The sequence below is a fragment of the Chamaea fasciata genome, unplaced genomic scaffold (genome assembly GCF_029207755.1).
Source record: "Chamaea fasciata isolate MVZ Bird 193981 ecotype frontalis unplaced genomic scaffold, bChaFas1.0.hap1 SCAF_3, whole genome shotgun sequence".
In the NCBI taxonomy this organism is placed as follows: Eukaryota; Metazoa; Chordata; class Aves; order Passeriformes; family Sylviidae; genus Chamaea; species Chamaea fasciata.
In genome coordinates, this window is record NW_027094088.1 from 63,612,424 (window position 1) to 63,684,512 (window position 72,089).

A 72,089-nucleotide genomic window follows, 5' to 3' on the forward strand; every position below is an offset into this window, starting at 1 on the left:
AATCTAGATTTGCCATGTAATATTAAGACAGTATGAAGCTTGGAATACATACTAGTTCTGTTTAAAGATTACCTCTAATTAAGCCTTTCCAAATATATTTGGGATTATAGATCACTCACAACCTTTCCATTGTTCTTGCAGTAAAAACAGCAGCAGCCACAACCATGCACAACACATTATTAAAAGAAAAGGACTAGTTTAAACTGAGTTCTATAATTGCATACTACTAAGCAAAATGTATACTTTAAAAATTCTTTCCGACATGTGAAAGCATACAATAGAGGGTAGAGGGTAGAATTTTTCATCAAAAAAAGTTGCTATAAACCTCAAAGACTATCCCTACTGGAGAAAGAAGTATTTTCATATATATATAAATAGTTAAATGCTTGACAGAGAAACATTGAATAGCCCCTAAAACTATAGCTGAAAGCAAATTCTTCAATATAGAATTTAAATTAATGCAATAAAAATGGAACTGCAAGTTAGCTGAAAACTTTTCTTATTCCTCAAGGAAAGTCAGTAATGAAATCAAATAGTAAACAGATCTTCTTTCCTACATGCACTCTCAAAACCAGGCAATGAACACAGAATTTGTGTGAAATAGGGCTTTGGGAAAAACTGTTGCCAAAACTCATTTACTCTACACAATTCCTAATTTTTTCCCTATCAAACTGGAATACACATATGACCTTCTCACTGAAGAATTATTTATACACATGCATAATGTCAAACAAAAAGAAACCCAAAGGAACAATGCAATAACCTGGCACATGCCTCAGAATTTTAATGCATCTTTCTTGACTTGGCGTATGTATGTAGTAACTTTGTAGGAACAGAAATAGAAACTTTGCTCTTTAAAACTTCATTTAGTTGATTGTTGGAGTGCTGGCACACTATCATAAAACCATAGAATAGCTGGAGTTGGAAGGGACCTTTAAAGGTCTTCTAGTCTAATGCCCCTGCTGGAGGCTGGAGCATCTTCAAGTAGACCAGATTTCTCAGGGTCCCATCTAACCTGACCTTCAGTGTTTCCAGGGATAGTGACTCACGGAAACCTGTTCCAGTGTTTTGCCACCCTCAAGTGGAAAAACTTCTTGCTTACATGTGGTCTAAATCTACCTTCCCTTAGTTTAAAACCATTACTCCCCATGCTATCACAACAGACTCTGCTACAAAGATTTTTCTCCATCATTCTCCTAAGTCCTTTTTAAAGTACTAGAAAGGCCACAATAAGTACTCCCAGGAGTCTTTTCCAGGCTGAACAACTCCAACTCTTTCAACCTGTTTTCACAGGAGAACTGTTCCAGCCCTATGGTAATCCTCCTCTGGCCTTTCTTCAGGACCTGAGTACTCCTGATGGGGTCTCAAATGGGACAAGTAGAGGGGGAGAATGACCTTCCTCAACCTTTTTGGTCACACTTCTTTTGATGCAATCCAGGATAAGGTTTTCCTTCTGGTCTGCAGGAGCTCATTTGCTGCTTCATGACTAGCTTCATGACTAGTGGATTAAACACCAGTAGTACCAAATCCTTCTCAGTAGGTTCGCTCTCCATCCCTTCACCCCCCCAAACTGAATTGATGCAATGACCCAATTGATGAATTGACCCAGTTGCAGAACCTTCTACCTGGCCTTGTTGAAATTCATGAGGTTCCCATGGACTCACTGCTCAAACTGGTCCAGGTGCTTCTGGATGGCATTCCACCCCTTTGGCATGTCAGTTGCACCACTCAGCTTGGTTCATTTGAAAACTTGCTGAGGGGGCCCTCAATCCTTTCATCTATGTCATTGATGAAAATATTGAACAGTAGTGATCCCAACATGGATCCCTGAGGAAAACCTCTTGTCACCAACATGCATCAGGACATTGAGCCATTGACCACTACACTCAGGATGAAACTGTCCAAACTGTCCAACCAATTCCTCATCCACCAAGCAGTCCATCCATCAAATACATATCTTTCCAATTTAGAGAGTAAGATGTTGTGGGGGACAAGAAATCCAGATATATGACATCCATAACTATCAAGCTGGTATCAAGGAATAGATTTAATGTCCTATGACTTGGTTGATGTTTGGTCTTTGATATTACCACTGGCAAGGCAGGGCTTATTTTCCAAGAATAATTTTGAATGGGAATATTGCTTTTTGCTTGGAGTGAACTTTGGATACCAGGTGAATATTCTGCTTTCCAATGGCATATTTGACAAACTGTGTGGCTGAGGTACATATATATATTCATTCCTGTGAGAACTGCTATGTGATTTCCTTTAATCGGGTATAATTAACTTGTTGCTAAATCACAGTAATAGCAAAGGTGACTCAAGTTCCCTGTGAATTTCTTTGTGACAGAGTACCCTAGGTAATTCAGGAAAAGTCCAGCCCAACCGCATCCCACAGCTATTGTGTGATTGTCACTGAGACAACAAAAGGATTGACCCTGAGTGGAAATTACATGAAGCCAAGATAAACTTATCAGTCTCAATAACCTTCACACTTTTTTTCTTCCTTCCTTCTATTTCAACTCATGCTAGTTTCGCTCTATGGTAGCACAGATGCCTTGTGAGCCACTGTGACCTTCCTTTCCCTTTCTAAATCTCATTAACATATTCCTTCCTCTATCTGAAACTTTATGGACTCTGCGAAGCTTGCTACAACAAGCCCTCAGAGAGAAATGACTGCATTTTGGCTTTATAAAAGACAGCATAGATAACTGCAGGACTACCAGATGGTGCAGAGTGGCACCTTGGTAAGGCTTGTCACTTCTCAGAAAGAAATAGAGACCTTGATAGACACCTACAGCCTCACTCCTAGTGCCATGGGTCAGACTCTAGGTTAGGGCAGATTACTTCACATTTGCCACTGCAATTCTCAGGTACTGTCCTTTGAATTAAAAGAAAAAAAAAAAAAGACATCTTAGGTGCTCTAACAGTTGCTTTACCCATTACTGTGATCCTCTCTTGTCTTGTGAGTCCTCAGGCCACTTCAAAGTCTTAACCATTGCAAGACAGTAATTATTCCCAGGCTTCAGCCACTACCATATTTTCAGTGAGTACAAAAGGGAATATCTGCAAGCCCAAACTAACATTTCATAAGAACCATGGTAATTTTCACAGCCTGGCCTGAGGTTAGAGCTCTAAATAAACTTAGCTGTATTTACTCGTGTTCTGATATGACTACACTGCTGGCTGCTGATCTTCCTAAATCACATTAGTACCAATTGCCTGACTCCTTCACTCATGTTGCAAACACTTCAACAGGTAAATTCAACATCAGCTATAAAACTGTTTGGGTTTGAATTATCCAAGGGCTTCATGGATGGTCCATTAGCACATGCCACAGACTGTTCACGATATTCACTATGTAGAAAAACCAAATACCCTGAAAGGGACAATGAGTTCTGTAGTTTTCAGTAACAGAAATTATGTTCATGAGGCTCTTAAAAAAAAAAAAAAAAAAAAAAAAAAAAAAAAAAAAAAGGAAAGGTATGTAGAAATGAAATTACATATGACTCTACTCCCCACCCCCCCCTTTTCCCTTTCAGCTGACAGTTCAAGCTCCATACCAGGAAGCAGGCATGTGCCCAGGGCTAACTGTGCTCTGCAACATTATTTAAGCACTGCCCTTTGAAGATGCTGTCTTTGGGGAATGGCAGTCAGACTAAGGTCATGTCTGCACATCTCTGCTATTTGCCTATGTGTCACTTTTATTTAAAGAATATGGAAATAAATGCTAACATCCAGATTTACGTTTCCTCTATCTCTGCTAAGTAGTTTATTCTGTTTTAGATTGTTTGTGAACTTTCTGACTGCTACATTTACCACAGTTGTGTGCTAACCTATAGACTTAAACACCATGCTTTGTTGAAATTTATGGACATCAAATATACAACATTCATGACATTTTAGAACCAAGTGATTAAATAGGCAACAATCTCTAGAATGCAGATAACCCCAGTGTTTCTTATGAATTTACCTGCTTCTTGTGAAGTTGGTGGTGGATTTAGCAATGCAGGGTAATGGTTGGACTCAAAGATCTTAGGGGTCTTTTCCAATGTACATGATTCTATGATTCTAGTGCAGCTCCTTCTCTCACACTGCAGTATAGATCATGGAAATTAATTTCCAGAAACTTTTCCTTCTTTCCTAATGGTAGAAACACTGTTAAAATCTACATGGATTTTTATTCAGTTCCCTTCACCATAGATATCAGTGAGATCTACATTTAAAATATTAATACCATAACATATTTTTAAAGTATTTTTTCTCTTCAATTAAGACTACTTTACTGCAGACTTACTAGGGAGGACAGGATCTGGATTGCTTTGTTTTGGGTTTTTTTTCTTAGTGATTTCCAGCAGCTCCCCATTTTCTCTCAAGACACATGCAGTATTTATAACTCTTGTGTTTTACTGGGGTAAGTTACATTTTACTGACAGCCCATTGTCCCTGCTACTTGTCAATGGACCCTGGTAATATATTATTTCTCTCTCATTCTGTCCCTGAGGCAAGTTTAGCTGAAGACTGTGCTAGATGGCTCATACAAAATCCATCACAGCAGCTCCCAAGGTGAAGGAGTCTCCGTGAGACATTTGTCATGCAGACTGCCTGAAGACCAGAGACTGTGACTAGGGAGACAAAAAAAGTGCCCTGAGTGTGAAAGCAGATGAATGAAAAATCTTGTGAACTTTTCCAGCCATACAAGCAAACATCAGCCAGGCTAGTCAGATGGGAGTAGTGCGAGCTGCAGGAAGAGCAAGCTGCAGCTGTGCGGGTGCTCTCCTACAGCCTAGTGGAGGGGAGGAATTCATCCAGATTAGTTTACTCATTAATTTCCTTTGTAATTCATTGTAATTCCCATAGTAATAGGAAGCACTATATAGTTATCATGAAGAGATCTTTATTTAGAATATTTAAGAGGAGGGAATGGAAATGAAAACCAAGGAGTTGGAATGTCCAGGTAGCATGAGTGGACACAATTCATCTCTCTCATCTGTACTATGAGTTCACTCATGCAAAGTATAACCATCCATGAAGGTTAAGCTCAACCCATGAAGAAAACCATCCATCAGAGCACCAGACTCCAGTATAACACACTTTGTCTTGGAGAATCTGGTTTATTTTTTGATTAGAGTAACATGAACACAAGCTTAACCTTGCTCAAAGAGTGATATACTTTTCAAACTTTTCTTCCCTGTTGCCTGTTCTGAGCAACCAGCAAATGCTGAAGAAAAATAGGGTGGGTAAATTCAGAATTTAGAGCTGATTATATTACTTTCTAAATCTCTGCTGAAATTCTAGAAATTAAATAGTCCTAGAAGTGGAAAGACTGCTATGAGGTTTCGTTGTTCTCCAGGCCATTTTCCCCTCAACTGTGAATGGAGATCTCATCAAAATTGGTGGAGTTATATCCATCTAACAGCACCATGGAAAAAGCCCTGCCAATCCCTCAAGTTACTGACAGTATTAAAGTTAAAATTTTCCATTTTTAATTATTTTCAGATTCTATTAATGTCTCATAACCTGTGACAACTACTTGTTATGCATGACATGCCCAGCCTTCTGAGGGAACATTTCCAGTGTACATTTATATTAATCTCTTTTTTCCCAATTTGTTATCAAATCTATCAAACAGAAAAATATTTGAAATCTGAGCCAGTTTCTTTAACAATTTAAACCTCAGTGGAAGATGTGAATAAAGGGATGGATAGCTGAGAAGCTGGTTAATCAAGCTACACTGATTTCAGAAAAATGTCACAAACTTTTATGACTCAACATTGTAAAGGCAGCATAAACTTACCCACCAGTGACTTTTCCCCCTCCCCAAAATTATGATGATTTTATCTGTTTTTTGAACCTCTACCTTTTAACCTGCTTGTTTTTACCCAGCTACTGTGTTGTGATTTGTCTATGGCTCCAACTCAACCCCTCTGCCCATAACTACGCGGTGTGGATACAATGCAAAAAAAAAAAGAAAAAAAAGAAAGAAAAAAAAAGCTACTATGGTGAGATTTTAGAGCCCAAGGTCTCCCCAGCTGAAAGTTAATTTGCCTATTTCTTATTTCTTACTCTGGTTTAGTGCTATTGAGACAGGGCTACAAGTTCTGCTGTGGAAGAGAGATTTATAACACGAAGCATTAAATCAGTTTTTATCCTGTACTGTTAAATGCTTTTTGAGATTGATCTACTCACCACTGAAGTCACTGGGTGATTTTCCACTGAATTCAATAGCTTTTGCATTAAGCTAAAATGAATGAATGAAGCAGCAGGAGACTACAGCACATACAAAGAGCAGGACAGTATATTAAATGCATGTGTTTTCTCATCACAATTGGTGTTTCAGGCTGTTCAATCATTGCCTCTCCCCATATAATAACAAAAGATTTCTGGGCCTGGAAAAAATAAATTATTTCAGTGTTTTTTCTTCTATTGATTTTTTTTAAAGTGTATCCAAATAAGACATGCCAAAAAGTGACACAGTTACTATGTTAATGTAAATTCAGAGAAGTAATGAAAAAATAAATTTTCTTGGTACTTTAAAAAATAGTCACCTAGCTTTTCCAAAGTATTTTGATACTCACAATATGTATTACATTCTCATAGGAAGTTCCATGCCATCATGCATGCATATATTCAAACCCAAGCAAACATCAGAAGAATTTGCCTTGATGGTAGTTCATATGTCTTAATATCTGCTAACATTAGTCATCTGCACATTTAAGTTTTGTTAAATGTACAAACTATGTGACACTTCACCCTTGTTGCAACATCAACTTGCAATGTCCAGCATTTTTGTACTTCCAGGACTTCTTGTCTTTTAGGGCAGGAGTCTGGAGTATCTGAATAGTGGGGAAGAAATAGGAAAGGGAAAAAAAATAATTACAAGATTTTTTTAGACATTGAGGTAACTTAGTCAATGCATAGATTTTATTTATTTATTAAAATTTACTAAAACAAAGTCAAGCCCTGAAAAGTTAAAAGCTAATCATGGTATATGTTTTATAAATTTACCCTTGCTGCATATGTACTACATAAAAAAAAACTTTTACATGGATGATTAAGTAACACTCTTGTTTAATAAGACTTCCATTGAGAGGATGGACAGTGCTCTAGGGTTGAGTGAGCTGTGAAGTGACAAGTAGAAGTGCTTTCTGTCAGTTCCCAATATCCACTGATTCATCTGTTCATTCAAAGGAAAGGAACTAAATCTTCTTGGGTATGTGTGAAATGAGAAAGAACTTCGTGTGTACAATAGCATAAAAATGTGCTCCAGAGCAGAGGACAAACTAGCATAATTGAAAAAAGTTTGGGGGGAAGAGAGAGGAAAACTAAGATGCATCTGTGTGGAACTAGTGCTGGGCCTCTGGGCCTTTAGTTTGTTGTGAGTAGCTGTGATATATTCTGCCTCATTTCACTCCTAGAGGAAATTACAAGTCCTTAAAAACCCCACAACAGTCATGAAGCATCAAATATTGAAAATCTGAGAAAACTTGATGCTTTCTGGGATATGTCCAGATCCCACTTAATTCGTGACTCATGATAGCAATTATCCTCTCCACGCTAGGGGCACAGTAACTAATTAAGTAGGCTCATGAAAGCACCTTCAGAATCTGGAAGAAAAGCATAACTGATGTGATTATATTCCTGACAGGTTCCTCTGTCCAAAGCAAACTTTAAACTGCTTAAGTCCACAGTTCAAATGAATAGAAATCAAGTGCCAGGGTTTGGAAGTAGTTTAATGCAGTTTAATGCACCATTCACTTTAAAAAATATTGTTCTTTGGAGGAGTCGTTCTTTATATTTTATGATGTTTGGAGGCAGAGCTGCCTAATGACTATAACTAAAAGCTGTCTGGGTTATAAGTACGCCTGAACTATTTAAACATCACTCATTATGGGGGAAGACTGATGGCTACCTCAATTCACAGCCTTCCAAGTTCAAGGTACTGAACCTCCTGGAAACCAAATAAACTGCACAGCCTGAGTGAACCCGAAGGACAACACTAAGAACAGCCATGCTGGCAACCTCTCTTGAACTCTGAGTTCCTGAGAAGGGATGATCAAAGCTCCCATGCTCCTGATAATAATTTGGATGTTTTGGTATCACACATTTACATCCTTCCTATGTTGGTTTTTGTTTCTTTTTTTTTTTTTTTTCTTACAATCTAGTAAACAGGGTGAAAGAAAAATGACAAAAGAAAGAATAAAAAAATGAAAAGAAGAAAAAACAGAAGTCAGAAAAGCATCTAAGCTTTCCTAGAGAAAAGATTGCTAATAGAATTAATTTATTTGTACTGACATTGGATCAGAGTTATGGACTAGAATTTGCTGAAGTAAGGAGCTTACATATATGTCTGAGAGAGTTGCTCAGTCACATCTTTCCCTTGTTGAACTTCTCTGGAAGTGGTGCTGCAAGGAATGTCATTTTCACATTGTAAGAAGACAGAAACCCACTACTCCATTCTGGATGGACCAAGTGATTATAAAGTCCTCCTTGATCCCAAAGACATTTGCTGGAATTTCAGTTGCTGAGGTATAAATGGGTAAGGGCAAGAAGTTCTCTTGCTTAGAAAGCAGAGATGATGTCCAAACATTTATTTAAAAAAAATAATCTATGATTCAGTGTTTCACTTTGCTGAGAATCCAGTTAATATTTAAATAAAATTGTGTACATCTATGTTTGAGTGTAAATATATAAACTTCAGGTTATATATGTATATGTGTGTGTGAGCACGCACCAAAATGCATAACTGTTTCTTCAGTGCTTTTTTCTTTTTACTGTACAACATTTTTGCCATTTATATTCAATCACTTAGAGGAGGAAGACTATTTTTCATGCTCTCAGCACAAAAGACAGACTAGTACTAGTCAATAGTATTAGACAAAGTGATATTCTTTCCCTACCTCCACAGACACTATCATTCTCAACATAATGACTTAGATTTAAAAAATGGAAGAGCACTACAATCCATTTCAGAAGCAGAAAACATTCTTGCTCAGTGTTCAGATCACAGTATCATGCTGTCACATGCAGTTTATGTGGCCGATTATACCCAGATGACTTCACAGCCTTCTGCCAAAAACCTTGAGCTTTTTTAATGCTACTATTAAAGTTTTCCCTCTGCAGCACGGTTTCAAACACTTAAGATTTTGAAATATTTCCATTACAGATCTCTGGCACGACATTTTCCACTCTGATGCACTCTTCTGAGGATTAAATTATATAAATAAAAGAATCCTGCATGTGACAACATGTCTTGAGAGACTCAATGCTATAAAAATATGTTTTAGCTACTTAAGTTAATTGATTTTTAGACTATCCTTAAACACATCTGCAATTACTACTGTGTTCTCCTTGAAATGATAGTACTCCTTCTGTCTCAACTATTCCGACTTTCAGAAGTTTGACACTAATTTCTCTGTCCAATTATTTTGTTCCATGGCACTCCGCTGTAAATTATTGAAATTCTAAAACATGAAGACATGTTCACCTGCTCAAAATGCTACATCAGCTGAAAATATGCAGTGTTTTTCTTTTCAATAGAATTGTCACCTTTAGGGTAACAGCTAAGGATTCCTTTTATGTTTCCTTTAAAGGTATAATTCTTCTTTTATTAATTTTCTACTGTATGTTATTGTCTTTCATTTAACAAAGAATTTTAAATATAATTAACTGCCCCATAAGAAAATGATATAGCATAGCTGCACTTGGAACAGACGAGTTTGCCTCTTGTTAAAGGACAAAAGTGTATTTCAAATTAAAGAATAAGTTGCCTACTATTATGGTCTTAAGTGCACATTTCATTTATTTTATGGAAAAGAAAATAGCAGGCCTCTGAAGTCAAGAGGCAATGATTTTAATCTCTGACTTTTGGTAATGGAGGCTGAGCTATTTAGTGCTATCTAGGGTATTTAACTACAAAATTACAATTAAACTAATGGGACCTGCACAGCTAAGCCTTGTGCTTTGTATTCAGTCTTTGTATCAGCTGTAGGATCCTAAAAAACTGGAAAAGCTACTGTCAGCTTTGAAATTGGCTGAGTTGCTTAGCTCATCCACTTACCTCAATCCTTGTTGGGCAAAGGGCAAACCTTGACATAATTATTGCATTTTCCATTTGGTGACAAAATGTGTAAATAATTTCCTGTTAGTAAGAGAGCTTTGTTCTTACAAATCATTCCTGTCACTACAGCTGTAGTATTGATGAATTAACCATGGGGGGTGAGGAGAACAATCATTGTTTTACTGCCCTTAATATGAGAAGCAATATTCAAACAGGAATATGAGAATGGAAATATCAGAACAGAAAAAAGACAATGGAGAAGTGGCTAAAGAGTGCTTCGACTCACAGTACAGTGGGTTGTAACACTGATAATTAGGTCTGATAGCTGCAGAGCAGCAATATCTCCAAAAGCTCTGCTTTGTCTTCTGTCCACGTTATCTTAGTTTTGAACGTTTTGTCTTTATTCTTCTATTACAAGCAGAGAATCCAGCGCAGACAGGGGAGACATTGCCCCAACAACTTCAGTTATCTTTGTAAGCCTCAAAGTGAGACCAGAAGGGAAACATCCAGACTAAATAATAGGATTCTATCAAATTTATCCCAATATTTTCAGCACTCCCCACTTTGCATCGGGAACATGCTCACACACAGTAGGCACTGATGAAATGGGGCCAGGATTTCTCTTGGACTCACAAAGGTTCTACTTACTTTTGATGTGATTCAATTCCCAGCAGATGTACCATAAACACTTGCACCCCACAAAAATCAGGGGGAGGTGAACAATGGCCACCAAGCAAAAAGTTGTAAGGAGGAATCAGTATGAATTCTTTTGTTTCCCTATGGGTTGATGTAACCAAACTGTGCTCTAAGGAATAATGCTGCAATTTATACACTGAGTCACTCAAGGCCAGAAATTTTGGCTTTATTATTTGTCAGGGGGGCAATATAAATGCAATTTTCCTTGTGATGAAAATGAAATATATGAGGAAAGGATAACTGAAATTTCAGAACACTTTAGCTTAAAAAAAGGAAACTGAGATCTGAAGTGCTATTATTATGAAACATCTTTAAAATATTGTGGATAGCGTAATTTAAAACCTGATTCCAGTAAACTTAAGTGAATGGTTACCACTACTTTTCTGGAGATGAATATTTATTGGTAGCCATATAGCTCCCTATTTATTTTGCAGCTATGTATAGTCTTACCACACCAGAGGGGCAGGAGGGAACTGCTGGGGCTCCACTGGCTGCAGAGATACTCTGGAAGTATGTGAAGCACAGGGAACCAGCCAAGGCACCCTGCTAATGCCATGGTTCCTCAGCTCAGCTAAGTAAAAAGAGAGAGACTGAGGAATCAGCAAGTGCACTCTGAAAGGAGACAACTGGAACAGAAACTAATTGTTAAATTTTATTTAATAAAGGGAACAAAAAGAGCTGCTACCAGGACTAACAGCGCTACTAACCCTATTCTAGGTAATTGCCTTCACGGAGCAAAAACTTCCTTAACTGGAATCATGTTGAATACTTGCAAAAGGGTTGCCATTTCCAAACCTCAGCTTCAAGAATTTGGAAACAAATATTTTTTAAATGGTCAAACAACTCATACTGTCTCCAAAATAAAAATTTTAAATGTCCCAATGAAAAAAAATTAGTAAGGAGTTAAACCAGTTAAATCAACAACAACAAAATAAAATTACTGATGAAAAGAGGTTCTCTATGACTTATTGCCCAACTTTGTCTAGAAAATGTGCAGGAGCAAGTCATATTCTTGGATAGAGTTGTCCTATACAAACATTCCCTTTCATGGCTCCATATTTTGTAGATAAAGTAATTTTTTTAAACAACTGTAAGCCTTTAATTTCACAGAGACTCATGCTTTGAAAAGAAAAGAACCTTTCATTTAAAAATATTAGAAAAGAGAAAATGAAATGTTCTTAATCTCTACCTCCCTGCCAAGTTATCATTCCCTCTTGAGTAGGAAAGTTCATTTATTTAGTGATCATAAAATGTAAAAAAAATGTTTTCTTTTAAGTCTTCATGATTTTATCTGCCTCTCTAAACCACACACCCTGCTGTCTTTGTCAAAGGGTCAAAACAAAGAGGTTTTCAAATTGCTGGAGCAGGTACCAAGGGAAAATGCAAATCTTTCATAATCCAAAAATGTCTCATTTTGTTAGCATTTTGTGGACCAGATATACAATGTCAATTTTTAAAAAAAGTTCTCAGACCACCCATCAGCATCAGTAAATATATAGCTATACACCTACACGTGAGTACATGAAGGTACAGAGTATAAACCAGAACTGTCTGGGGAAATATTTGTGTTATTTCTACAAAATGAACAATCAGTAAATTAAAAGATTTGTAAAAAGCTAATAAGAATCAAATCTGGATTCTTTGATAGCAATACAACAATTGTGCAAATAGTTTTTAAATTGCACACAATTCCATCTCTTTGCTACAACAACTCAGGTGCCCAGATTACATACAAACAAAACTTGAAAGTGGTGATTCATTTTGTCTGTAAACACACAGAGTTTACCTGAATCCTTTCATGTCTTCTTTTCCTACTATGTTTTCCCCACATTCCATTTACCTGTTTTGAGATCTTTCCGTGCACAGTTCTGAACATCTTCCCAGGAAAGAGCTGCCATAATACTCTTCCAAGGCAAAGTTCTCCCTTTCTGTTTCACTTTAGGAAGCAGTTTACCATCTCTTGGGCTGTCACCATAAAGGCAAATAGGTATGTTCCCTTTCATAACATGAAAATACAGAGAGGTACATTTATTCGAGTCCTTTGGACAAGAAACCTCCAGTTTCTAACCTGCAGTTGACTGATCTCCAGCCTTCAGTTCTCTCTTTGGTGAACATATATCAGATTCTAAATCTCGAAGAAACTGGTCATTGAGAATGAGGATTATGTCTGGTAACTCACACCTAACTCTACTTTTTAGAAAGAAACAACTTTCCTTTATAAAAAGGTATAGATGGTATAACGTATAAAGGTATAAAAAGCTAGGGATGGACAGAGATTTTTATAAGGAGCAATGCATAAGACAATGCTAAGAAATAAATGTGAATAGTCTTCTCTCTAAAGCTGCTTGTCACATAGATTTGTGTATTTGTCTTCCATTGCTCCCTGAACAAGCTTTGCAATGATGCTTCAGCAAGCAGTTGAAGTGGAGGGGTGTAAAAAAACATTCCATAAAGAATAGTGGGGGAAACTCGCAGCTGTGAGCTTCACTTGGTGCACAGTTTTGAATCTCCTCATTTTTTTTCTAGTGTGAATCTAAAAATTCTTTTGGTGTACTCAGAAGACTTTTCTTCAAGGAAAGTAAGCTTCTCACCTAGCTCTAGCCATCTGAAACACAGGTCCCCAGTCTGAAAGAATCCTTGTACTATGGACTACAAGAAAAAAATCCTTCTAATTAGCAAGTCAGGTACTGTAATGTCTGGGGCAATTCTCCAGACATGCTCATCTTCCTCCATTGACTCCAGAGGGAGCTTACATGATTCGTTCAGACCGGAAGTGCAACCTTCACGTGGCTAACATCAGGCCAGCCCCAGCTTGCAGGGTGGTATCCCAGGCAAGGAATGACAGGTCAGAAAACAGATTAAACCATTCCTCCCACACTAACCTGCTCTCATTGTACTCCTTTTGAAAGACAGGTCCCTCCTGCTTGTTTTAGGAATCAGGGCATATTTCTGTGAGAAGGACAGAAGCACTCTCCCTTTTTTGTTCAATCAAAGTGCCATAAAGTTCCAGCACTAACTTTCCACAGTTCGGTTTTAAGGAACAAGCTGCAGGAGGAGAAATGATCATCAGGCTATTCTGCAGGAGAGACCAGCTCGGCATTAAACAGGAGAGGGTGAAATTGTATGAGGAGAATTTTCCTTTTGAATTAAATAGTTACTTGTAAACTCACATGACACTTCTGCAGTCTAGACTTCTGTGACAGCCATGCCCAAGTGAAATAAAAGTTATAAGTATCTTTATTCTTATTCTGTTAACAACTTTTAAGGAAAAAAATTTTAGATGGTCTACAGAAGAGTGTTGTGCAAAGACTGTGCTTGCTATAGGCTCTCAGCACCATCCAAATAACTTTATGAAACACCACACAAAAGCCAATGAAAATAAAGTTTGGAGCATTCAAATGCTCCTAAATTTAGATGTCTGGTATTTTATGTCTCTGCTAGTTATCCTTATTTTAATCCTCCACCCATATCAGTTCTATTTTCAGCTAAGCTAACCATGTAACTATTCTTGTAACTCCACCACGCTTCCCAATAACATTGCTGTTTTTCTACTAGAAAGTCTGTTGAGTATTGATATAGCATTAGAGCTTGAAAGTGTGTAAAATACATTTGAATGACTTGAGGTTTGTATTATTTCACGTTTAAAAGTGCTAGCCATGTTTACACATTAAGCAATTGTGAAACATTTTGTAATTATTTCAGTTATCCCAGATTTAAGTCAATAAAACTAGTTAAGAACTACATATTATTAGCTCTTACTCATGTGATGGAGTATATTTATTTCACTATTTAAGCTACATGCATTCATTAAAAGGTGGAGAACCAAAGCAAAGGAAAAATTCTTATCTTTTTTTAACTAGCTTCGATTCTGAGTGGCTATTTTAACAGAAGTGTCTTTTTTCTTTCATGGTATGTTTGGAGACACCTCTCCTGTGATGATAAAAGACAAACACCATGACTTCTTTGCTTTCTGCTGAGCTACTTATTTCAACATCACAGTAGTGGGATAATTTGCAGTGGACGTGTTGACTAATACACAGGTTTATGCCTGTTGGACGTGACAAACTGCAGGTGGGATAACTGGGATGTGTCTTAAAAGGACATAGAATCGTTTTCCCCTCCTTTTATATAGTTTGTCTTCAAGTCCTAGAACACTTAAAGAATTCAAAACACCTATTACATCTGTGCAATGGTTGTCATATAATTAGTACACTGATTATGGTTGGTTATTGAACTATTTATCCAAGTCACTTGCTGGGTTTGGGGAGTGGTGTGGGGGGTGAATAAAAAGAAGATCATGAGGGATTTTCTCAAGTGCGTGGTGTGAGCCTTCTTTGCAGCATTTCCAGCTCTGCTCTGAAAATGTAGATACTCTCCTGTTGGTCATGCCACCAGAGAAAGACCTTTAAGCTAAAACTGCACTCCTGTCGTATAATAAGTAACCCAAGATTGTGTAGCTTATCTTCTGATTGCAGCTACGCGTTCTAGTAAAGTAAAACGTAGGTTTCTGAAAGTATATAAAATCCCACACACTTATTTAAAGAATTTCTTGGAGTGCTGCAGAAGAGATAAAGGTGATCCAAAAGTATCGCTGTCCGATCTCAGGAATCTTTTATAGAAAACTGCTTTGTTGTTTTACTAACTTGTCACTGGTCTAAAGAAAGCTGTTAAAACAGTCAATAAACAGATCTCAAGAAATTAAATCCCATTCAAATTTTTTCTTTAAATTTTGAGTAATTAAGTCTCCTTTTTCAGTATGTAGATAATTCTAATAGAATTGTGTGATTTGATATAATTACAAGGGAAACCTGTACCTTTATACTTACTTGCTACAGGAAAACCTGGTGTATTGCAGTTTCTGTTCCACTTTCTGTACCAGAAGGAGAAGTTGCTGAGCAACTTCCATTTCTCCCGTTCCTTCTGCAATAGAAAGCAATAGTGACATCAGAAAGTCCTGTCCCAATTGCTCATGACTGTCCATGACTGTAGAACTTTGTGCTGTGCAGAATCCTAACAAATTCACTAAGAGTAATGGTTTACTTCTAATATTGACAATGGAGACAATTTCTCTAAAAAGAGAAATATTAGCAAGAATCCCTCACAGACGCATGAAGGACATACATGGTACAGCACAGTGAAAAAAGAATTTGACAGAATGTTGTACTATGGTATGAGTTTTTTGTTGAGCTGCTCAGAAATTCTTTTCAGAACAGGAGATTAAATTCCCAGGTGTCTGTATTTTCATGGAAATAGTTTGATTTTCAAGGAAAAAACAAAGTTTCTGAAAAGCGAAACAAAATAATTTGACCCATGTGAGCTCATCTAGTTAATAGAACATGAAAATGTTTCATCTTATTTAAAAATGGCAAAATTATTAGTTTAGTATTTCTGAATCAAAATCTTTTCTATTTTCTGTCAAGCACAGTGTGCTTTGGCCTTTTGTTCCAATTTGGAAAGTAAACAGGTGCTGAAATGAATAAATTTGACAGAAACTCCACTTCAATTCAGCTACATTTATGTGCATGTGCAGCACAGTTAAATTCTGCAGAGTCTTCTACAGCATCCTCTTTCCAGAAAAAAGAACCAGAAGTAAATTTGGGAGCATTCTGTATTTTCATCTATTGCTGTCTATTTTATATCACTGATGGAAATGGCCTTACATATATCAGAACTAATAACCTATACAAAATTCACAGCTACTTATTGACATACATTTCAGTCGAACTGTTCCAGGTTTAATTTGAAAATGAGAATAAAAATAGCAGATGAGAAAGTCTTTTAAAACTGCAGCATATTCTCTTTTACTTTACAATTTCCTGGCCTACTTTTTTCTTCATTCTTCATGTCTCTTCCATCCCATAGTATTTTTTTTTAATTGCTTTAAAGAGAGTGTAGCACATAATATCTGCCTTGACAATAATTAGCATAAAGCAGAGAGCTGTAGGGGCAATTAATTTTTATTTTTCTTATTTTTTTAGTTTCTTTGGGATTCCATGGCAGAGATGGGCTTAAGCCACAGACTTGGCACTGGGTTTGATAAAAACTTGAGGGAGAAGGTGCTGCTGACAGACCAAAGTGCAGTTTGTTAAAGCTCCATCGCACGTCCCTCCCATGTCTTCAGCCACCAGAACTACAGCAGAAATACTGCATGGCACAAAGGGAGATGAGGCAGTTTCTGGCATTCAGCAGAACAGGTCCTGGCTGTAGGAAGTTAATACTGGTTTTCAAAACAATCTTTGGAGGTGGTTTACATTTCTCAGAAAGCTCTGCAGGTGTCCCTAGCGCTGAGCTTTCAAAAGTACAAAGCTTTCAGGCATCATCACGCAGATCTGCTGTATACTTAAATCTGTTCTTAGAGTGGATGTAAGGTGCCTAAATACAAGATCGCAGTAGCAGTATTAGTAATAACAACAACAATAAATTATAAAAAATTTTAATAGCATTATTAAAAAAAGCTGTAAACACTCTACCTTATGTGATCCCTGAAAGGGAAGCTCAAAAACTAAAGTGTAGAAATAGTTTTTTATTGGTTTCTCCTTTCTGCAGCATTCATGAGACACAGGTCTGTCAAGAGAAATTAAAAAAAAAAGCCTTAGACCTGCCTCTTTTAATAGTTTAGCTGAAGGAGAAAGATAATGCAAGTTGTCTCATTCACTGCTGACCAAGCTCCTTACTTGGGACATGACAGAACTTGACTGCAAAGGCAAGAGAGAATCGGTGTAAGTGGCAGAATAGGAAAGGGGTATCCCTGGTGGCTGCTCTTTCATTGCCAGCCTCTGTAATTATACACTGCCTTTCAAAGCAACTTTTTAAAGCTGTCTTTGCAGCCTGCTTCTCTTTCCCAGGCCCCAGGGAAAGTGCCTCATAGCCATTCCCTGCCAAATCCAAACACCTTACGATCAAGCATTTCTAAATATGGCTCTGCAGTGAAGCTGCCGGGGGAAAGGAAATAAAAGGTGAAACTGTTTTTCCATGCATGTCTCACCTGGAGAGCTTTTAAGGTTCAGAATAGTACTGCAGAGTGATGAGCTGAAAGCCTTTATAATAAATGATAGCCCTAACTAGCTGATATTTTTCTTACCATTTTGAGATCACTAGTTAAATCAAGCTGTGATTGCTTGTATTTCTTAAAATCTTTCAAAACCTTAAACCTCTTAAAAAAATGGAAATCCTCTCCATCTAGCCCATATTAACGATGCTTTCAAAACCATGAGGAAAAAATCTTCGTGCTATTACTAATAAATGCACATTACAGCACAGATAACAAAGGATAAATGTGTGGCCTCCTGCGTGCTTATGGGCAGGGAAGAATAGTTATTTTTCTCTACACAGCCTCATGTGGTAAGAAGCCATATCATTCCAGCTCATGTTATTACATTCCCTGGGAACATTCTTGTACAATACTGCACGGCTTCCCTGGTGTTAAGTGATAAAGATTGCAACTCCTTCCCTTGGTCTGGTGAACACTGTGTGAAGAGATTCAATTTCTTAAGTGAGTAAAAGCACAGTGACATAGGTATGGACTGCAGAGGCTTCCTCTGGATCGGGAAAGGCAAACACAGATATGTCCTTCAGTTGCTCTTTTCTTAGCTTGAGGTTCCCGAGGCTAAACTTGTGTTATCCTTTCCAGTGACTGTGCACTTTGAAAGGATAAAGAACTATTTTAAGTTCTCATTTATTTGGTGTGCTATAAAATAAGGCCCAAGATGGATGAACAGGGGCTCTGTTTTTTAACAACAGTGACTTAGAGATCTGCACATCAGCCATCTCTCCTGTAGAGTCAGACAGATTTACAGTGCCTGGAAATGTTTGCCAACAAAGATGTTATTGTAACTCCAGTGCCTGTTCAGGGAAGTTTATGAGGTAGAGTTAGAAACTGTTCATATTGTCTTCCTGCACTTGATGTATAGGAGAGACAAGATGCCAGATACATTGCTGAATTAAAAACAAAGCTACTGCAATGTTAGGATTATATCTAACATCAAGTACCTCATGTTCTGGTCAGCTGCCTCCACCCTTCACCTAGAAAATTTGCCATGTTTAACCCTCCTTGCATGGCTGTGGACAATTCAGTTACCTCTTTTGTGCTTTTGCTTGCACAGCTGATAAATAAGGCAGTGTTCATTATCTGGCACAAATTTTTGCATCTGTCCAGTTCTTTGTGAAACAGTTGCCTTGGTCTTTCATAGGGCTGGTTGTAGTCTACAATGCTAGTAGCAAACTTTTCTCCCTCAGAAGCAATCAAAAGACAACCCATCCCTGTATGATGGGTCATTTCTGTAAGCAGGCATAACTCCACTAGGAGCTAAGAACAACTAAACTTTTGCTGGGGTATCATCCTCCTTTCCAAAATATACTAGTGCTGTTTGGTTTGGGTTTTTCTTCATAATGACCTCTTGGATTGTCATTTTGTTTTTCTAAACACCTGTCAACTGTTAATTCAGTTACTCAAGACAGATCATAAATCTTTATCCAAAGGCAGTTCCACTTGTTAGTGAAGAACACAAGATAGTTCTGCTTCTACTGCTTGTAATTCTTGGACCATACAAGAATTTTATGTGTGTTTATGTGTCTAAAATTCCTCTTAACTAAATCTCTTGTATGACTATCAAACTGAATATTAGCTGTATTTTTAATTAATGAAATTTTAAAGAATTTTTTGCTACTTTTTTTTTTCTCTTGGAGGAAATTGAGTAAGCCCAATAATAAATAGCCTGCTCAAGGAAGAATACCCTGCCTTTTGGATTCTACACTTCACAGTGATTGTGTTGAGCCTATGCTCCAGAACCAATGCTTTCCTGTGAATACACCACTGACATTAGCTCCACATTCCTTGGATAGCAGCAAAGTATTCGGCTGTCTAGACACAGCCAAATAAGAGCACAAGCTTACTTTCAGCAAATCACTAACTACTTCTGCTGGCCAGCAATGGGCAGAAAGGTTCTCTGATCCCTTTAGCTGTGGTGCATGGGAGTAAGTCCAGGCTCTATGCAAACTACAGCACTCCAGCACATGCTACTCGATCATTTCCATTCTAGGAAGAAAAAATACAATCCAGAGAGGCTATAAAGAAATGTGGGAACACAGCCAGAGTAGTTGCTGCTGAACCTCTCCTGTTGGCACGGTCTGTTTTTAAACGCCCAGGTGTAACTTAATGTTGGAGGGATATAGACAAGGCAGGTGGTACCTGGCCAATCACTCAGTTGTTGGAATGGTTCTGTTTCTCTCACATTTCTGTCCAGTTCCATGTTTGGAACATTACTTTGTCCAGGCTTAAAAATTAGCATTGAATATTATTTTTTTTTTTACTTGTGGTGAAAGAAGATTTTCTCTCTGTGATCCATTTGGATTTAGAAGTGAAGCTCTAAGAGGAGTTGTTTTTTCCTAATAATATGAAATATCTTCCCAGAAAATTAACTTTTTTAAAGTACCCTAGAGACAGATTTAACCATATGCTCCATTAGAAAGAATGAGAAAACTATACATTTCAGGGTAACAGAAAAAAAAAAAATTTGCATCCATTCAATGCTTGCAGATATTTTTCAGGTGTGAATGAAAGCTGGATTCATTGGAGTATTGCTTCCAGTGAGTCTATTTTTGTTTCTATTTGTGGTCTATTTCTATTTGTTTATTAAAATAAAGGGGAGTATTGCTTAATCAAAGATTAAAAATCATGTGGATTACTTTTCAGTGTTATGAACAAATATTAATAGATAAATTAGACACAACAATCTTTGTATAAGACAAACTGATAATCTAAACTATTCTAAATAACACAATAATGTAGATTACAATAGTACATATCATTACTGTCGGCTAGAGAAGTTGATCTCGTGAAATGTCTGATCTCTCCATTTGTTCTGTAAATTTTTAATTTTTTTAATTTTAATGATCTTCATACCAAGAAAACTGAGATTACCAGTAGTGATACTACAAACAACACCGATCTCATTCATTGTCCATTGACAATGAACTCACTGCATCATTCTAATTATATTGCAAGCCATGATAAAGACCTAAGAGCTTGGATCCCTGCAGTTCTATCAAAAAATGGATGCAAGAGTCTTTGTTTACCAGCTGGGCATGAAATGCTTCAGTCCACTCAAAGACTTTAAGCCTTTGAAGGCTTGTGAGGAAATGACAGATAATAAATTAGTTACATGAAAGTATATTAAGCAAGAACCAGAGGCAGCATTGTGCATTGAATGACTGCATCTCTTCTATCTCATGGATCTTCTCCTGCTTTTTCTTCTGGGAATAACCAAAAACCGGTGTTGCTTTGTTGCTACTTTGCTTTTGCAATGTTTTGCAGACGGTCCTAGAGTGAGGAAAAAAAGAGGTGCCAAAAGGGGTTAGAAATATTTTCTTCACCCAAAACACTTTCCTGTGTTCTATAAATGTATTTAACAGAAGGTCCTCTGGGTTTACCCATGCTGCTGATGTCAGCAGTCTTCAGACAAGATAGAGCAGCCAGTGAAAAGCTTTTCTTTCAAATATTGTATGACCATTTCAGGATACTGATAAAGGATCTCTGATGTAACCATAAGTATTCAACTGACCTTTCCTATCCTTCAAAATGTATAGCCAGTTGGCTCAGACACTGCTAAAAATTTCATGTATGTGAACAAAAATTATTTGATACAACAGTTGTCTTTCAGACAACTGATTTGACAGTGTTCTAGGCGCATTCAAGGCCTTTCCTCCCATTTTTAAAAGGCAAATATTTATCTAGAAGCAGAGTTATTCAGAAGTAATTATGTCAATGTTATCACTAAGAACATGCTTGTTACACTTCTGCAGCCTCAGCTGGCCTTGCAAGGAGCAAAGTTCATGGTCATCAACAAGGAATGTTCCAGAAAGTTGTCATATTTAGCACAGAATATAACACTCATCAATCATCTCTGTGAAGCAAATAAGATTTTGACAAATGGCATGTTTGTATTAAGTGCTTGAAACTACTGCTATTTTAGGAGGCCTTGCTCTATTGTCAAAGCGGAAGAGCTAAAGTTCTTTAACTTCATCATGTAGTGAAACCACCTACTGAATCAGGGCACTGCAGTCTTGCTGAAAGTCAGCCCAAATACTTGAGATGTGCCTACCCTCCTTGTTCTGCTGTAGTGCTTTGTACACAATATCTTCACTAGCAAGGCAGTGAGTAGGGTCCCTGAGTCCACTTCAGTTCAACTGAAGGCACAGTCCTGTTCTTCAAAGGCTGTGCAGAGCATGGATGAGACCTTTTCCCTCAAAGCCACTTGTATGGCCACATCCCTTAATTGTGTGTCTTGCCAGGATGCTTTCTTTTTTCCTCCCTTCTTTCTCTTTGTTATGCTAGGCAGACATCTTATTTTCCCAAAGAGTCTTATGTTGTTTCATTACAAAGTCTTTATTTTATCTGTGCTGGTGCAATGTCCTGGAGCAGCACTTGTAGTTGGATACCTTGAGAGGCAGAAAAACTGAGGAGAAGGATGACAGTGGCAAAGATTGTGTCTCCAGATAGCCTGAGTCTCTCAGCTGTCAGAGGGAGTGATTTAAATGAAAGAGAAGACTGAGTGTTATAAACCAACACACAGTCAGTGGACTTTGTCTTCTTAATATGCCTTCTCTCGTGAAATTAGGCAGCGCATTTTAGTCTTTTCTATTGCAATTTAGTCTTTTCTATTTCCTCCTTTAGAGATTGCTAGTGTGTCAAAACCAACACAGACTGAATGCTAATAGTAGGTAAAGCAAGTGTCTGTTTCCTATGTTTTGTAATTCTGTTGTGTTATTTTGAAATTTGATGTGAACACTGTTCAAGTCTGAATAGTACTATTATTCAAATTTTATGGTTCTTTCATCAAGCTCCTATGACTGTACTCTGACTAAATATCATATTCTCTATCCCAGATTTCCAGTAGTATCAGTGTGATGATCTTCAGCACTCCATGATCTCAGCAGCTAATGTTATCTTTGAGCTCTTTATCAGACAGTTTTCTCTCTGTCTTACTCATCGTGAAAATTGAATCATAGGTTACCCTCAGCCCAGCACCAACCACAAGTACCCACATCCTGATTGTCCACTGGATCTTATTCCACAGCACCAGTCTTTTTCTCATGCCACATTTTACATTCGTTCTGTAAGTCCATGGAATATTTGAAGATAAGTACACTTAGGGAAATCCCAAGAATTCCTCTATTTCAATTAGCATGGGAAATACATCAGTCCAAGTGAAATTACTCATATTTTCTTGTCTTGAGTTTCTTACATTTTTTTTGAGCAGCTGGAGGATATCCTTCCTCTTCCACACTGATTCTTTTCTTTCTTTTTTATAGAGGTCCAAATACCTGATTCATTCTCTGCTTCTTCAGTCACAAATAATTTGATTGCAGCATTTCACTGCTGGAAGAGCAGCCTTTCCCTTCCCTACCTTATGTCCATCTTTTAGGTCCCCATGTGTGTCCTTGCATTCACCTCTTTGTCCTTTCTGTTTTCAAAGGGTTGTAGCAGACCTTTTTTCTTCAGCTTTGTCACTGAAGAAATGCTAATGATTTAGACCCCAATGCGTCACAGAGGAGCTTTCCCCTAAACTTTAGCTATCCTATTGTTTTGTCTGACCAAGGCTATTCACAAGATAATAACACTTAATGAGTCCCTCTCTCTCTCTCCTTCCCGCAGGCAGACTTGTAGACGCCACTCTTTGGCTTTTTTAGCTTTAAGAGTAGGAAGCAGTCACTACAAAGGCATGCCTACACTGCATGCAGAGCTGTGATTGCATCACATGCAGACATTCTTGGGTTACCTATTCTGTCAGCCCCAGGACTCTGCGTGCTCACCCGTGCCCTCACCCTGCGCTAAGCTGCAGCCTCCCGCAACTCCATTTCCTTTTGCAACTGGGTTCCCACAAGTATATTTCCACACATGTATATCCAGCAGACCTCCCGTTGAATTGTAAGTATTTTGGAAGGCTGACGGGTACCCAAATAACACCAACAATTCATAAAACCAATCTGGAAACTGTGTAGGAATTGAGGAAGTTTCTATTCAGACTCCTGACAATCCAAGTTTACGCAGTGCGTGGTAAGAGATACTATGTTACAGGAAAGAATTTTCTGAAAAAAGAAGCTTTCAACAATTTTATATTAGTACTATCATCCCAACAAAGGCACTAAAATGGCCTTAGCAGGCTTATAGCTATACTCCGTCAAGGACTTTTGATGTCAACGTAGCATAAACAGGTGTGTATTTACTGAGAAGCAAAGGGGAATATATTTCTACTGGGATGCTCCTGGCAGACACAGTCCCCCCTGGGCACCCTCTGTACTTACAGCCTTGAGCAAAAGTGTTCTCCTGTCACAATTAACACCTGTAAAGTGTGCTGAGTGATCTGTTTTCAGTAAGATTTGTCTGAATCTTCTGTGTTACACCATCTTCTTTGCACCATGGACATAAATAATCTGGAAAAGAGGCAAGAGTGTCATGGCTGGATGCTTGACTCTCCTCTCTCAGGAGAATCCTCATTTTTAGCTTATGTCATGCGTTTCTCACCCTAGCTGCTGAATGGTGAGCAGCTGCCTTCCCCTGTTTTCTCTTTCCTCTGCTTCTACACCTGGACAAGATTCCCGAAGGAGCACTTCCTTCCTGGATGTAGAGACAAGAGGGCTTTGCCAAACAGCTGTTCCCCCTGCATGAGTCTTCCCCATCCTGAAATCTTGCTCTGCAGGGGTGGGGGGATGCACTACAGCATGCCATTCTGCATACTGTGTTTCCTAATGGACTTTCTACTATGTAGACCATTTTAAAATCCCTTTGCTTTCTATGTGAGCAGTCACTGTTGCATTTCTTATTGCACCTATCTGCCTTGTCTGAAACAGTATTTGTGGATAAGTAAAATTCATAATTTGAAATTTAAATGCATAAAGAATATGGGAACATGAAAGCAGTGGTGTTTTCTGGCAATTGTGAGGATGTTCTGCAGCTGCAAGTTGCAGTTTGCGAAAATTTATCCCAAATTTTGAAGGCTGAATGTTAAGTTATCCAAATTTTGCTTCTGCAGCCTGTATCCAACTGCACTGAGTGCCAGCTGGTTATTTCTTTCATATCAACCAAATACAGCTTATATATATTTTCTTACATATCAGACATGCATGGCAATTTTAACAAAGATTTTTTAAAGTACCAGAGATTATTTTAGTTCAAGGTCTTGACTGGTAAAATATCCAAAGTAAAAGCTATAATGTGTTTACTGTTGATACTGTTCATAATATTAATATCGAGCTGCTAAAGTTGCTGTCTTGATGAACACCAGCTCTTCTGTTGCATTTTATGATCCCAAATTTCCTTACTAACAAGCTATGATTCCTTAATGTATTTAGCACATTAGCTGCAATCTTGGCAAACACCAATCCATCTGTCCTTTGAGCAGGGTGCAAAATAGGCTGACAATGCACAGAGGGTGCCTAAAGCAACTTGTTCTGCAATGAACTCAGATGAACGAATGTGACTCAGTGCCTGTTGCTGCCTTTAAAAATAATTGTCCAAAACAGCTGACTCAAGCAGCCCATAAAATTCTGCCCATACAAAGAGCTAACCTATGCCATTTGATGACTTGTTTTGGCTGGTTTGTGCTAAGCATTGTCATCCTATTCCGACCCACAGAACACCATCCACTCCGCCACTGAAAGCATTGAGACTTTTGCAGTTGGCTTCAGTGGTGTGTGGAGTCTGTGATTATCCCCCTACAGATATTGGTCTCTAAGAACAGTCCTCCTCCCACCACTGTTTTCATTAGTTGCTGGGCACCTCCCACTGCATTTGCAGGGATGGAGCTCCCAACTCTCCACTCACTGGACTATGAGTCTCTGGAGCAATAACTTTATGAATGTGTGGGTTGAAAGTTGTGAGAGATGCTTAAGGGGAGTGCCAAGGGACACTATCACATGAAAGTGAAACATTCTAGACTTCATAGCTCTTCAGCCACATTCAGCTTGGACTATCTCTCCTCCTATTAAAGAAAAAGCAATAAGCATAATTTAGTAACATCTTCTGAGACAATCTAATATTTGGAAGAAAGAAGGATAAAATCAGGGAACAAGCTTGATGTTGAAATGAGACTACTGCTCATGCCAAGCGACAATGAGCTCCGTGCTGCTGTGTGTCAGGTCAGATCCATAAAAAGGAAGCAGATGTGATTCTACATGGGATGTGTGTCACAGCCTCAGGGTGAGGCAGCTCACACAGCTGGCTCCACATTCATGTGAACGTGCCTCTTCCATGCTGATCAGATAGGAAAACACATGAACTTTGGTCAGAGAAGGAGAATTAGCAAGCAGGGCAATAAATATCAGAAAAGAAACTGTTGGATGAAAGAGAAATGTAAAAGGATGGATGTTCTGGTAGGCATTTGAGAAAAAAAAAAATAGAAGACGTTAAAACATATGGAAATTATTTGTGGAGATATGTATTATTTCAGCATAGTTTCAGCCACCAACTGCTGCTCTAGTCTGCCCACTGTAACCTCTTCTGCCCTCTTCATTTTCTCTTCCTCTAGTTTCTCTCTTCAGTTCACATAAATAAGCTTTTATAGATAACAGGTTTTCTTTAAAATTAAATTATTAATCATATTTTTCAATTCACTCACCTGTCTACTAGCTATATCACCATCTCCTTTTTGTGTCTAGGACTTACAAACTTTAAACCTTTACCCGTCTCCAAATTTTTCGGCTGTTATCTTCAGGGTCTATCCTCAGTGCTTTCTGACCTTCCCATAACTTCCTTATTATTCTTTTAAACAGAACTGTCCTTTTCAATAAGCCTTATATCAACTTTTCTAAAATTTGTTTATATTTCTCCCATTTAAAATGTGTCCAGAGATTGTGTAAAGGAGAGCAGAAATTTTGCCTGAAAGCAAAATCTAGGAAAATGACTGAAAACTATACATCATATTAATTAAGATTGAGGAGTGATAAATACAAATTTTCTTTTCAAAATTTCCTTTATTATTAATTTTAATGCTGTAATTTAAAATACATTGTTACAGTACAAAAATATTAATGTTTGAAACTGCCTCATTTCCAAAAAATAGCACGTATTGGATGCTTCAAAAGGTGGTGTATTTTCTTTAGAATTTCTCTTCGTTAACGGTACAAAAATTGAAAAGGGATGCTTTGGATTACAAGGAACAAAAACTTTGAAATCAAAAAGTCCTTCTTCCTCTGTACAGCTTTAAAAAAAAATTTGCAATTTATGGTACATGTAAAAATGTTTTCAAAAGTCCAGGAGAAAAGAATTACATGGAAATGTTGGAGATAATTATGTTTCATAACTCTTGGCTAGTGTATTACAAGAATAATCTGATTTTCTTACAGGTACAAGCATATTAAGTGTGCAATCCAATAGTTTTGTGAAAAATTCCTGCTAACTTCCAATAGCAAATATAGAAAAATCTCATTATTTTATTTTTTTTTCCAACTCAAAGAAATCAGATTCTAAATCTTTCTTCTCAGTATGCCAAGTCTATGTATTCTTGAAAATTCTTTACCAGGGTGTACTAACATCAAAGGATAATACAAAATTATATATAACATCTGCCCTGAAAAACATGTCAGTATTGCATTTTAAATACGGAAATATAACTTGACTCTACTGTGGGTGTTACTAAAATCTTCTACATAAGGATGAAATTGTACTTTATTTTAAGTTGTATTTTCCACCCATTTCTGTAACCACTGAAAATAGGCTTGTGTGAATTCTTTAACAAACCAATTTTTTCCTGAGTAAAGCTAGAGTTACAGAAGCAGGTCATATTTCGGTAAAAGAAAAGTGTTTTGACATTACTCATGGGCCACATTTTTAAGGCAAACAGAGAGGGTATTATCTCTTCCATGAAGCGTTTGAGTAGCCGCTTCTAAAAGTTTCCAGCTTTGAAATCTGAGAAATTTCCAGCCATGAAGAGAAAATACATTGTCCTCCTGCTCCTTCTCTCATCTATAACAGTGCACTAGTGAGAATAAAATCTTCTCACAGAAACTATTGAATACTTGAAATTGAACTTTCTAAAATAAATGCATGGAATTCCATGAGATAGGTGCAAGAAATAAAGAATCAGAATTTGCTAAATACAGACTAACTCCTGCTAAATTTTACAGAAATGGTTTAAGTTAGATTTTTTTCCTACTAAATTTCTCTCTATCAGGTGTGCCATGGAGTTCACTTCCCCCAGATATGCTTTTATCTGATTCAATGGCAATATTGTGAACCAGTACATTTAGCCCAGGCAAAAGTATATATTCCTACCTCAAAAAAAAACCCACACAAACCACAAAACATAAAACAAAAAGCCCCCCACCAAAATCACCAAAAGCAACTCATGAATTTGACGTAAGTGGTTTCACATTCTTTGAGGTTAATTCTTTCACATTCTTTACTGACAGCAAAGAAAAAAATCTAAATCCACAGCAACAATAAATTAAACAGATGAGAAAGTCACATATTAATCTCATTACTGGAAAAGAATCATGAAAGAGTGGAGCATCAGATGTGAGGCTGAGGTTTTCCTTTACCCCTGTAAAAAGTGATACCAGATAAAAGGTGGAATAGTGCAGGCACTTTTGAACAAATTGCATCCAGATGTGCACATGGGCCTGATCCAAGCTGCCCTAGACTGACAGGAAGACACTTGCTGATTTCAGTGCTCTTCAGAGCTGGCTTTCAGAAGATTGGTTTCTCAGCCAAGTGCCACATCACCAGGTCATTCCTGCACAGCTGCTCTTCCAACAAAATGTCCTGAGTCTCCGATGTGGTGCTTCTGCTGGTTTGTGTTACAGCACTCCTGGGAAGGGGAAGAAAAGGGGATGGAATACAAGAATAAAATAGTTATTTAGATGAAGCTTCCTTAGAGACAGAGAATGAGAGAGAGAGAAAAAAAAAAAAAAGAGAGAGCGCAACTGGGAGAGATCAGACAGAGGTTTTTGCCAGGTTCTGTGAGCAAATGATATCAGACATTTATGGAGGCTAAAACAGTAACAGCCAAATTTCTCAACCTTGAAAGAACCCACTAAAGGCTCTGGAGTGAGAAAAGGGGCAATCTATCTACTCGGCCTGCTTGACGTATGTGCACGTCCTGGACATCGGCTGTGCAGAAACCTCTAAAACCAAAGCACTTCAGTAGTGCTGCAGAATCAACATTTGCATCTCTTGCATAACCTTGGAAGGGACAATGAGCTGACTTTCCAAATATTTCTAAAAGAGCTGTATACCTTCACTAATCTGGAGAAAAAATATCCATGCCAACAAATGGAACACATGGGTTTCTGCTCAGGTTTTCTGTTTCTGTTGAAATCTAAATATAAAGCAAACCACAGAGTTGTGGACAATTCTGTTTTGGTGTTAAATAGCCAAACTCCATTGAAATTAATAGAGTTGAACCCCGAAATACTGTCTATTGTTTTTCACAGTGATTCTATGCTTTTATATTCTTGCACTCACCCTGACATTTCTACACTAATGTCTCATTTTTTGATATTCAAGCATAGATAATTATGCAAGGATTTTATTTAAGGCAAGGCATCTTCATTTCCAGTGGCAGGAGATCAATATGAACTGCCCAGTAGAGGGTGCTACTTGATTTTAGGAATAAAACCGGTCAATAAACTTTAAGAATACTCATATTTCCATGAGATTATGCAAATCATGGAGGGCATCAACTCCTTCTGACAGCAGCACTAAAGAAACTGAAACGTGGTATACTTTTTCATGCTTGTTTCAGGTGGTAGTATAAAGTGCTGAGGAGTGATCTAAGGTGGTAGTAAAACTTTGGGTTTATGTTCTGACATCAGTCTAAGTGACATTAGATTCTACTGCTCAGAAATAAGCATTGTGTACACAACTCATGCTCTTGGTTCATTGTGGTGGATTTCTCATTTTATATTATCTCTCTACTAAAGCTGGCAGGTTTTTACTTCTGGATAGACTTTTAGCTCTTTGCCTTTTACCAGACCAAGCCAATCTGGCTGAAATTTCAGAAGTTTGTTATTCTGGCAAAGTAGAAATTTAATGGTAAGTTTGAGGTAAATTCAACAAGACGTTTGGGAGACATGAGGGCTCAAAAAAGGAAATGGTTTCACCTCTTGAAAATTTTTCTAACTTTTTTTTGACTCATAGAAACTACAAAATATCTTGGCTGAGAAACTTGAAATTTTGTTTTAATCTTTGTAGATGGTGATTCCTCTTTCCTTTGATTTCTTTTGGGATGCTTCAGGGGGAAATTATTTAATCATTAAAAAACATTTATGCAAAAGTTTAGGCTTCCTAAATCTACATGTCAGCTTGTATAGGGCTTATGAGATCTGTGGTAGGGAAATGCAGCTTTCCCAGACTGTACAGACTGTTTTACAGGTAATTCTTGCGATCAGGGCAGGGCAAACTTCCTTTCAGAATAGGCTTTAGTAGGTTTCAGTTCCACTACAAGATCTGAAGGGTCCCACCCATAGCACCATTAGGTCTTCTGAGACCTGCTGGAGGCAAAGGCCATTCCCATAAAGGCGTTTTGCTTCCTTTTTGTCTCTACATCTGCTTAGACCTCTCCTCCTTGCCTCTGCACGTACATCTTTTGGCAGGATTGGAGGGAGAAGATATTCTCCACCACAAATCTAAAACTGGTTCTGTAGGCTCTGCCACTCCCCGTGTATGGGCCAGAGGCAGGCTTGTATGTAAAGACCTGCCCCAATGACATCGAGGAAAAAATCCACTTTTGTGTTCACACTGAGTGGTAAATGTCCAGTACTGGCCCTGAAGATCACGTCTTTAGGTGTAGTTAACTGTTCTTCAGTAGTTAGCAAAACTTTCCACAATGAGGATTGAAGGAGATTTGAACATTCACAGTCTCTGATTTGTTACTTCTATTGGCCCAAAGTCTAAGGACTGAAGTAATTTACTGGCATCATTTTTCATAGAATACTATGAAGTTGAGGTTCCCTAATGATTTATGAACAGAATATAGTCAGAATTAACACCAACGTGGTGAAGGTTCTGTTCCATTATTTGAGATGTTTGTGCTGCTCCCAACTTCTTGTATTTACCATGAATTATATAATTTTCAATCCAAAAAATACAGACATAAGGATGTAGGACCAAAAAACGTAAGTCAGAAAGAATCTGTGGAAGTTTGGAAAACTTGAAACCAAGCTGTCAGAAAGGAATAAGGGAGGTATGCAAAAACTATAAAACAATTAGTATTACACCTGCAGGCAGAATTATCCTCCAAAGTACAGAATATTTTCTGAAAGTAATTTAGTGTTATTGAAATGTTGACTAGCAAGAACAATGTGTAAACTTAGTCCTGAAACACACACTGTTATGTGTGACATGTCCTCCTGTCAGCAAACTCTGTATTTCCCCATTCCATCTCTTCTCCTGTCTCCCTATCCCAAACTACCCCAAATTTTACTGTAGGATCTATTTTACAGAAAAATAAATTTTTAAGAAATTTTGGTTTGTTTGCAGGTACTGGTCCCACTTTTTATGTCAATAAGAGAACTAGTAGTGCTACAGAAGTAAAAAATTGGTACCTTAAAGATGATTTACTGAGTTTGCATTGGTTAAATTAATGGTGTCCTGGTGAGTTCAAAGAGATGTGGACTTGGGTGGGATCAATGACAGAGAAGTGGCAGCTATCTCAAAAGCATTGGAGAAGTGAAAAAAAAAAATAATAATTTCTAAAAACTATAGAGAAAAGTACTTCCCAAAAAGTTATTTCTGGAGGGCAAAGGGAAAACAAGAACAAAATTATTTTCAATAAAAATCCTCATTACATTTAACAAAATGATTATGATTTATAAGTATACAGCCCGTTTACAAAGACTTTTTAAGCTTCACTTTGCTAACCTCTTCTACAAAAGAAAAGTCTGCACCGGATAATTTTCAACTCTTCTATTTCTTCCCTTCCATCAAGCAAAAGGGTTGAGAAAGCACTGACGAACAGAAGACCAGAAATGGAGAACAGAACAGAAAAGATCTGTGCTAGGACACCTCAGGGGCTATCCTGAATGTTGTCCCTCTTTAAATGCATTTTAAGAAAGACATTTTTCTTCCTGCAAATAACTACAAGGACCATTCATCCATCACCTAAAGGAAATTTCTTCATAAAAATCCATTTGTCTTGTAATTTCTCTGTTCACAAATATGTGTTGGGTTTTTTTCATGAAACAAGTCCATCACCTTTCACATACATGAAAGAGAAACTCCAACAAGGAGTGCTTCAGGTTCATTATTTGGCTCAGTTATTTGCCAGATGTTAAGTGAGGCTGTGTTTTGGCTAGCCTGTATGCTCTAATGTAATATTAAACCAACTAAAACATTTAATGGGGTCCAAGTGCAGACCTGCAGTTAAGAGAAGCATTTAATGGAAAAATAAAATTCCTGAAATTTAATCTTCACTCTTGAGATAATCTAAGTTATTCAGGCTAAAAACATAAATTAAAATCAATATACTGTTAAAAATATGACAAAAATTCACAGGTTTTCAATCCTAATAATCTCCACCAACACTCAACCTATTTTGCCTTCAGGATAACATTGCAATGTCTAGGAGCACTAGTTGTAAGGGACTCTGATCTCTGCTTCCAATTCTCCTCCTGAGGATTGCAAGCTATCGAACTGCAGACATGGTTTCCATGTGTCCCATTTTATAATCATATCAAGAAATTTATTCCACCAAACATCCTTAAATGGCAACACTGTTGTTTCTGGCTGTCAGTTCACAAGAATATCTGGATTATTAACTCATCCAAATGCGAAATGACAGGTTAGCTACTGGTACGGTTACCGTGTGATTGAGAACGGCATAAAATGAAAAGCACTTGGTAATCGATTAATTTTTTTTTCTCTATATGCCAGAAGATGATTTTTGAGGGTTAACAGTTATCATAGTAACCCCAAAGCCTGCTTGCAAGATTAATTGTCCTCTTCCATTGTTATCATTGCTCTACTTATGAAAATGTAATTAACATGCTTTTATTACTTTATTTATTCACCTGGTACATAGAATAGACATCACAAAACATTATCCTGAACAAAAAAAGGGGCATGAAATGTGTATTAAAACGTTATAAAACACATGAGAAAGCTAAATGAAAAATCCTGATTGCTGGTGTCACCTGGTGACAGGTATCTCTGGCATAAAGTCTGCCCTTTTTGGATGATGTGCTTTTAGTATCATCCCACAGCTAACATTAAAGCAGTAAGATAATTTTGTGAGAAAATATTCTTTTTGTTTTACCATTTGCAATGCTGGGTCCCTATAGTTCCGCAAAAGACCTGTTTTGATCTGGCTTTTTTTTTGGAAGGCCCTTCTTGACTTGAATGAGTTTCATATCAGGCCTCAGTTCTGTACCAGATAAAACTCTCCCAGCAGGATTTTTCTGCCATCCATCATAGGCCAATTAGGAGGAACCAGGAGGTTATCAGAATCTTGAGGTACACAAGTAATTGTGAAAATTACTTCTGGCTTGTTTTTAAGAGGGATACAAAATTATCCATTTAACTGTTTGGAATCACTCAAACTCTCTCAACTATGCCTCAAATAGTAATTGTTTAGCTTCTTGGAGTTGCTCTGAGATTATATACATTCTCCACTTGCAACCCATCATTCAGGACCTGTCACCCACTTGTGAGTAGCACAGACATATTCAACTAATTCTGGTATAAATTTGAAATCACATCACAGCAAGACAACATTAATTTCTATCTTCCTCTTCATTGGTGTTGACAATAATAAATAGGCAAATGAATAGGGTGATAACTAGGTGTTCATCTGTTTACATGCATAAATAGTGATGAAAGAAACACAAAAGAAAGATGTGTGAATGGCCTAGAAAAAAAAGAAAGTAGGTAAAGGAGTACTTTTTGGTGCATTCAAAAAAAATAGATACAACTTATATGGGCTTAATTCTACCTGCATGTATTTGTCCTCAACCATATGTTTAAGAATGATTGCACTGTCAGGACTTAACGAGAGGAATGAAACAGTGTAAACTAATATCCATTTGAAATAATATTGAACCTCTTCTTAGTGCAAAGTAAGAGGAATGTAATGATGTTGAGACAGGTATTTTGTTTAGAAGGCGCTTTCAGCTGTTTGAAAGCCAGGAAAGAGAAAGCTTAGACCTGTCTGGGTTTGCAGCATTTTGCCTGAGCACCTCCACTGCTAATGAGTGAAGCAAAGCCTTGTGAATTTGTGGTTGAAATAGATGTTCATAGCAGAAATATAATCCACAAATGTTGATACTTACTTTTCAAAGCAGTCGTATAAAACAAGTTTAATAAATATCACAAACATGAATATCCTAATATACATCTAACTGTAATTATATTCAGGTCACGTGATACAAACTTTTTCATTTTGGCAGCAAACTGCTTGGAAATCAAGCAACAGTAGCTAGAAATTACTCTAGGTTTAAGTCAACATTGTTCACAGTTTAATCCTCCATTTGCTGTGGTTATCTCTTATTTGTCTTCCACAGGAAAATGCAGATTGCTCTGTCCTTATTAGTTGACCTCCCGCTGCATCCTCGCCCCTTCCCTCCAGTTACTTCCACCTCAGTGGCACCAAGTTCGGGGAAACAGACAATCCTCAACTTCCTTGAAGCAGGAATGTGAGAAGCCTTTCAAAACATATGCTCTAAATAAGAAATTATTATCTTGATATAAAAATTATTCCACAAAGAAGGCTTTGATTTCCATTTGTGCTTTTCCTTGACTTAAATGTAAGGACATACACAAAAGACATTAAAAGAATTTCCATATATCCCCAAGGCCACAGAGATACAAGAGTTTGCTGTCTAGACTCCTCATTACTTTTCCTCTCTTGCTTTTCAATGAAGTGCATGCCAGCAATGGGCTGGGAGCAAATCACACCCCTGAATTTTGCCAGGGTACTCTCCCTTGCCTCTCAAGAGAGCCTCACCCCTGGCAGATCTCCCTCCCTACTTGAATCTGTACTCCTGGGATCCCAGCTTTCAACTCAGACAAAACTAAACAAAACAAAACAAAAACAAAAACAAACAAACAAGCAAACAAGCAAACAAAAAAGCCTGTCCTTCTAAACACCCTACAAAACGGGAACCTCCTGCTCTAGACTCGAGTGCTCTCTGTGGGTAACTGCGCTGTCCAACCTTTTGGGGTCTGACCAAAATTCAAGTGCCACAGTCCCTGGATGTACTCCAATCTTTAGGCCGTTGTTCTAGAGGTAGGTATCAACCAGTTTCTTCAGGGAAAGTGCCTAGAGTTAGTAAACTCAAATCCATCCAGAGGGGCTACATGAAAATTAAGAATGCTTTGTTCATAATTCTCAAATGCAGCTAAGTGGGAAAAATTCATTTAACCACCCCAGATGGGCAGCCCTTCTACTGGACATAAACACTTTCAGTGAGCTACTTGTGTTGGGGAGCTTTCCTCAGAAGGTAACATGCACGTGCCATCTCAGCTATTTTGATGCATAAGAACATGAGAGTGGTCTGACTGGGTCACACCTCAGCTCAGAGTCCTCTTATCAAAAAAGTCAAGAACTGGATGCCTAGGGAAGTTTGTAAGTGATGCCACTGAAGAATATTCATCCATCATTCAACCATTTGTGACTTTTTGCACTCATTGTCTTACATACAATAAATCTCAATGGATTTTTCTTAAACAAATTTGTCTAGTTGCTTTTTGAAATCATGTAAACTTTCAGCATCTGGAACAAGCTGTGATAAGGAGATTCAGGGCTTAACCATATATTGACACAGATGGATTAGTGGCAGTTTGTTTGAACCTTTCTCTTGGAACTGAATTACACTTGGGAAACTTAAGTGCTATTTACAGTTCCCTCTTGGTCCCTTAAGCTGGTGACTCGGTGGAATAAAATGTGAAAGTAAATACCTGCCAGTACCACTGAAAAATTTGCCATCATTATATTTAAGGTGTTTTTCTGGGGTGACATAGTGCTGTGCTAGGACTGAACTGTTAAAATAGGGCCTCCTATTAGGCCTGTTCACCCCTGCTTTTCACAGACTGTTATTTGTTCCTTCATATTCATTGCATTTCCCTCTGCTACCACTTCCACTCTTTTCCTTTTTTTCTTTTTCATGAACAGAAATATCATGTATTAATAGCAAGTACAACAGGAAGAATAAGAAATTTACATACTAAAAAAAATCCAATCAGACTGAGTTAAGGTTTTAGGACATTAAAATCCAGTTTCCCTTCTTATCGGGAAATAAAAATTCAGTTCAGATCTTGGACAAGAAGTAGCAAGGAAAGTTATTAAATATCACATTATCTTTTGATGGAGGAATAGATGCAAAATTATTGCTGGTAGCAGTTTAGATATTTAATTCATATTGAATAATGGAAAAACAAAAGAAGGAAAGAAAAAGAATCTGAATTATGTTGCATATATTTTGGTTTTGCTTTTTTTATCTGTGTGCAAACCATCTATTTGTTTGACTCAGGTCATTTTCTTGCCATTGTACATGCCATTCCCACTGTGGTATTACAGATAGGCAACACAGATAAACAGAAGAACCAAATAAATAGTCTTCAGTGTGATGAATGCAATTTATAATTAACAGGGACAGGGGAAAGATTCTAAGTGGAGGCTCAGAAAAATTACAAATCCTGATGTTCAACTTGTTTCTAAATTTGTCTGTGAAGCACTGATAAAATAGAATGAGAAAAGTCTTTATAAAGTAAATGATATATTATTACACAAAATAATAGGAACATGCAGTGCTGTAAGCATGAATTAGGCATCCTGCGGTTGACTTCTGCATCATATAAACATACTAGTCAGTCCAAAGCTGAAAACAGGGCCAGGAATTCAGTAATCAGTGTCCCTTGTCCAGCTATTAGTGACTCCCAAAATTCCTTGGAAAAAAGGACCCATACGGAATTACTCATGTAAGTAAAGCAAACTGAAAGAGCAGCCTATATATGATGACTAATAATATATTAACCAGAAATGGAGAGTATAAATACAAAAATAACTATTAAAGGTCACTGAATTCAATTAGATTTTTATACTGCATTTGTTGACATTAAATCATGATGCAAAAGGAAGTCTTGCTTAATATAATGCCTAAAGTAATAGAAACGAGTAAATGAATAATAATCATGCTACCAGTACACTGCACCTGTTGAATGAAGGCCTAAAAGACCTTTTCTGTGATTGGATTTGGAAATTTTTGGGATGGGAAATTTATTTCTGGAACCTTATGGAATTTCAAAGATGCTTCAGTGCTGACAATTCCCCTTGCATAGTGTGGACACATGCTTAGGGAGGTGACTTTCCTGCTTACTAGTTTGGTGTTGTTTTCAGAAGCAGATTTTGGGCATTCTTCACTAGAACATTAATCCATAAGGATTAATATCATTGATATAATTTATTTCCAAATTGTTGCTGATGCAGAAATAAATAGCTTCATTCTAATGGATTGCCACTCTCTTCATTTAGTCACCTGGTCCCTTTCTGTTTTAAGTTCTATAACTTTAACTTAAAGTCATGAATATATTTACAAATTTTTTGATACCATCTAAGTCAAATCAAGCCCATAAAATGAGCAGTTCTCAATTCTCTTGCTCATTACATTGGATCCTAGCACATGCAGACAATTTCAGACATTTCTCTTTTTTGTTCTCCTTAGTGCCTTGATTAAGACTGCTTTTAAGACTGACATTTCACTAAAAGTATGTCTCATGTTTATATCTGTTTTTGCTGTAAATTTAACAGTCTTCTGATCAATGCAAAGGACCAGTGAGACAGGGACCATTCACCCTGTGTATTTACTTCTCTGCTTAGAAGGTGGAACATAGTGCCTTCCACAAATGATAGCTTCTGCAAAGGAAACGTTACTCTTAACCATACTTGTCTCAATGGTGCTTCCTTATTTTCGCTCCTCTTACAACCAGGGAAAGGCAGAAATGGGAGGTCCAGACCAGCCACAAGGAGATATGACGAAGCTTATTAGTAGGATTCCTAGTAGTGATACAGCCCAAGGATAACCCAGAGAATCTGTGGCTATGTACAGAGTTCCTTCATCATTTGAGTTAGCCCACGGATCTTTCCTGCTCCTGGACAATCCAGTTACTAGGATGCCCAGTCTTCAAGTAATCTGGTCCCAGGCAAATAATTCGTTGTTTTTAGAGGTTCAGAAGAGACTATGACCCTCTCTCAGTACTAATGCATTATGATACTTGGGATCAGTGTGAAGTGCTTCACATTTTTATAGCACTGACCTCCTATTAAAAGATAATATGCAGCTCCAAAGCTTCCAATTCATGTATGTTGCTATTTTGTGTATATTTCAAAGACTATTCCAAAAACCAGTCATATGAATATAATGACTAGTTGACCTCCCAAGAAATTTGGGTTGCTGTGAGGCAAAACATAGGGTACAATTTTAGAATAGAGATTTTTTTTTTTCATTTGTAAATGCTAAAAAATTAGGGAAATTGGCAAATGAATTAAATTTGTGAAACATACGGAGCTCTGAGTGTACAGTCATTACTAATGGCTACTGCATAGAAATCTTTGGAAAATAGTATGTTTGATGTTTAATAATCCATGGTTTTTAAGTATTATTAGGAAATGTAGTAGGCAAAACCAGAAATTAATCTACTTATCTAGGTATTTACATAGACTAAGTTTTTGGTCACAATAATATAACTTATTATTTTATGACAGAAGTAAAAATAACATTTATTCTCTTTCAATATTTTGCCAAATCATCCAAATCTGCATTTGCTTAATATGGCTAACCAGACTGACATATATTTTGTGGCCCTGAACTAAAAAAAAAAAAAAAAAAAATTATAATTTTCTGCTGTCATAAAATTTCAGAGAAATACTTCTGTTCACCATAAGGCATGTCATGAAAAAAGTACTCCTGAAATCTTAAACTTAACATTTTCCTGTTAGCCAGCATAAATGTCCTTAGTGCAAAATCTGATCCCTAAATATATTAGAATTTATGTAAACTCTGCGAAATTCTTTTCGTAAGCAAGAACTAGTCCTGACAAAATTCTTCTGCAGCTAGGCTTACTTCCATGTCTATTGTTTCCTCGATCAGGAGGAAGATCAGTCCAGGAAAGAGCCCCTGGCAACTTCAATGGAAAGTAGAAATTAGGAGAACCGGTAAATTCAAGAAATATTTGCTTTTAAAATTATGTTTTATTTGTGTGTCTCAGCCAGTCCCAGCTTGTTTCAGGATGATTAGCAACAGTATTTTCCAGTGTGTTGGAGTAGACAATGATATTGTCTTTGTTATTCAATGCACAGTCAACCTTGTTGCAGCAAAGAGATTAACCTCAGAAAAACACAGGCACAACTTCTGGGAAAACTTATTGTAGTGCTCTCTTAGGACTTTTGTTTCTTGCATTGGATAGTGAAGGAAAAGAATTCAGGTGTAGAATGCCAATATTACACCCTAATGGGGACAGGATTTAGTGATGGAGTTGTCAGTGTTAGGTTAATGGGTGTACTCAGAGATCTCAGAATTCTTTTCCAACTTAAACAATTATATGATTCTAATAGTGTTTATCCATAGAAGACATTTCATCAGCAACACTAGTGGGACTATTTCCTTGAATAAAGTCTTCTCCAGTTTCTGATAGATGAAGATTCAGGTGTGTGTTTCAACTGCTTTCAAATATGGCTCTTAAAAAAAATTTTAAAAAATGGGACAAAATAATCTAATTATGCACTGAGAGTATTTTATCAAAAATCTACAGGCAGAAATGAGTTTCTTCTGCCTCCACTGCAAGAATAAAATAGCTTGCTGCATTATAGACTAGTAAGCAATTGTGTGAACACAAGTAAAAGCCAGGCTGAACCTGAGTGGATAAGTCTCACTGAGCAGAAAATGTGTTGCCTGAGATCTAAGTCTGCACTATATATGGTTACATAGCTTCTGTACATCTATAGTTGTCTTCAGCCTTTTGAGGCTGTCTCTTTCCAATGCCTTTCTGAGGAAAGACAAACTAGAAAAGATGGAGAACTGCACCATCAGACAGGGAATGTGGTAAAAATAACACTGGGGCAGTCCTCCTGCTCAACAAAGCCACTTAGTTCCTGAGTGGTGTAAAGCTAGCCCTCCTCTTTCAGGGAGTCAAGTGGCTCCTGCTCAAGCACTGTGATGCTTTTGAAGCAGATTCTCCACTCTGTGGCTGGCATGAATGTGAGTGCAGTTCTGCTCATGTCTGCCTTTTTGTAGTGGCATAAACACCTCCAGAGTCAAAGTCCTGAAGAGTCACTGTCTGGTCCCAAAGAGGCACTAGAGTAGCTAGGACAGGTTTCCTTTACACTGTCTCAGCCATGCATCTTACCTAAACTCTACAGAGCAAGACATGCAGTTGGGTGTGAGGGGTGGAAAACCAGAATACCAAATTCTGTGTGATATCCATGAGGCAGATAGAGGATCTGGATAAACTGGCTTCTGTATAATTGCTCCAAATCTGTTTCTACATCTGCATTCGTTTCCTTAATATCTTCTCACACTGCATTCCCATCCTTAAGTACAAGGTGCTTTATCTGGATGTTAAACAGTCTGGGAAATCATTGCAAAAAGAATTTGCAAAAGTAATCAGCCAAGTGTTTAGAAAAAAATGGCTCTGCTTATACACTCTTCTGTTCGAGCAAACGATTTTACTGTCAGGCATTTTCAAAAAGAAAAGTTAAAGCACAGACTAGTAGTCATTAACAGTGTGCAGAATACGAGTTCCAAAACAAAAACCTGAACCTAAGTGTAGATCCCAGCCAGTCAGAATGAAAGTGCTCTGTATGACTTATTTCTCCCACCTTACATAATCAAAACAACTCAACTTCTCTTTTGGAATACATAACAGTCAGAACACACTAATTGCAAGTAATTTGCAGCCTAAGAATTATTCAGGACAATTATATGGTAGAATTTCTAAAATCCATGTATTTGAGAAAGTATCTACTTTAGATTTTAAACTGGAAAAGTACAGGTGCTAAAAAAGATGTGGCACTGTACAAATAATCTCTCAGGTTTATATATTAGATTATATTCTCTTTTTAAGAAAGGCAAATAGAAATAATCAATGGAATATGCATTCAAGAGTATTCTGAAAAAGGATTCAAATCCGTGTTCTTCCTCATGTGGGTAATAGGCTTGATGCCAAGTGTCTTATTTTATAGGTAAATAATATATATTATAGTGTCAATTCATTTTCATTTTGACAATAAATTCCACACCAGCTAAACCCCTACTATTTTTTAAATTTTTTTTTTGGATGGAAAAAGACTTTGTTAAAATTTCCCAGTCAGTTCTAATTGTAAGTTTGTTTCTGGACAGGGAAAAAAGAAAGAGAGGACATATAACCATATTTATTGGGCAAATCACATGCTATATGCATCCTTCTGTTGGAAAAAAACAGATGTGGAATGACAGGTAGAGATATCCAAAATATCAGTCTTTGAGTTGGCAGCAGGATATTTATATTATAGTCCTGACTCTGTCACTGACTGATTCAGGTTTACTTTCCAATTCTTTGCATTTTTGAATTCCTTATGTGTCTTGTCCATTTAACTTATAAAAACTGGCAGAACAGCATTTTCTTAAGGTCTGTTTCTTTTCCATAGAACCTGGGACGCCCCACAGTATCAATACTGATATATTAACAACATCAGGCTCAGGGGACCTTCCAGCCTAGATCTGAGTAGGCAAATGTAGGAAGAGATGCTGTAGCAGTGGGAATATGAGCTTCCTGGGACAAGTTTTGAAGAGCCAATTCTAGGAAACCAGGCTGAGCTTCTTTCAGCACAACTCTCAGCCACTCATTTAAGTGCAACCCTCCTATTCATCTCCATTGTTCAGGGAGTTATCTGTCTCTTTGCAATAATTTAGAGCCTTGACACAAAAAAAAATGGGGTTTTTCTCATCCTCAGGAATTTTTCTAGTTAGAGACTGATACTGTTACTGTTTACAACCAAAAGAAATTCTTTGATGTCACAGAGGAATACCAGCATAAACTAAGGCCAATGAGATAAAATCAGCCTCCAGTGCAAAACATCAGACCTTTGAAACACTAGTAGCTGACAAGCTGGTTGTTGCTGGTAATTTTTTTTCCACTTGGCTGTATGGACTTTGGTCTTCAGGTGAAATTTGCCTCTCAAAACACTGAGTCTGGGAGATGTGATGTTAGCATCAAAGACAGCTGACTCTAGCACTGTGCCTAAAGAATTTATCAATGAATGTGTTGCATATATTGTTAAATGCTTAATTTATTATCGGTGTTAAAATGACACAAGGTATCTTCATAAAACTAGAAACAATCTTTCTGCAGTAATGTGTTAAGAGGCATGCATGTGTTTTATGAAACCTTTCATGCAGAAATGGGCTGTTAGATTATTACACCTAGTTTTATTTCTTCCTCTTTTTTTTTAATTTTTAGCCATTTAGGAAGACTTCTTTCCAACTTAAATTACCTGACTTATGCTTGATTTTGCTAAATTACTTTTCCCAAATGCTCAAGAGGAGAGTCTTTTGAATTAATGGATAAAACTAAACTCAATCCCACTCTGCAACTACATTAGTATGTTGTTAATTTGTATGTTGTAAATGCAATTATTTATGATTCATACAAACTGGCTTCCCACAGCCCTAGAGCCAGAATATGGTGGCATCATCTCTGCTGACAGTTTTTACTTTTTTTCCAGGCATAATTCTCCTTGAATTGGAGAAAAATTGTTCCTACTCATCAAGGAGTTACACTGCAAATTCAGGGAACTGTGTCCAGCCTGACAGAAGGAAAAGAGGCATTTATTTCTACCAGGACAAAGCACCTACATCCAAAACTGCAGTCTTCTAAATTCCTGCTCATTTTCTGCCACACCCTGGAAGCACCTAAACTCCGGAGGCGCCAGCTTTTCACATTAAAATTCTCCAGACTCCTGAAATTCTGCTGTGGGCATGTCCAGAAATGCCTCTCATGTCATGGCACCCAGTTAACTCTCACTCTGGCACCGTCAGATCCAATGAACTCAGCTTTCCTGCACCTGCACCCATCTTGCCCAAGGGGTAGAGCCGATGAACATTCCCAAAACACAGAGAGCTGCTGCTCTGCGAAGTGCAGCAGCAGCTGTTTCTGCTCTCCTGTGCTGCATACAAGAGCTCTGTGGTCAGGGCTTTTACCCTAGATGTGGGAAAGCTGGGGTTTACACCCTCCTGTGCCTGAGGAAATCAAAACCCACACCCTTGCCACAAGGCCGGGGCTGTTCTGGGTGAAAGTGCTCTCCACCCTGCCCTTTGAAACTCTTCCATCCTATAGGAGCAAATCACAGCTTCACAACGGCTGTGGAGAACATGAGCCAGCATGAACCTTTGAGGGGTTATGGCCCTCGTGGGAGGAGGCAAAGGAGGTTTCGATGCCCTTTCCTTCCCCTAAGGAGTTTCTGGGTATTGTGTTCTTGGTCAAATGTATAACTGGTCTTTTTGGAGCACATATGGGAGGGGTTTCTCCAGTGCTTCTTCATGGAATGATGAGGAGCATGGCAGCAGTGAGTTTAACCCAGTGCCTCTGTCACCTCTCCTCAGTGGAAACTGCCCCTGGAGCTTCTGAGCACCACTGCCTCTCCTCCTGGCTGGCTCTCACAAGGCCTCATGAAGGCGGAGTTTCCTCAACTCTTCTCCCAAGAGAAGCAAAAGAACACCATCATCAAACAGTGACCAAGCATTCCAGCGCAGCATTTCTAGTACATATGACATCCATCATGCTCCATGTCCCAATTGCCCTGCAGTCCCACACTGCCACAGCTGCAGCCACCCCCCTGGAGACCACGAAGCACCCCACAGCAACATGGACACTGCTTGTTCTCATCTCCCATGACCCAGGACCTCTGCCCCTTGCAGCTTGCTGAAGCTATTGTCTGCATGACAAATTGCTTGAGGAAAGTCTTGAACTAGATTTCTTCTTTCATGGGTTTTGGAGAACAAGTTGCATATTTCTTTGTAATATGCATTTATCTCTGTTACAGCCCCTCCAGCCCAGAACTACCCAGTTTCTGCTAGCAGCCATTGTTTCCCAGGAAAATTTTCATGAAGTGGTAGCAGCCTCTGGGACCCCAGCTCACAATGAGGTTTTTGCCTGGACTTGGTGGAAGTCTCCAGTGACTCACTAGTTTCTAGTAATGAAGACATATGTGACACTCAAGTGCTCTTCAGTTTGTGTCCATTTTCATGGGATGGCTCGTATTCCTTGTCCCGTAAAGCCAAACCACCCTCACTTCATAACCTTGAGTGAGTCCTTTGGCTCCCCAAGCACATTGTTCAAAGATTAATTCTTGATCTTCAGTGTGCTTCTTTGACTTCCTTAGGCATATTTCCAGTGAAAGTAAAACTTGCTACATCAATGTCTGTATATCCGAGCAATCCACAGTGCATTTTGCCTCTTTCGTCTGCTGCTGAACCCCACATGGGGATACAGGTTTGACAAAAGACATGGGGTCTGAGCACTTACAAGTTATCTGCCAGCTGATTTCTATGGAGAAATACATGACACACAATACATATATATCATTGCCAACATTCTCTTCAGAAGCACATTTGGGATGTGCCAAAGCAACAGAAAATTTCATTAAGGCAAGTTAACTGACACACAGAAACAGGTAGGAAAGAAGTCTTCATACTGTCCCCACCCAGAGAAATAATTTTTACAGGACTGGTGACAGAGCTGGGGTTGGTACTTGAGAGGGCAAGCACTGCACGAACAGGTTTACAAGTGCGTCCTGGGCAGTTTACCAGGTGAGGACAATGGCTGGACCTGGCTGGAGGCAATCATTCATAGCTACCTCAGGAGCTCTTCTGGGTATATTACTAATGCTTGGGATCCATACCCACCCCATAAATAACTATGTAACACAATTTGTGGAATTAATTTTGATTTGGTCATTTGGAAGGGACATGTTCATCTAATTTTAACCCTTTTCCCTATGAAGAAACTGCAATGCTGTCTCTTCAACTTCAGTATTCTCTGAGTACAACAGTCATACATGTTTTGTTTTTCCTCTGGTTTGAAGAATTCATGACTTTTTTTTCTGCTATGGAAGTTGACTACACTATGAGCACTTCCAAATATTCCCCCTGACAAGGATAAATCAGCCTGTGCTGAGCTCAGGGCTGCTATGGCCAGGTTGCTGCCAATATCAAAGCCCGTTTAAAAGTAGCTGAGGGATCCTAGTGCTGCTCTACAGATAAAAATGTTCCACATTTCATTACCAAAGTTTTATACTAACTTCCTCTATGTGACTGAACTGAAACTTTTTCTAAATGCTTAATGCTGCAGAACCAACTATTGTTGAAATGAGACTATATACTGCATATCTTCTGAGCTGGCAGGTGCTACTGGCATGTACAGTGAACTATTGTTTACTCCTCCTCCAGCGATCCTTTGCACTTCTAGAGCATTTCAGCTCGGGCAGGGCTTCTATCAGCTCCAGCAGTCTGCAGCTCCTCTTGCTTTACTCCTAGTGCCCTGTATAGTTGAGTAACCCCTCAGAGCTGAGGACCATGACCAGCCTGTTTCTAGATGTCCAGCCCTGCACAGCACAGTCCTTGCAGGACCCACTAAGGGGAAGAAGTTAGCCTGAAAGAGCCCAGGCCTGTGGCTGGTATGAAGCATGAAGCTTTTGCTCCTTGATACACTACTCAGCTCTGCTTTTGTTATTTTTATGCATTGAACACCTGCACACCTCAATTTTGAGGGCCTTTCTGATACCTAGATATAACAATAAAAGCAGTAAATGGCTTTTTCAGTCGAAAGGAAAATCTCCCCACAAAGAAAGTGTCAAAGAGCCCATTGTTTTCAATTGTCTCTACTGCCTAGAAAATATTTTTTGGCATCATATTCTGGGCTGCTTAGAAAGCAGTGAGGCAAGGAGGTTGAGGGAGGTGATTTTCCCTCTCTATTCTGCTCCTGTGTGACCCCACCTGAGTACTTCATCCAGTTCTGGGGCTTCCAGCATAGAAAGAATGTGGACCTACTGGAGCAAGTAGAGGAGGGACATGAGATGATCAGAGGGCTGGAACACCTCTCCTATGGAGAAAGGGTGAGAGGGCTGAGGGTGCTCAGCCTGGAGAGGAGAAGGCTCTGGGGTTATTTTATTGTGGCTTTTCAGTACATAAGGATGGCTTATAGGAAACAGTTTTTACCAAAGTTGTACTTAGAGGACAAGAGTTAGGTTAAGCAGGAAGAAGGCGGTTTACATTGAACATAAAGAGGAAATTCTATACAGTGAGGGTGGTGAGACACTGAAACAGGCAGTCCAGAGAAGCTGTGGATGCCTCATCCCTGAAAGTGTTCAAGTCCGGTTGGACAGGATTTTGAGCAACCTGGTCTGGTGAAAGGTGTCCTTGCCTATGGCTGGTTGGAACTAGGTGATCTTTAAATGTCCCTTCCAGTCCAAACCATTATGTGATTCCATGTTTCTTTCATTCTACGAAGAAAGTGTGCCAGCTGAACTGATGGGAAAGTGGTACTTTGTAAGGCTTTAAACTAGGTTTGTTGTTATTCTATTTGTTTTGACATTAAGTAGCTCTTATAAAACTGAACCACAATCTAGCTTTGGTAGTGACAGATTAAACTCACTGCCCCTTTTCTTCATGTAAGGTTACAGACCAACTGATTTATGTAACATCCTTCATAATATCCTTGAGAAGTGGATTTTGATGATTAAGGTAGGAAAAGACCCCTCATATCATCAAGTGCAACATTTGGAAGCTCTGTGTAGAACCATCTAGAAGGGCTGCATGAATGTTAGATCATACAGAAATGAGGTGCTGTGTGCCTTTAATTTTAGGAGACACTACATTTGCATGAGAAAGAGCACACTAGTAATGACATCTGAAAAAAAAAAAACTTCAGCTAAGGAATGATAATTTTGCTTTTCAAAATAATTCAATTTTCATGAAATTTCCATCAGAAATTATTGTATCTGGTCCTTTCAACAGAGCTGTTTTCCCTTCAGAACACTGTAGAACATGTGTTACCTGAAATAGCAGCAGATACTTCGGTGCAGGAAGTTAAGCAAGCCAAAACTAAAAACACTATTAAAGTGCGATGACTTAGATCAGTTTAGAGTACAGACTACCAGTTGTATAAAAGTACTCTAGGTAAAAGATAAAGTGGCAAAAACGTGACCTTCTTTTATGAATGAATTAATCTGTGATAACTATTAATGGAGGCAGAAGGATCTTCAGATACAAGTTAAGATCTACAGCAGCTTTAGAGTATGATGTACATTTTACACAACAACCTGTCCTGATATGATTGATTTTTGACTTTTTCCAGTGCAGCAGACTCAGACCTTCTATGCATGCTGCACATAAAAGAACATAGATGAAGCATTTCGTGCCTATTTTCACAAAATATATATTTACAACAGCAGAATGAATTTGTGGATAGCCCCTGTTTTATCCTGCAAGAATTCACAAGTATTATAAAAGGAAGGTTTATTTAAGTGTCGGCTTTAATCCCAGCTTCTTTCCGAAGCTACACACAAATGTTGGCTCCAAGAAAGCACAGGCTGCCAGCTTAGGTCCTGGAGTGAAATCCTTACCACCATATATCTTCAGATGAGAGTCAGGTACTTCTTACAGAAATCCAAAACTATCAACATGCTAAGCTTGGACCTGCCTGAGATCAGTAGGCTCAGCAGGCAGCTGCCGAATCCTACTTTTTAGGGAGCGCTAAGGGCAGGGTAAGAGAGCTACAGGAGGCAATCTCTGTCATTGCTTCTCTCCCAGCCTGGAGAAAGCCAGGAGGTGAAACTCCTTCAAAAAATCAAACAGTTCTCCTTGCAACTATCTTTAAGAAAAGAACTTCTCATCACACTGATTTCTTACTTGTTGGGGGTTTTTTGGCTGGGTTCATTTTTGTGTGGGGGTGGGGGAGGGGGTGTTTTGGTTTTTTTGCTCAAATATGCAATCTCAAAGGGAAAAGAATAGAATTAATTTCCCGTCTTTGCTTGAAGGGTTCAAACCCACGACCCTCAGAAGAGCAGCCTGCATATCAGGCTATGAGATAGGACTAAAGCTTCCCACGCACGTTCCCCACTGAAAATGAGCTGCAGCACGGCAAAAAATTCAGGAGGCACTAACTTGGAGATGCTCGCTCCTGTCAAGACTGGGACAGCTCTGGACATGTATGGAGAAAGTCCATGCTCTGCTTTGTAGAAGTACAGCCCCAGGGGCCCAAGAGAGGGTAAAATTAAAAGTGGCATTTAAAGGGGGAAAAGTTCAACCAGGATTTTGCAGCTGAAAGGACCACAACTCCGTATTTTCATGCTTGTTCTGGATGGTGCTTCCACACGTCTCAGCTGCAGCACTGGCACTTGAACTCTGAGACACACAACCTTTCACTGTGGTACAGTGCCAGCAGAAAGCATCTGCTAACTACCCTTTACTCCTCTGCCCTGTCTTTGCTTTTCTGACCTTGTGTCTTTGAAAAAGGGCTCCCCCCTTACTCTCTCTCTTCTACCTTTGGACCATAGTATGTCTTCATGCTGATACTATAATGTGAATAATAAAGTGAAATTCAGGCCCTTCTTGTGCTGCTGAGGTCAGTGAAGCTGAATCTATTTGCAGCAGCTGAGAAACTGCACAAATCTATTGGTTTTCCTTCTTTCCTTGAGAAAACTGAACCCTTCATTTTCTGTTGCATGAAAAGGCACCACATAATGATTATTTTGGTGGATCATTTCCCATCCGCTCTTGGTTGCCCTTTTTATCTGAGGTTTTACTGAAGTCTGGACAAAATCTGTTTAACATGCCATATTTGTCTGTGAACTGCATCCTGACAAAAAAAAAGGAAAAAAATCATGACTTTTTATTTAACAAAAGATTTCTCAGGTATGTCTTGGAAAGGAATAGGAAATGGATTCCAGGACCATCAAAGCACTGTGTCTGTGTAAACTTACATAGGATATTTCATCAGGGTTTGATAGCTTTTTATTTTTAACTTGATATCTAAAGGAAACTACAATAAATACAAGATGATGAACTTTTTTGAATGTCTGTCTCCCTGAGAAACAGAGGCACATATGTTGAAATAAATTAGTTTCTAGCTTTGGTTTGTGTGTCAAAATGGCTGTATTACTTCTACTGCACATAGTATATTAGAAGTCTAATCAGTCTTTGCCCAGCACAATGATTCAGAAATCTATCCCTGCTCATAAAGTACTTAAGTGTGTGCTTCTACAAACCTAAATAAATTCTGCCCTAGTTTTCAAGCGAGAGGCCATATTTCCCAGAAAATGATGTGGTAAGATCTCATACCTAGTTTATACTTCTTTAGAACAGCTTTAAATCATGTCACAGTAAAATATCAGATCCAGCAACCCAGAGACCTGAACAGTCTGCCCTATTTACATAGACTGGGTGATAGTGCTGACATTTTAATCACTCCTAAAATTTGTCTTAGCAGATATCCTAATGCTCATTATTTTTACAGTCACTTATGGCTACTGTTTATCCTAGAATTTGAAATCCACCTCCTAAGCAGTCCAGGCACACAAAATTTCAGTTCTCTACTCCTCTTTCCTCCATCCCCTTTCCTTCATCCTCTGAATACTTAATGTGTTCACAAAAATGAAATGTTTGGAGCGTACCAGAAGCTTAACAAGAAGCATTAATGATGCAGAAGCTCCTAAACTCTTTCATTAATGGACCTTTCCCTACGAAATTCATTTTAATCAGTGTTTGTGATGAAAATTTGCATATGGGTAACCTGCATTCTCCAAGCATCCCTTTCGATATTTAAGCTAATACAACACTTAACAAGTACACTTAAACATTGAAATCTACTGTTGACTGCCAGACACATAAAGCTCTACTAAACTGCAAAAACAAACTGCCCTTTTGCACTTTTTTGTACCTGTCATGCCACTTAAATAAAAGGCCACTAGCTGAAGGAGGTATTGCAGAACACCAGGAAAATTAGCAAGTCTGAACAACTGAGGAAAATAAACATTACCAGTTTTGCCCATAAGATCACTCTCCCAGCAGATTTACTTGTACTTTAATTGCTAACAGGAACGCTTGAATGCAATAAAAAGTTTCTGAGTTGAACAGCAATAATTAATGAAGAGCTCGATGTCGGGATCTTCAAACAAACTCTACCTTGATTTTCATACTGACTGATTCTACAGGGAGAGTAGACCATAGCTGAGCCTTTCAGAATCATTTTACAGATCACGTAAAATATTGTTCCAAGATGAAAGGCAGACAATGTGCCTTATACGATGAGAAAAACACCTCGATAAAAATAAATTAGATGAAGCTCCACTGGAATTTTGAATGCACCGAACTTGTGTCAGATGATCCAGGGAGAGCTTTTCAGTCTAAATACCTCAGAGCATACAAAGTCTTATGATGCATTTTCTCCACTCATATGTTTATCTGATGGATCCAGACCTAAATTTAAAAACATGAATTTTCTCCTGGTTTTATTTTTATGTATTTATTTTACATTTAAAACTGATCCCAGCCTCTTAAACTTCTTGTTCTATAGGGGTTCTTGTCAAATTTCCACATCAACATAGCTCTCCTGTTTTATGCGGGGTAGGATTGTGACATTTGTAAACTATAATCAAATGAGATTTTTTTTTAATCCTAAAACAATGCACTGTTTTTAAACAGGACATTTTCATGAAGCTATGAATAACTCTGCCTCACACAGATTTTGAAAGAAAATATATCATTATCTCCATCAAAGGTCAACCACAGATTATAACCCTCTTTTTGCTTGTTATGAAGAATGCCTTTCTGTAGGCAATGATAAGATGTAGCAAGAAATGTGTGAGAACAGAATCTTAGGCAGAATACATCATTTATGTCCAAGATCTTTCCATTGTTTTGTGATGTGTTAGTTGGCCAATACTGAAAAACTACACTTCAAATTTGTTCACTTCTACCCTTTTCCTTTCAAAGGTATCTAGCGGGGGCATTATGCATTAATTAAAGATGATGGATGCTGATCCTTAGTTTCTGTGACTCCCAAGGCACTCAGAAAATAATTGCCAAGTGAAGGCTGTTACAAGTACTGATTGAAAAACAGTCCAAGACAAGAAAATCTGAGAACCAGCCACATCAGTTTGGGATCTGCAGGACCCAGTTACAGAGCAGGACTGCTGAAACCCGTGTAGGTTTAGAATCCAACTGTAACTTGTAACATTGCTTAAGAAAGAAAACCATCTCTAGGCTGGTCACACTCTGCAGAACAGAAGAAAAAACACATGGCAAAAATTTGGAACATGCAATGATTTGCTCCCATTGTAGCAAAGTACAGCTTGGAAAGCTCCAAGGAGCAACTAGCCAGACTGGAACTGGGTAAGCTGGAGGAGACATTAGCTGAAGTGCTCTGTTACCAGACCTTAGCTCATCACATGTAATAGCCAAGTGTTGCCTCAGACAGCCTAACCCCCACTTCACATTTTGTAACTTCTTTCTGCAGGGCCATAGGATGAAGCTTACCTACAGTAGCCAGTGGCCATGTGGGAGTACATGGAACCGTGGAGCTATGGAACAAGCAGCTGAAGGAACATTTTGGTTGGATCCACAGAAGCAGAGGTCCACAAACATGTGCCTTGTGTTTCAGACCACACAGGAGAGACTCACTCTCTAGTTGAGAAGCAGAGGGGAGTGTTAGGATTCTGAATGTTCTATTTTATTAGAGCAGGTATTATTGAACTTTTAAGTTTTCAGAGCAGGGGACACGTTAAACAAAAGTTTTTGAAAACAAATGCAATCTTTTACACATAAACCTGTATAAGATACACACCAAATTCTTCAGATTGCACTTTTTTTCCTATGAATTAGTGTCTCTTCACATATTATACAAGAAAGTAGCACGTAAGTCTAATATTCTGACTTTACTAGCTCTAAAATAATTTTGATTTGTTAAAAAAATTGAGAAAAGAAGAAGAAGAAGAAGAAGAAGAAGAAGAAGAAGAAAGAAGAAGAAAATAAAATTGTGTCAATTAGCTGAACAGTTTATTCTTATGACACTTTATAAGGTAGCTCTTAAGCAGATGAAGAAATAAGTGCAGAGTTCTTACATGGGCAGAGCTCACCAGAGTAGGGAAAATCCCACAAAAAAGAAAAAAGAATCACTTTTTTATCACCAAAAGCAGTATTATGCAGCAGCCACTTAGCACTGTAGACAAAAGCTAGGGTCCTGCTGTAGAGCATGGCTTGGCAGAGACTTTGATTTACTGGCTTGAAAATAAAGCCTCAGTTTGCCCTCTTTACTTCATTTCTCCTGCTTCATTATATCTTACAATTCCAGTACTATTATTTATTGATAGATTGCCCTGTAAGAAGGATCCCCAGCCCAGAGGGGAAAACACTTCTTAGTGTTTAGCTTTTCTATAGGTGTATGGGGGTGTTTGGAGAGGGAAGGATGGCACTGTGGAGTGCCTCAACCTACAGTGACATTAGTAAGACTGATGGTGTTTCTCCCACTAGAAAGAAATGCATTTGTTAAAAAAGGGGCGGGGGGGAAAAGAGTAACTTATCATTGGCTGGAGAGAGGCTGAGCCAGTAACAGCGCCATGGCGTGATTGATTTGTTTGTTCTATTCCAGCCTGTGCAATATCAATGAGTTGAGAACATCCAGATGAAGGGAGGAAGATTAAGTAATACTGATTGGATTTCTCCACACTTTGGTTTGGTTTTGTTTGGTTTTTTTTTTTCTCTCCCCAAAAAAACATTTTCTTTGGAATAAGACACATTTGTCAGATTATACAAAAGGGGATACATTTTCCTGATAAAGTGCATGTTCTGGTGGTTAAATGAGACTTGTAATGGGGATTTTCTGTTCAGTTCTCAGAGATTTGTCACATTAGGCCACATTCAGCTGTGGCTATCATAGCAGCTGCCTCTAACTTCAATGAGAGTTGTATCTGTTTAACCTAGGTGTGCTCTTTCTGTTTGGGAATGACACAGATATTAATCAGTGACTCTCAAAAGTGTGTTTACTAAGATAATGTTTACTCACATCTCTGAGCATTCTCAGGTGCTGCTGGAACACCTAACATTTTTATCATTTACCATTAAATTATTACCAGCAGTCCAAAAGACCCACCTGGCACCAGATATTTCTTTGTTCTGTTTTATTAGAGGTCCATACTTATGATTCATTACAAAAATGCATTTTTCCCATGTGTCTAGGTTCCTTCTCCTCTAAGCTAGCAGGGTACTAGGGAGACTTTGTTCCTCTAGCCTTAAAAAAAGGAAGGATTATATATGTTCATAGATAATAAACAATTTTTGGGAAATTTTTTGGTAATGAACAATTTTCAGGCAACTCAACTCATCTTTCTGTCTTCATGCTGACTTAGGCCTGCCCAGCTGTGGACCATGAGCAGCAACTCAGGTTTTTCAATACATCCATTTTCATCAGAGCTTTGTTTAAAGAAGATGAATTTGTGCTTTTATTGCATTTCATCTTAATCTCCACCAGAGTGCAAAAAAGTCTAGTTTCATCACATTTCCCTTATAGTATTCTTTCCTTTATGTCTATAATGTGTTGATCTGTAGGTATATATGCATGTGAAAGTAAAGGGTGTCCAGTCTGAGGGTAACAGTGCCAGTGAAGCCCTGGATTCCTCATTTTTTGGGTATCAAGATATCCTGCTACCCCAAGCTATTCCTGAGCTGTCGGTATGTAGCTTTTAGGCTTTATTCTCTCTGTACCTCTGCCACTTTTACAATTATTTCAGAGAATTGACTCAAGCTTACTCTGCACCAGGTAATTCAATAATGGGAGACAAAACAGATTGAAGTTACTCAGTGCTCATTTTGAGATGCTTCTACTGTCATTCCCCAGCTTTCACTCAAACTGCTTGATTTTGTGGAGAATAGAGATTACCATCTGAGGGCAGCTCTGCTAACATTTTCCATTACATGAAGCTGTGGAGAAAATTGCAATCCCGTGAAATAGAAAAGAAAAAACAAAGCCATCCTACAAATCTGTGTTCAAGGACTTTGAACTGTTTACTCCAGTCTTTAGAGCATTATCTTGCTAGGAAAGTGAAAATTCAATAATATGGACAAGGTCATGGGAAACGTAAGTCTTATTTTGGAGGCACTCACTCAACACAATCATTTAAGTACTACTCTTATTCAGCAAAACACTGGTGTTTACCTATTCTTATCATCTTCTTAACAAGCAGGCTGGAGAAAACATCCATGCCACAGAACATTCCACTGAAGTTAGCACCCATGCATGAGTATTTCTGAACTGAGCCGAACTCAGAAATGGACATTTTAATCCCACAGCAATGTCTTGAAAAGACTTACAATTAAAATTTTTTATTCATTCACCTAAAAGAGACTCAGCTATCCTCATAGTGTACAGAATAAGAAAACAGTTTATATTAACAAGGAATTCTAATTTTCTCAGTGCACTGAGTGCTGAGAATAAGTTCCTGCCTGGAACAGGTCACATTGTTTGAGTATTACTGAGTTTCTGGCCAAACCCAGCTAACCTTAGAGCTACCAAGCCTTCCCTGGGGTGGCAGGTTTGGATGATCTCTGCTCAACAGCTCTGATGTAACCTTAGTAATCGTGACAGCTGAGCTATATAACCTATCAGCACATCCTCTATCTTTTGAGAGCAGGAAGGAAGGTTTTGGAAAAGCAGGTGTCTAACAAATCAGCCTCCCATACCTTACTTCTGGCCTTTTCTCCAAGTAATCACTCCAGATGAAAACTTCATAAAGCACACATCAGCAAGAAATAATTCAAGAAATAGAATAGAAACATGTAAAGCACTTCAAATTAATTCCAAAAAAAGTACATAGATCAATGAACACAGAAACTGATACCAGCCTCTTCTTTACACAAATCCCATTAAATCTTTGCATATTGCTTCCTTAAGAGCACTAAACACTGTGCAAACATAACTCATTTTGGAAAGTGGTTAACCAGTTTATCTACTTCTTAAAAGATATTAAATGAAGAGTAACAATGACAGCATTTATACTGATTGAAAATGTAGCCTTGTCTACAGACTACAATCAATTTTCTTTGGCAACAAGGAACCTACCTTTCTCAGTCCTTTCCATGCCCACCCGGCGTGAGGGGAAGCATGGATGGCTGCTTGTGTTGCTCTTACCTCCTCATTGCGTATGTCAGATTGCTCCTGCAACTCCACAGACTCCTTCACTCCAGAAAAAAGTCCAGACTGGCAATCTACTGAAAAAATAGTGAGTTTTGTGCTTTTAAAAACTTTTGCCTTATTTTGAATTTATTTTTTAACAGCTTTCTCTGAATATAAAATGCAACATTAGGTGTGTAAATATCAGTCTTAGTTGTTTTTTCCTCATCAAGACTGTTATCAGTAATGAAGTAACACACAACATCATTAGACATAAGTCCCAGTATAGTCTAGGTGAAAATCTGCAGAATCATCCTCCTGCGCTTTGCACAGGTCCCACTTGCTGCAAATGTGATGTCGTAGCAATGCAGTTGTCTTGCCACTGCCAGTACTTGAATAACAGATGCTCATTAAAGGGAGACTGAAGGCCATCACTATAGAAACAGTTAATTAGGGAACATCAGCCTCAGTTAAGGATAACCACTCTGGCCAGAGGCTTATAAACACTTGGAAATCAAAACCACTTATGGAGTAGGTAAATTTATCGATTTTGCTAGTTATTTTCATTACTTTTTCCCTCTAGAGATTCTTATCCTGATGTAAGCTCAGCAATTTCGAAATATAAAAAAAAAGTATTTAAAACACTGTAAAGACAATACTAGATCCTCCTCCAAGCTAATCTGCCAGTACAAGAGAAATGGCACCTCACATAACACAGTATAAAGCAAGTAAAGTTAAAAAAAGTCCTGCAGCTGCACAAGTTTGAATTAGATCATCATAAATCTAGTGTGTGACCCCTTGAGGCCACCTCACAGCGCTTCCAGCAAACCAGTCATGTTCAAGTGCTTTGACTAGTTTAATTGCTCTGCCCAAGAGGCTTTATGTAATGCCTTAGACAACAGCATAACAGAGTGATCAAAAGCAGAGTAGCTTTCTATTACTCACCATGAACTTTCATATCAGGGGTGAATTATGTCATTCGTAGCACACCAGGAGAGATCCAGCGCGATAATATCTCTCCTAACTCCAGAACAAATACTTTGAGGAAACATAAAATATGAGAAGGTATATTAAACTCCAGGCAGCACACAAACACTTGCAGATACACAAAGCAGTTTGTTATCATTTGCATTTAGTTGTTCAGTACAATACTTTGCTCTGAATTCATGTCACCATTCTGCAGCACCATCATAACAGAGCAGCTCAGCTGGTCCATGAAAAATTCATTCCACAGAAAAATTCAGTTCAGTGATCCCATTAATTGACTCCAGCTGAAGATCTCTGTGAAATTGAATTACTTCAGTGGGGCCATTAAGTTTAACCTGTGTCTTTCACAATACCTGTAATCACAATAGTGCCCATTTTACATTTCCATGGTCCTAAGAAAGTGTTGGTATTTTTATGCAAAAAGTCTCCCAAACTGGGCTTTGAATTTCATAGCAATAACATGCTCTCCAAAAATGTCTATTTCATTTTCTAACAAATATTTTTCAGCAATCTGAAAAAATTCATGCTCATCTTCAACGACACATCAATGTGTTATGTCTCTTATCAGATAAACAATTCATTTATTTGCTCCAGTCTTGAAAGAAGATGAAATAAAACCCATGGTAATTCAAAAATAGAAAGAAAATCATCAATGGTGGATACATACATTTGCAAAAATTTATAAAACCAACTATTAGTTTGTAACCACAAAAAATATCAAAGGAAAGGAGGTTTGTTGTTTTGTTTTTTTTTTTGATAGATAGGCTCTTAGAAATGTTTGCATGATTTTTTTGTATCAGTTGAATTATAAAATCAACTTTCAAAATAAAATGTGATGTTAAAATATTTTGTATCTTAATCTGTTACCATTGAGATTTTATTCTTAAGATTTATTGTTGTCATTTAAATATATGCATATTGCTGTAAGAAAGCAGAGCCATAGGAATTCCAAACAAATTATATTTCTGAGTAAAGGGTTCTTTGTTCTAGTTTATATATCTTTAGCTTTTAATGTAAATACACTGCAATAAAAATCATAAGAAAACTTGGCATTCAAACTTTCCTTAAGTAGTTGAAAAATTCTTAGCTTGAAATTGTCATTTATCTGCCATTTCTGAAAGGCTATTATATCCATAATGTAAACCACAATGTTAAAAATAAAGGCATTAAACATTTATAAAAGAATATGCAATCTCCCTTTGCATTAATCATAGTATTCATGTATTTATTTTGTACTATGATTCTTTTTAGCTTTGCTTATATTTATTTTATCTTAACTGTTTCTATGATTTGTTAAAATTACTCCACAGTACTTGCTGTTCTTTTAAATATTTCTTCAGTATTTTGTTGCATGGTTGCTTTAAGGCATTTAAAACACAGGTTCTTTCTTCTAAAAGAACTTTCGAATTACTCCTTTTAAAGAAAAATCCTAAAATGTGCAATTCTAACAAGCTTGCACCTTTACAGTCCACAGTTTTCTGCTATGCTGATCATTTAAAGAAATACAAATAGCAGGCAGCAAGCAGATGTTTCCTTTTAATGTTTTACCAACTGGTTACAAGTGACTCCAGCTTTCATGTTCACCCAATGCACTGGCGACACCAGGGAGGATGCCAATGGAAAAGGCGTTTTTGAAATAAATATGCTGTTGTGTGGGAGAGAATTGGGATAAAGAGCACCAAACTCCTTCCATTAGGCAACTGCCCAACAGCCCAGTAGTGATTTCAGCAGAGCCTGGCAGGGCTGAATTTAGTGCTAGGAAGGTATTCTTAAAATACTGACAGTTGCAGTTGCTGAACTGAAGACAGAGTGCTATTTGCTCCCTAAAATTTGTTTGACCTTTCTGGAGGCTCTGAACAAACCAGGTCTTCCACACCTTTTCCTCCCCACCTCTGTAGCCTGCTTTCATTAACTCCTCCACCCCAGCCTCCATGCCCAACATTATCCTTCCCACCAAACTTAGAATTAAATTATTCAGTTATTTTAAGGGCCAAACCTGTGTTCTCTGCCCTGGCTTACTAATAACTGCCACATGTTTAATGAGAAGCCTCTTCTTTCCTTGTTCTTTATGTACCTGAAAAATTTTATTTTTTGCTATTGCTCTGGTCTTCTTTGCAAATTTGTACTTCTCTTAGCATCTAGCAACATCCACTTTTCCGATAACCTATTGTTTGACATTTTTCAGCCCTTAAAGCATCAAATTTTTTTTCTGATAAAACCTTTTTTCACTCTTATCTCTAATCTATGTTTGAATCAGGTTAGGAACATTTCTCTATAAGCCTTTTCAAGTGGACTAGTGAATTGACATAATTCCTGTTCTATCTGACACAAAGAAACTTAATCTGGCACCCACACTGAAGTCTTTAAACTCTTCAGTCCTGCTTATATCTTTGAGTAATCCACATCTTCACAAAATTGGGCTTATTAGGAGTTTCCACACAAGAATCAAACGATGAACAATTTTCATTTAGACAGCCCCATCACATAAATTGCTACTTGTTTGTCATATTTCTTGCCCTTAGTCTTTTAATTTTCCAAATTATTTTCCTGACATGCCATAAATTAAAAGTGTCCAATCAAGCAGTAATGGGTTTTTTCTCAGCAAATTTTTACAGCTCAAATCTTATTTATAGTTCCTTTTAATGAGTAACCTTCTTTAAAAATGGTCTAAAGATGGTTTTTAATTGGTTTCTGTCAATAAAAAACCCTCATTATCTTCAACTCCTTTACAATTTTGGGGGGTTTTTTCTGCATTATGTAAAATATAAAACTTTCATGCCATGTTTAGATCTCTGACTCTTTCACTGCTTTTTCAAAGTTTTTTCTCCCCTTTCTTTTTTTTATCCTTAGTATGAAATCTGTCTTCCCAGTGCTTCTGCACCAAACCACTATCCCAAGCAGTGTCATTTTTAGCTCACACTCACATCTGAGGATTTCCTGTACAGTTCAAATTGCTGTTTGAAACTTTTTCCAGAACTACAAATACATATTGAAACTACCAGCAGTGCATTTTTTTTCCCCAGTAATTTTATTTCCAGTAAAACTGGATCATTACAATACTTAGGAAAAAGTGGTCTGGAAAAGGATAGAAGATGAGTCCCCTCATTTAATGAGCACATTGTTGTTCTCTAAAAAATCATAAGGGATTACTAATCATATTTTCTTAAAGCAGCCTTCTTTCAAACCAAGAGATTGGACCTGTGGCTCTTGAGATCTCAAAACTGAGTCCCAAGTAGCAACCAAATACATAAACACTTTACTAATCTTTATAGTTGAGCAAAAAATTGCAAATATATTTTGTAGTGCTTATCCAACAACCAATGATGAATTTTACCTATATTTGAGAAAAAAAAAAAAAAAAAAAAAAAAAAAAAAAAAAAAAACCCAGAAAAAAATATTGCTTTGTTTTGCTTCATTTTCCTCAAGAAATTGTTCATAGGCTTCAAAAATTTTCTATAGGATGGCAGGATGATCAAGAAGATAGAAGAGCCCAAATCCTAACCCATTATTATGTTATTTGAGTTTAGTCTCCTTCCTTAATCAAACTGGCCTTCAGACAGTGAAACTTGAACTGGGGGTCTTGGAACTTGGCCAAACACCAAGAAATTCAGCAGTTTCATAATTCCAAAGCAATCCTTATGATTTCCCACGAAGTCCAACCTTCTACATGGTAAAGATAATTTTCATTTTCTGTCCTACCCACAAACTTTGCATGTGACTCACCAAGTATGGTCTTTCCTGACTTCTGGTTAGGTTGGGGTTTTGTTCATTTGTGTGCCATAGTGGTAAAGTGCCAACTGCACTTTCCGCTTGGTCCTCCTTTTCATTTGCCACTGCCTGTACATGTAGCTACATTTTAATAAATGAAAAGAGTTCTTACTAAGAACCCTTATTAGCAGCTTACAAACTGTGTTGCACCTAGCAGGTACACCTTGCCTGAAGATTCTTCATTCCAGATGGAGACCTGGGACTTCAAAGCAAGTTGTCATACAGAAGCCATCCAGCAAAACAAGCCAAGCAATGACATCTCCAGTCTTGCTGCAGGCATAAATGCTGTTGTGCGACTCTTTCTGGTGAGGATGCAACTTCTTCCCAAGCACGGTAGGCTGCAGTAAACATGCTGAAAGTTGCCAGGTGTCCCATCCACCAGGGAAATCACTGTGACCAAGTTGCCAGATATGTACCTCTAACACTTATGCCACCCACTAAAAAGACCAACAGGCTTCTGGAAATCCATAAAGATCCTAACTACAGCTGGATATTTGACAGAGCAGCACTCCCCATGGTGAGAATTTCTATGGCTAGTTCTGCCAAATATTTTCCATTTCCTGAAACTATTGCTTCTGTTTAGCTCTCTGTGAATTCCAGCCGGTTGACCTTTATGAATGCGTTAATTTCAGACAGGTGTTCAGGCCTCAAGTATCAGCACTGGGAGTGAAAAAGATGCATGGCTGAGGGTACCTGCATGCTGCTGACCTTCTAGAGGTTTATGTTTTTTTCCTCCAGGTTATTCAAATTATAGTCGAACAAGACAAGTAACAATAAAAAGTATATTGAATTCATTCTAGTGACAGAATCATAAGTTTGAGTAAATATGTTCTCTGTAGATGAAGAGAAAGATGCTAAATCCAGAAATCCCTGTGTTCTTGCTCCAGGTACAGGGTTTTTACAGCCACCACAGACTCCAGTGAACTTTTCTATGAAAGATGTGGACAATTCCTCTGAGCACATAATGCTCTTCAAATTTCACAGTACTGACTGATTATATAATTTACAGGGCTGAAAAATGCTGGTAATATAATTTGGAAGGGCAAAATGTCCAAGCTGGACAAACTATGAATCAAGGATCATCCATTGAGGAAGACAAATTAATCAGCAAAGAAAAGGAAAAGTAGAAAGTCTTATGCAGTTCTTAAAAGGCACAGATTTTGAGAGACTAAGCTGATAAGGAAATGAGAGCTGGATTTGTTAGTGTTAAAAGAAAATTAAGAAATGCCTAATCATCAGTACTTTTGGAGTAACTTTGTTGATCCTGTGAAAAACCATGTATGTCGCAATGGAAAGCAGAAACTTTGAAATGCTAATGAAGACTGAATTACTTATCAGTGAGTTCCAGTCATTGGCCAAGACTCTTGTGCTGGATCAAGAAACAAATAAATGATTCCTTCCCTGATAAATTTCTAACCTAAAAGGGCATTGGGAGAGGAAAAGGGAGAGTAGGGAAGAGAAGAGATTGATATGCACAGACAGTACTAAAGAGAGTAGAAGAAACCATTAAAAAGCATTATCAACAGTGCCAGCACACCAGCAGTCAACTTGCTGGCGTAGGAAAATTTGATTTTGCCTACTCTGCTGAGAAACCTTGAGCTGGGAATGTGCAAGTACATGTCTGAAAATCTAGGATGTGGATGATGAAAGCTGGCCAACAGAGAGAACAGAACTGGCTGCTTGGAATATGGCAGCAAGCCATAATACAGGCTAAGAAGAGCAAGGGGTAGGCAATTTGATGTGGTGGTGATGGAGGAGCCAGTGGAAGAGCAGACAGGGCCATAGGAACAGGAATTTAAGCACTGCAGAAACCTCTTGGAATGACAGGAGTAGGGCAGCATTGCTTTAGCCAAAGGACAGGAAGTTAATATTGCAGTAAAAAAGTTCATGGTGGATTAATAAAGGTCCCAGAGGATAACTCAGAATTGGCAACTTACAGGTTTTACAAAGAAGAGTTTAGACATATCTTGGATTTGTAGAACTGAACTAGCTACTGTGGATAATACTTAAGAGTGCAAATGAAAATGACTGGCAGGAGGGCGATGTGTGAGGCACTGTACAGACATCAGGTAAACTCTGACCTGAAAAGTTTGCAATCTCAAACACCAGGCAGGTGTTTAAGACAAGCAGTGGCCAGTTAAAGTGTAGGGATGAAATGTGCTTGTAATGCTTAGTGGAGCTGTAGCAACAACCACAAGTCACAATTTACATAAGATGTTATTGCACAGCAGGTTCCTTTTATGCATTACAGCACAAATGTATTTTAAAGTGGCATTTGAAGTAAGATGAGTTGAGACACTGGCATGTCCAGACATATGGAAAGCAGCTAAGCCTCTGCTTCTGTGCTAGTACCTATTTCTGGAGCCAGGAAAGTAGTGAAGGGAACTGAATCTTGTTATACATCTGATTTTGGGTTGCACAGCATTTTTTGACTACCTAGCTACTAAATAGTGAGCTAAATATTTACTCACATTATCACAGCCAGACTAATATCAATATTTCCTTTTAAACTGTTATCAGGATATTGCGTACTCCTAAAAGTGAGAATGTTTTTTCACATTACACAAAATAGGAGTGTGAGCAATAAACTCCAAGTAAACAGTGATAGCAACATATATGTTGCTATGAGTTTTGGGGAGCAGTCTGAGCAGAAGGGAGAACATTGAAATAATGGAAACTGGGTAAATAAATGTCCCTTAAAGATCAGAGAAATACTAAAACTCTTTGTCACAAGTTGAAATCCAGTGGAAATTTCTTTTCTTGTTAGAAAGCTGAATGAGAGAAAGACTGAACACACTGTCAGACAAAAGTCTCTCTTTTCAGGCACCCTCAGCACCTTGGACCATGCTGAGGAGACACTTCACCCCTGCACAAATCTCTCCTGTGCACTGGATTACACAAGCTCTGTTGGAGACCAACTTACTATACCATATCACTGCCCTCCAACTTACAGCTTTTCCCCAACAGGGCAGCAAAACTTTTTGCTGTGCTGCCTGCTGTGGACATGGTGAAGAATTAGCTCTGTATACAGGAAAGCTGCTGGTACGTTGTTCTTATCTTCTCTTTCTAGACTAAACAGTACCAGTTTTCTTGACCTTTCCTCATGCAGTGTGTTTTCCATACTGCTTATCACTCTTCTTCTCCTCTGAACTCTCTCCAGTTTGTTTGTATATATCTATCTATAATTTCATAGTGTGCCCAAAACAGGACGAAGTACTCAAACTGAGTCTTCCCAATGCCAGCAGAGTACAACAGAACATAAAGCAGTCTTACTAGGATGCTCTGAAGTGAGATTCATCTTTCCTCAGCCATATAATGCAGCTTACTCTTACTTAACTTAGGGGCTGCATAGTCTTCAGGTTTCTTTATTGTCCTGCATAGCACATAAACATCTCCCATGTTCTATTCATGCAGTTGATATCTGTGGCAAACTACACTTGTTATTTTTTCTGAATTTGTACCACTCAGATTATCTCTCCAGGCTCTAATAAAGTCCTCTGAAGTGCTGGCACTTCGCATCTGCTGGTGTAACTTCAAGATCCACTGCTTCATATTTCAAGCCATTCATGAAAATAACTATTAGAACTAGACTAACAAGTGACATCTGTTCACATGTATGTTATGGTGAACTCATCTACAGCGCATTTTTCCAGTTTCTTTTTTCAGAAAAGTGTGTAAGACTGTGTGGAAATCTTTCTTAAAATCAAGATCTAACAAGTCTGTTCTTCATCCTTATCCCCTTGGCCAATTATTTGGTCAAAGAAAGATGAAATGGATTTGTTTCTGATAAATCAATGCAAAACTTTTTATCACTGTAAAAATGTTCAAAGTGCCCACAAAGTGATTATATGCTGTAGCGTTGTAGGATTTATTTGGTAACAGCATTATCTTTCTAGGCATTTATAATTTATTAGACTCCCATTTTTATGGACAGGAATTATAGTATCTATTCTTTCACCCTGGTGTCTTCCACGGCATTCCATATTTTGTTTAAACTACTCATTGCTGGTTGAATATTTGCTTTTTATCTAATTAAATATTTCAAGGTGCATACGCCTGGCTGTTCTTCTTAATAAAGTGTCTGTGTTCAGTGATTATCTGGTTTCATAGACCTTACTGGAAGAAAGGTGTTCACATCACACACTGAGACCTGAAACCTCCAAGAAATTGAATGAATACCATGACATGAAAAATAAAATGTATTTTCCAGCCCTTATTAATGGTTTTCTGGAAGACTACTGAAGATATTTACTCAGCCACTACATGGAAACATGCAGCTGCAAGTGAAGTGAGGATTCCTTTTTCAAGGGTTCAGTAGTCATTTTAGTTATGTTAGGACTACTGTTAACAAATGTGTAGGGGAATTTTTAGGGATGAATGATAACCAGTAGTCACTAATTTGACAACAAGAAAATCTTTCTGTATTTGCTTACCTTCTTTGGATTTTCTTTGATCACCGTTTAACATAAAGTATCATCTAAAGCTGTGATTACAGTTTATCTTGCTAGTCAGTTTAAGGATTAGCAATATTTCCTCTCTGTATTCATTATCCCACCTCTATCATTGTAATATATTGTCATTTATCCCAAGTAGATCAAGAAGAGCCAAGTCTTTAATAAATGCCGTGCATTCACACTCTTGGAGTAACAGAAAGCATTGCTTTGGGTTGAATGTTCCTGCTCACTTGTCTTAAAGGTTATTTAATTAAAACAAGAGCAAAAGAAGAATGTCCCTGCTCTAGCCAAATGCCATCCTAAAAATAGAACTAAAATCCTCACTTTGATGTCACAATTCTTAGATCCAGCTCCGAAGTTAGTGAAAAATCTTTGTGTTGAGCACAGAGGGAACCTGACTATCTCCGTGAAATTTGTTGCATCATCCTTCAGTAACTCCCACTGGCTAAGAGAAACGGAGAGACCTTTATTGGTACAAGTGCTAATTGAACATAACTGGCCTATAAAATAATGTGCACGAAAGTGAGTGATACTTTGCCACCACACAAAAAAACCAGGAGTTTCTGTAGTGTTTTCAATAGTGATGGTAAACAGAAAAAAAAAAAAAACACCAAAAACAGGTTTATACAGGACAAAAAAAACCCCAGGGACTTGAGCAAGTAAAAATTATTTCTCTTGGCCTCCTTATTCATCAATTTCTTTATATTGAAAGTAATACAGCAGAGACAATCAGAATTGTATCAGAGTGAAAGGTATTAGAGTGGAATAAGAATTAACCACAAGATAGCATCAGTAAAAACTGTGTGCTCTAAAACACAGAAGTGCTGTAAGGGAATGATGTGTATGAAAGTTCTTTTGCATTTATATTTTCAGTTCAAGCAGATGGTGGGGTAAGGGCAATGTTGCTGTGGAGGTCTTAAAAATTAAGTTTACTGTAACCCCAAGGTGTAGCTTAGTATCTGAGGATGTGTATATAGTGTGTATCAAAATAAATTACTGGTGTTAACTTCTGCATCTATTCAAAATGAAAATTTCAGGGAAATTTGCCAGGTATAAAAAAATAAACGTTTCTGGTTAATGTCCATGGACCAGAATGAGCTCAGCATGAATAGATTTTATTTATATAAGTGCAGAAGCAGGTTCCATTTGCTATTAGATCTTCTAAGGTAAACTTTCTTATATAAACTATGGAATCTCCCACTAAAATAGTACAGTGAAATAAAGCCAAAATTTGGGATTAAAACACAAAGGCTGCATTTATTCTCCAAAATGAACACAAAACTTCATACTTTTGCCGTTCTCTTCATCCAAGGATCACAAAGGCAACCATCAGTTATAATAATGTCTGTGCTTTCATTATATACCATGGCACAATAGGAATGGACCTGCAGAGCAAAATAGTACCAGACACTCAATATCCCCTGTGTTAAATATTTTGAAGGTTTCAGTTTGGATTAGCTTTATTCCATTCCTGTTGATTGAACAGATGTGGAGCTGGAGTGCATCCTCCAGTTGAGCACCAGGAAGGACCGAAGAAGCATATGGCGAGATGTGCTCCAAGATGAACCAAAGCGTGGTAATCAGTGCAGATGAAGAAGTCCACTTCAAAAGCCTCATCCAAAATAAAGCAGCAACAGAGACACACCCAGGAATTAAGCCCTACCCAGCAGCTCCAGCATATGAGGCAGATTTAATTAACCCTGTTCCACAGGTGGCAGATGGAGGTACAGCAGATTCACATGAAAAGGAAGTGGCAGGACCATGGCAAAGCTGAAGAATTTGCAGTTCAGAGAAATTGGGCACTGTAGGGCACTATGTCTGCTGTAAAAGGACAGAACATGGTGCTGGAGTAGTGAACTGATGCAGATAATTCTTATCAAAAACCTAAAATACAAACAGAAATTAGTGGATCTGGCTCGATTAAATCACCTGTGATCAAACTCGTTCAACCACAAGTCAGTGATAAGGAGGACAACAATTGGATTGGCTGTGATGGCTAGCAGCTTAGAAATGGACAATGAGACACAGATTTAAATGAGAAACATAAGGGCAAAAGGAACTGCAGTCCCTGACTTGGCAGATGTAGCACATTTCCTTAGTCACTGGATTAAGAAAATGCCACCTCACTGGCATACCATCTGTTTCCATCATGACTTCCTTCAGGAATAGCTATATTCAACACCAGAGCATCTCAGGCAAAACACAGAAATCAATTACTAGAACTCCACTGCTAGCAGTTAAGTGCCTTCACTACCACCTAAATGTGAATGTTATTTCAACCAGAAGTACAAGCTAATAATGTCTTATTTTGTATGATGCCTTCTGAGGTTATCATATAAAGCAGAGCTTGCCATTGCTATTTTTGCATGTTTTCCTGCTATTTAACATCTGATAAAACAGCTATCCAGACTGGCTATGATATCAGCTAGATATTTAATGATTATGTGGCTGTATTGAAAAGTGATGTCAGAAAATATAGATACCCCAGATGTGCTAGTGTTGGTTTTGGGCTTAGCCCACATAGTTTACCAGTGAAGAAGTTTCATAACTATATTAAAGATATCCTTCTGGAGGACTCTGAACCAACAAGTTACCACAAAATCACTGGGCACAGAAGAATGACCCATTCATTAGTAAACTCGTGAGAGGAAAAGCAATCTAAGTAAAAAAGGCCTCAGATATTGCTCTCTCTCATTTGCAGCAGAAGGCAGCAGTAAGGACTTGTCTTGAGATAGAGCCTCAACCATAATGTCTTTAAACCAGTCATTCAGTAGCTGTAGAAATATCTGTAAATGAAGAACCATGCCTTTATCTCCTCTTCAAGAACCCCAATATACAGCAGGTAGAGGATTTTCCTTTAAGAAAACCTTAAAGGAACTTTTTCTTATCTGTCCTAAGTGATTTTATAATAAAGTCTTGAATACTGCAACTCTTTTTTTATTTTTTGTAGGTATACATTCTAAATTATTTGGTCATTATATTAAGACAGTTGGATATGAGAAATATTTTTTGGCAAATATTTAGTAAGTGCCCTTTAAAATACTAGCATCTAATCCTTGTCAAAAGGTTGAGCCCATTGCTGAGCTATGCAAAAAAGACTTGATACAGGTTCCTCTCTCAATCTTCACTTATGATTGGACTCTTCAACAGGGAGAGGAGATGAAATTGTTTCAAAAGTTCCATCAGCTCTGCTCAAAGGGTCAAGCAGTGTCCTGCCACCACAATTGGATGTGCTGCAATTTCCTCTGAAAAAGGTTCCTTCTCTTCATCTCTACAGCCAAGCTCCAGAGCATGACGCTGTCAAGTCAGAAGTATCCAAGGCAACAAAACATGAAGATGTACCAAGACGCTGCATTTGCAGAAGAAAAAATAAGTCTTTTCCTGTCTGATATTTCTCAAATTTTCATTCATCCCTCTTAGCACATTCCTTTGGGAGACACTTCCTTTGAAAGATTTTGGTAGAGTACCTAATGAGCTACAATAAATTCTGATTAAATGGTAGTGCTCATAACTGGAAGAAGGTAAGTTGCTGAAGAGGCAGAACCTTATCACAAAGACTAAGAACACATCCTAAGGCATTTTAGAGGATGGAATGAAATTGTTTCAAGGTTTCCATAGAAAAGCTTCCAGCAGTGCCATTTTCCTTTTACTCTGTTCACATTTCATGTTTCTGTAAATTGGTAAATATGGCTGAAAGAAGTTCAGATCATGGAAGACAGCAGTGTTTGTCATCTTCAGACTCCCATTTCTTTCTCCTCTTCTGTTAATTGCACAATCCATTCAAGTGTCAACTTGGCATCATAAATAGTGGTAGACTGCATTCACAGCTGTACACTGCCTTTGTGAATAACAATTTCTCATTCCAGTAAAGTTTAAATTCAGACTGTTTTCTCTAATTAGCTAGACTTTATAGCTAACAAGACCATGAAGCTGTTCTTTTAGTACATTTCTTCCTGTTGTTTTAAATTTTTATCCTGGAGAATGAAACAGCTGATTCATATTTTATTTGCTTTTGCGGAGACTTTAGTTGTTGCCTTTAAGAACTTTAAAATCACTTAAGCTCCAAGCTGTAAAACAACAATCTCAAGCTAAGATTTTGCAAATGCAGCCTACACAGGATTAAAACAAACAAACAAAAAAAACCAAACCACCAAAAATAAAAAGGTAGATATAATTTTTTTGAGTTACAAAAGAATTGAGAACAAAGTGTTTGCTTCTCCTAATTCCCCTGTCTGTTTATATTTCTGGACAGTCAGATTTTCTTGAGGTTTGCTTCAACCTCAACACAATGGTTTAAGATATTTCCTTCTATATTGCTGTAGTTGCTTTGTGCCTAGAATCAGTGTTTGGAACTGTTGAACTTGCCCTACCTACAGATTCCCAAAGATTATCACATTGTCTTCTTTAAGATTTAATATTTCTTAATACCATTTGTCTGTTGTCAGGCTTGCATAGCATCATTGCACATTGCTAGGATACAGTAAATGATTTTAAAAGTGAAAGACCTCCCCTTTTTCCTATTGCTATCTAGAAAATATAGCCAGATTTTACCCTCTGATATAGGAGTGCAACTCCCCATGGAATAAACTAAGTCCTGCATGTGTAGAAGGACAGAATTTGGCCTCAAAGATTTATAGAGCTATAAAACTATGAGTAGATAACTTAGATTATATTTACTGTGACTAAGGGCTGAGTCCACGTCACTAACAAAAATTTAATCTTAAAATGGCATTAGTGTCTCCTGGACTATGATTTTGGATTATTATTATTGCACTCTTCTAAGTCTTTGGATTCATTTGACTTTCAATCTGATTTGTTCCCATCCCTTGTCTTTCCTTTCCTATCGTCTGGTTTTATGGGTGGGGTAATGTGGAGGAGAAGTCAGGAGAGGAAATGCCGTACCAGCTAACTCAACATCTCCTGGAAGCTACAATAGGGATTCTCCCACTGTCCAGCAGGAGGGAGGTATGTTGGGAGTGAAGCTGTGTGGTTTAGAACAACACCAGAGACAGTGACCTAGAAACCTTACATAGGAGGGAAACAACACAGACTGTGAGCTGCAACAGTAAATTACTCAGGCTTTGCGCAAGTGGGTGAATAACTATTTTTCTGACTTGTCATGGTGTCCCAGAATATTCTTACCTTTTTCTTTCACTATTGAAAGTAATTTTCCTATTTCCTAGGCACTCACTGAAGAGCCCTCCATTGAAGCCCTCCTTTTGAGAAGTGTGTAGTATAATGCATCTATCATAGGACTCCCTTTTATTTACAGTCTGGTTTTTCCACTCTCAAAACAGAATTATCCCAAAATAAACACCAGACAATGAGAATCAAAAGCATGTGTAATAGCCATGCCATTTCGTAACTACTTGCCACATCTTTGTTTGGCATACTGGACTTTGTTTAGCAGAAACAGGGTAGTATCACAAGGTCAGAGTCTCCCACAACTTAATCCACTGCTAGCAAAACCTGGAATTCATATAACACAGACTTCTGTACAAAAGAGTTTCAACCAAAGTTAAAAATAAATCCCCTTAAAATGGTGAACAAAATGTAGTTAATTATAGAGGAGGATAAAACCTTGAAAAAAACCCTCCTCCTCAATTAGTTCACTATTTTCTTTTTCTTTTTTTACCAAATAGACATATATGCAAGACATGGTTGCTTTGTTCTCTTGGCTAGGTGCAACATCATCACAGCTGTGATCATGCTGGATCTCATAAACTAAGCAGAACTAATCCTGCTCAGCAAAGTTACTCAATGGGGGGTTTTCCAAGACAAGCACAAAGGCTTGCAGTGCTTGCAGGCAGTGTTTCAATAAGAGTAGAAGTAGCACTCCTCTCAGACCCATGGACTCATGCTCAGTCTTAGGAAGAAAATTAATTCAACTGCATCTAAAACAAATGGTGGTGAAAGACATTACTCTATAATCATAGGTGCAAGCAGAGAAGTAGATATGGATCACCAGGAAAAGTGCTCAGTACACCCAAAGGGCCCTCAACAATTCTTCCAGTTTGATAATATGTGCTGAATTTAAGCGCATGAAATGATATCTCTCTTCTAAATTTCACTGTGACCCAGGGCTATCCAGGATCTTTTGCATCCTCTGGAGTTAAAAACATCTCTTTCATGCACTTCCAGTCCTCCTCACCTGCACAAAATGACTTGTGGCCAAAAGTACAGAAAGAGGGGTATAAGCAGAATGAATATGTTTGTTTAAATAACCCTGAGAAAGCTTTTCTGACCTCTGCTTCTTCTTTACAGAGAATTATTGGTATTGAAAGACCAAGACTTGCTTTAATGGGAATTACAAGTATCATGACAGCGGGAATTTATACACTAAATCTAGTCAAGTGAACAAACTATTGAGGGATCATTCTCTGTTCTCAAGAATAAATGTGAACTCATGATTTTCACAATTTCTGTTTGGCCTCTTCTGCCTCCCTGCCAACCTCAGACATGGTAACTTCAGCCATTCAGCAGCCAATAGCAGGTGGTTGGCCGTACTTCTTCCCAAGTTGAGTCTAGGACATATCTGAGGAGCAATGCCAAATCTGTGCCAGAAAGGTTAAAAACTAAACAATACGGATAGTTATGGGAAAGCAAGCAAGTTTGTGTCTTTTTTATTACAGTAAGGATGCAACCTCTGGTCCCTGAAAAATGTGTAGGTGGCACTGTGACCTGCCATGTGTTCTTGGCAATCAAATTACTGATAGGAAAATAAGATATTATTAATGCTTTAATATCAATAAACAAGCTATCTGTCTTTTCAATTAGCTTGCTAGATATCCAGAACAAAGGCTAAATTTGTAACAATTGCCATATGCAATAGTGACAGACTCTAACTTGAACAGAAGTGCCCTCCTTATACCCCAGTGATGCGATTGAATCAATACCTAGTAGGGAAAAAGTTGAGTTAGAGCTAATCCATTTAGCTCTTTTCTTCCATCACTACACCAGGATTGGTGTAGTGATTGCAACTAGATTTTAAATTTTTTTGGTAGGTGTTTTGTTGGGGGAGCAGGGAGATGTTGGTTTTCTTTGGGAGGGGGAGGGGGTAAGGCATTGCTTTGCTTTCTTTTATCTTGGCTGATGTATTCTAAGAGCACTGGGAAGTACCTGACGTGGGTCTGTATAAAACATCTCTAAAAAAATAATTCCTTTGGTCTTTTCCCAATGAGAATGATGCTGACATCTGTCCCCCTTAGAGGCTGAGGTGCAAAACTTTGCCTCAAAGCCACCAGTCAGAAGGCGTGAATTTCCTGCCTGGACAAGCAACCAACTGTAAGTGTGTCCACTCCTGACTGGGCCTAGAAGAAGTATGTAGGCTGGCCTGCTGGCTGCAGCTGAAAGCTCTAGACTGCTTCTCAAGATCTCAAGCAAGCTGAACAGGTTATGTCTGCTCCCCAGTGAAACTGGTTTGGTGTAAGTAATTACTATTGCTGGTGAGGAGGAGGAGAAACCAGTCATTTGCAATAGGAAAGGGGTTTGTGGTAGGCAGGAGAAAGACGGGCATGGTTTAATTTTGACAAAATTGAGTCTTTTTTTTGATTTATCCACTCATTTGTGCTGACATTTGGTCCACAAAAAATGAAACTGAGCTAGCAGTAAGTTATATCAAATACATGAGCTCAAACTTCTGTTTCCACTACAGAAGTGTTTTGCAGCTCTAGTAGTTTTAAGTGTTATATGAAACCATTGCAAGTAGTGGCTCCTGGCAATTAAACACCTGAAAGATCTTTTTTTCATGACACTAACCAGGCCAACTCACATCAAGCATTAAGTGAACATACTCTACTCAAGAGCATAGTTAACTTCATTGTTGTTCAGTCTTGGTGATACAGCAAGGCTTGGTTGCTTTTTAGACCAAACTCACTAGATTTGCTTACAGTTATACGTACAAAATTTGAAGTTGTCTTCCTCTGTACTACAGGATATTTCTCTAATGAGTATAAAAAAATCTTTGTCTAACACAGGTCCCAGAGTAGCAGCCCATAAT

At 38.0% G+C, this 72,089-nt stretch overlaps 1 long non-coding RNA gene across 1 annotated transcript; it reads right to left on the reverse strand.

Annotated features, from left to right (window-relative positions):
* Nucleotides 1–26,739: 26,739 nt before the first annotated feature.
* Nucleotides 26,740–55,204, reverse strand: LOC136287756 (uncharacterized). The gene is made up of 3 exons (XR_010720304.1): nucleotides 54,900–55,204; nucleotides 51,254–51,400; nucleotides 26,740–28,560 (listed from the first exon to the last, which is right to left on the reverse strand). It is a non-coding gene; the product is annotated as an uncharacterized lncRNA (long non-coding RNA).
* Between the last annotated feature and the right edge of the window lie 16,885 nt (nucleotides 55,205–72,089).